The sequence below is a fragment of the Macaca thibetana genome, chromosome 12 (genome assembly GCF_024542745.1).
Source record: "Macaca thibetana thibetana isolate TM-01 chromosome 12, ASM2454274v1, whole genome shotgun sequence".
Lineage (NCBI taxonomy): Eukaryota > Metazoa > Chordata > Mammalia > Primates > Cercopithecidae > Macaca > Macaca thibetana.
The window spans coordinates 36,296,146-36,368,234 of NC_065589.1; the positions used below are offsets into that span (position 1 = coordinate 36,296,146).

Below are 72,089 nucleotides of genomic sequence, written 5' to 3' on the forward strand. Positions count from 1 at the left end.
TATCCTAGACATAAGAAGGCCACTGTGTAAAACAGCACTAATAATCAATTACTAGGCTACCATTTGACACAGTGAAATAACCACATTCAAACTCAGATTTTCAGGTAGTCAATCAGCTAGTAAACTAGGTCTAGCTCAAAGACCTAGATAAACACCACTCACTTTACTTATTTAATTATCTGTGACCAGTGACAACTCTCAAAAAAAAAAAAAAAAAAAAAGTAAGCCTTCTATTTTTCCAGGTCAAAAAAGCTGACAAAATCTCAGCTCAAAAACTTAACATCTGATGAGTATACCAACTTCTCCTTAGGATTTTTTTTTTTTTTTTTTTTTTTTTTTTTTTTGCTGTGGCAAGTGAGTCTACATAACACTATCCTGGTGCACCAAACCAACACAGAGAGCCTTTTCAAAATAACACAAACACAGGAAAACAATCTTTCCAGACAATGATCAGAAACAGCTTGCAATGGGTCTCAAGGCAGAAAGTGGAGGAATTGGTCAATGCCAAAGAGCAGTATCCTGTGAGTGTTAGCTATATGAGTCTATGAACGATTTTTGAAAGCACAAGAATTATGTTGCAAGCCCACTGACTTACCACTATTCAAATTCCCCCTCACACGTATCAGTGCATAAGGGTGAGCAACCTTATGCACAGTGCATAAGGGTGAGCAACCTGTTTGGTTGATGCCTGGATCCCTGGCACCCACACAGGGGTAAGCATGTAGTAGGGGTAGAAGTAATATTTGTTAAATGTATGAATAAGTGATTGTCTTATCTATGAGTTAAATAATTAGATAAAATTCACAGTCAATACTGCCAGAAAATGTAACTATTTGTTGATAACTGAACCTCAGTGAGAGCCCCTACTTCTATCTGATTATGAAAACCTTTTTCCCTAAGGACCAACACTGGGTATCTTCTATCACATTTATTCAAATTGACATCACATGGCTCTAGTTCACTAAGAATACAGAATTTCTGCTCCTCCCCTAGAAAAGCAGATTATGAAGAAACATTAAACTGAGTTTCCACCAAAAAAAACCTAGTTATCTTCAATAAGTTATGCTATGAAATACAAAGAAAGGCTAAGGAACTGCTCCATACTGAAGAAAATTAGAGTCATGCCAGTAGATAATCTTGGATCAAATCCTGGACCAGGAGAGAACATTCTGGAATAATCCCCCAAACCTGAACAACGTCTGTGGAGTAGATGGTCTTATCAGATCAATGCTGATTTCCTGATTTTGATGATACATGCTGTGGTTATGTAAGAGAGTAATTTTCAAAAAAGAGTGTTCGCCACAACCAGTACACCATCAAGCAGTTCCTGGCTCTGTGGCTCATGGAGATTAGAATAATGAGCAACTTGGATAAAATTCTCAGATTCCAATTACCTGCCAACAATCCACTATGAAAGCACTGAGAACACAGGGTAATGTGTTGACACTGAAAATGAGAATTCACAGAACAGTGAAAAGAATGCCAGGAAGGGTAGTAAAGGGACAAAAAGTCCAAGAGAGGAAGCACAAACATCCAGGTATGGAATAAGAGAACTCTAGAAGGCAATGGTCCTGTCTGGTCTTGGGTCTGGGGAGTTACCAAGGATAACACATAGAAGAGGGATAAAGGGAACAGCTAGGCTCAAACCTAGTGGTTTTCTCATATTTGCTACCAGGAGACCAGGGCTGTGTTATTATTTTCATTAAAAACGAACTGTAAGTATTATTCAGCAATAAAAAGGAACAAATTTTGTGCTACAACACAACGACAAAACATCGTGGTAAATGAAAGTAGCCAACACAAAAGGCCACGTATTTTACTACTCCATTCATATGAACTATCCAGAAAAGGCTATACTACAAAGACAGAAATTAGATTAGTGCTGGCTTGGAACTGGAGGGTGGGAATGATGATTAACTATAAACTACAATATGCCACAATTTTCTCATCTAATATATCGTGAAAATTACAGTATCTAACTCATAATGGTCCTTTGAAGATCAAATGAGATAACAGATTAAAAACTTAGAACAATGTCTGGCACTCAGTAAGGGCCAAGATATTCACACACACACACACACACACACACACACACACCCCTTTTAACCTTAAAATAAGGAAACCTGGAAATAAATTTATTGTAACATTCATGTAATAAATTATAAACACAGAAAATTATAAGTTTATACTTAAAGATTCAACAACAAACTATATTTTCTTTACATAGAAGCCCTTTGCTGAAAATGGACTCCATTTTACATTTTCACTCTAGTCATTTATTTATTTATTTATTTTTTGAGACGGAGTCTCGCTCTGTCGCCCGGGCTGGAGTGCAGTGGCATGATCTCGGCTCACTGCAAGCTCCACCTCCCGGATTCACGCCATTCTCCTGCCTCAGCCTCCTGAGTAGTGGGGACTACAGGCACCTGCCACCAGGCCAGGTTACTTTTTTGTATTTAGTAGAGATGGGGTTTCACCATGTTATCCAGGATGGTCTTGATCTCCTGACCTCGTGATCCACCCACCTCGGCCTCCCAAAGTGCTAGGATTACAGACGTGAGCCACCATGCCCAGCCGTGATTTTTATTATAAATATTAGAGGCCGGGTGTGGTGGCTCATGCTTGTAATCCCAGCACTTTGGGAGGCCAAGACAGGTGGTCTCAAACTGAGGTCTGGAGTTCGAGACCAGCCTGGCCAACATGGTAAAACCCAGTCTCTACAAAAAATACAAAAATTAGCTGGGTGTGGTGGCACATGCATGTAATTCCAGCTACTCGGGAGGCTGAGGCAGGAGAATCACTTGAACCTGCAAGGCAGAGGTTGCAGTGAGCTGAAATTGCACCACTGCACTCCAGCCTGGGCAACGAAGAAAGGCTCCGCCTCAAGAAAGAAAGAAAAAAAATATTACGATGTTGTTCATCCTGGCAATAACATCTAGGCCAATAAACTCTGGAAGTCAGTACTACTGGGGCCAAAGGCACCTACCTCACTGACCCACATACACTTTCTCATGTTTTCTTGTCCTTTATAATACATGCTGTGGCAGTGGAGGCTCCCAAGTCCTCCCTTCCCAGTAGGTGTCAAACAGTGATATAGATGCAGCCTCATGAACTCAGTCTTGTTCACGGGCCCTTTCAATCCAGGTACACAAAGTGAAAAGCTGCTAATCCACCACTCTACCAGCCAAATAAATGGTTTAATTTTAATCCTTTGAAATAACTACTGCATCAAATATAATCTGTATATCTTTGGTTAAACTATTTTCTCGCTGGCATCAACATTTACATTCTCTCATTTATTATCTCTCAGGCCATTATTCTCTTATTCTTCGAGTATTCCCAGAAAAAGTTTCTAACATGAAGAGAGAACAGAGACAAATTTCAAGGTTTAATAAATTTTATCTTGATAACATCAAAAACAAGTTTAGCTTTTACATTGCAATATAAAAAATACATTAGTCTTCACATTAGTTTTACATGGAAATATATAATTATTTGAATATTTAAATATAGCTTTTCTTCAACCAAAAAAAAAAAAGTGTTACTCAGAGCCCTAGTTACATAAATAATTTAAATGCACAAATGCAAAAACACACTTCACACGATACTGTCCACATACTGTAGAACTCAGGACAATTACAATAAAAATCTATGCAAAATACTGAACAAGAACAAGATTAATAAAATACTCATTATGGTTGTAATTTGACTTTTTACTATTAAAAGAATTTAATGCACTCTTGAATACACAAAAACATCAATTGTTTTATCTAATCTGCAAATTAAGCCAACATTTATTTAGACAAAGGGGCACATCTTGTATACTACCAAATTCTGAAAGTAATTTCCAATTTAATTTAAATTATAAGTTTCAACAATTTCAAGTTTTCACGCTTGTCTAAAATAATGATTACAAGAACTAGTAAACATTTCAAAAACTTTAAACAAAACCATCAGTACAGCACTGTACTTCTATGTTTGGTAATATAAAATTTAAATATAAACCTTCTCCCTGCCCCCAATGAAAATGGTACTTAGAAGGGCTTCCAATGTGAAAATGGTAACATTTGTATAACTTGAAATTTGAATTACTTGAATTATAAGAACTGTTATCTCACATGATGTAATCACAATAGATATAACACATCATAAGTACGTAATACATATTTTCATTTGATCTCTTGCTTTTAAACTTACACCAAAAGAATACAGAATGTCTATTAATAAAATTTAAGGGAACTATGTGTATATTCCACAGGGAAAAAAGACACCAATACCCACAAATAGAATATTTTATACATCAGCTGTTTGTTTACTTCCTAGTCACTAGGATAAAGCTTTGTTCCTAAATTAAAATTGGAGGATTATTTTAAACTACTGGCCCACAGTGATCTTTTAAGAAGAGAAATGAAAATATATTTGTGTATGAGGAGGCAAGGTCGAAGGAAATGAGATATATGCTGCTTTGCAACTAAAAACAAAAACATTTGTTTTTAAACATAATTACTATTTAAATTTAGAAGTAAAGAAATTACAAAAGAACTCCATCATAGCATACACACAGGTTAAACAATGGCCCCTGAAATAAAACCACATTTAGAAACCAACTGTTACACTATATTTCATTATTTCTAAGGTAACACATTTTAAATTCTGAAATCAAGATATGGTTTAACACTGACCTTAGTTTCAAGAAAATACGGCAGTCATACAATATAGTTGTAATTCATGTTTCCCCTTAACATTAATGATAGAAGATCCAGGATCTTGGCTTAACATGAATGAACGACAACTGAATGCATCTGTACCAACTCAATCAGTGTCCCTGAATGCAAGTTCTGGATGTATTCTGAGTATCCCAGACTCAAACTGCATCTCGTTAACATCTTTTATTTGAACTGTTAAAATCTGTTAACAAGTTAAAGACAAACTAATGTATAAATACAGGTTTCCACTCGCAAAATGGGCCTCCACAAAGATTACCAGTTTTATTCAATTCTTTGAAATATTAAGTAATTTTCTAATGAGAATTAATGGCCTGCCCAAATATTACCAAGCCAATAATTTCAGTACAAGTTATTAAAAACTGATATGGTAAGCTGGGTGCGGTGGCTCACGCCTGTAATCCCAGCACTTTGGGAGGCTAAGGCAGGTGGATCACAAGGTCAGGAGTTAGAGACCAGCCTGGCCAACACAGTAAAACCCCCACCTCTACTAAAAATACAAAAATTAGCCAGGCATGGTGGCGCACGCCTGTAGTCCCAGCTACTTGGGAGGCTCAGGCAGGAGAATCACTTGAACCCAGGAGGCGGAGGTTGCGGTGAGCCGAGATCAGGCCACTGCACTCCAGCCTGGGCAACGGAGTGAGACTCCGTCTCAAAAATAATAATAATAAATAAAAACAAAAATAAAAATAAAAACAAAAACTAATATGGTAATGCCTAAAATATTTTTAGGAGATAAGGCCACAAAGTAACCTGGATTTTCATATTAAACCACCAACTCTTCATGTAGAAGGGAGTAAAGGTGGTTAAAAAAAGGGGGGGGAATGCTTAAACACATGGGCAAAATTATTTTCCCTTTTAAGATCTAATAAGGCTAACCCAAAAAACTTATAGAGACTGTATGTGTGCATGCATCCAAATGATAAAAGTTAGAGACTTGCAGATCCAATTTAAATGAAGCAGGAGGAGTTTGTGTTAGGCATAAAAAAAAATCACCAGTTTTTAAAAACTGTATTAAAGATTACGGAATCTCATTTTCTGGAATGTTTTAAAAAGAAAGACAAACTACATTTTGTTTGTATTCATTTAAGTCAACCCCATTCAAAAGCTGACATAATTCATTATAGTTCCTTCTTTGTAATAAGTTTGCTATATTCATTCTCACAATGTTAAATTTGCAGGGATGAGAGAGATAATCATAAAAAATAAGAGGGATATGATTTGAGGAACAAAATTCTATATATGGTGCTAAATTACTTTGTGACATAAATTAAGATGAAGTTCTTCTACAGAAAATGTTGGACAAAGGTTGCTTTGAATCTTAAAATGAAAGGACTCTAAATACTAATTTTAAATGAATATAAAAATTGTGAAAAATAATATTGATAGCAAAATAGTTTAAGATTAGTTTTCTCACCAAAGTTGGGAAAGCTGTGTGTGCAAAGTACCAAATATATTTCAACTGAAGTACTGAATCCTCAACTAGCCTGAACACAAAAACAACTTCTATTTTGTCTCATTACCTCTCAATTTGTTTGCTAGCCGAGTCATCCTTCTTCCACATTGTTGTAAACAAGATGAGCTTCTCAGATCATATGCTCTCACAGGTCCAGCAGGACTTCTCTTTCGGCCATGGTAGCTTTCATCACTCCTCTTCTTCCTTCGTGTGATGTGGCAAGAAGCCCGCACAGGCACAGGTCGCTTTGCAGGAGGATTTGCCGTAGCGCTCGACAGCTCTTCAGCACCAGCTGGTGGAACTGAGGAATTCAAAAGCACTTTAGCTGTTCTCTTCACCTTCTTTAGCCTACTGACAACAGATTTTTTCTTTTTCAGATACATTCCAAGAAAAGCCCTCCTGGACTGATATCTATGACGTAAAAAAACAGAGTATTTTGAAATATACTTTCTAATTATATCACTTGGTTTGGTCCGAATCCAAATTGACTGTTTCTCTGAAGCTTTTCTGGGTTTTTGCTGGAGAATAATTGGTTTATAAACCTTTTTGGGACAACCTAACTTATTACTACTGGTTGTCACCTTCTTTCCATGAATTTTCTTTTTACTTTTACTTTCCAAAAACTTATTTCTAACTGATTTTGGAGAGATTTTGACAACATCACGATTTAAAAATGTTAGCTGGAAATTTCTTTTCTTTGGAACCTCATGAGCATGCAGAATCTTTGATTCTTCCAGAAACAGAGAAGGGTCACTGGTTCCCTGACGTGAATTAAATCCGTATCTTGCCGGCACTGCCATTAAAGGTGCTGAAGCAGAGCCTTGTCCATCAGCATCATTATCTCCTGCACTGGAGTTTTGGTTGCTCCTATTAAAATGAATTTTAACCCAGTTACGCCTCTCAAACTCTGGTACTAGTACATTCAGGGGAGGATTAATTACAATTTGCTTAATCAGGGGCTCATAATAATCAAAGATATTCCGTTTATATTTGCATATAAACTGAATATCATTATCCCAACTATGGTGCCTCATTTTAGGGAAGTGGAGGCCTTCACCCTCCTTCAGTTTAATATTTAAAGAAGAAAGAATACAGACTAAGGCTTTGGGTTGCATGGGCTTCAAAACTTTAGTACATGATGCAGGAAATTCAACTGTCCCAATTTTGACTTTCTTTTTAGTTTTTCTGTCATCCTGTAAACGTGAACACTTACTTTTTGGTGGGTCTTCCTCTTGTCTAATTATTTTTCTTTTCATCACTGGGTAATTCTTACAACTGGTCTGAGTACTATGGCTGATTTTCGCTGTCTGGCGTTGAGAAGCCACACGCCACTTTTGCTTAGGAGGCCTCTCTGCTGAAGGATGACGATGGCATGGTTTATCTAAGGCCACTGACAAGTCATCAATATCTGAAATACCACAGACAATATCATCACTTTCTGACAGAGCTTGAGTTGGTGCAGTGTCCTCCTTACCCTGCAAGTCAGCCCAGGTAACCTTTTTTTTTCCCTTCAAAGAAACTTTTTTGGTCTCACAGTCATCATCAAAGTAACAGTGGAAACGACCTTCCCTAAATTCCTTCACAAGAGCATTAATTTTCATGTCATCTTCTCTCATTATCTGAGACCATGTTTTCCCCACAAATGAAGGAGGTACATGAGGTAAGGCTTCAAGAACCGGTTCATCAGTATTATCTTCTATGACACCCTTTGCTTTTTTCAGGTTCCTTACAGAATCAACCTTGGGAACACAGCTTGACTGGGAATCACGGTTCTTTTCTTTCAAGTCAAAAGACACCTTCTTACAAGGGTGTCTTTTCTTAACAGTTTCTTGAGGCTGATCAGTATCAGACAGAAGAGGGGGAGCACACTGAAAATTCATCTCAAAACCATCCGGTTCACAGCTCACATCTTCTAAATGTCTATGTTTTAGCTTTGAACGTTTTTTTTTATCGGCCCTTCGATGGAGCGCTGACTTGGAAGAGGCACCAAAATCCACTGCAGAAGCACTAGACTGACAGCTCTTACCTTTTAGGCCAGCATTTCTTGGATCTTTCCGAAGCTTGGCTTCTTTGCGAGCTTTCTGCAGTCGGTGAGTCGTTCGATGAGAAGTGTCTCCCAAATTAAATTTTCCTTTAGAACCATTATATCCACAGCTCTTATCTTCTGAGTCAATATATTTCGCCATTTTCTCATCAGGTCCTTGTGACTCGTAAGTCATGGACTCATCAGAGGCATCAACATTAAAACTCATTTCAGAACCACAAGACTGACAACTTGGCTCTCCCAGAATAATATAGTCTTTCTTCCGGTTTATTATTTTGAAAGTCTCTTTGCATTGGTTTGTCATTGAGGGAGTAGAGGCTTTACAACTACACCTGACTTCAGAACCAAAAGAGTCACAGCTCTTATCTTCTATATCAATACATTCTGTATTTATACAGTTGATATCTTTGACAGTCAACTGAGGTGGGTCAGTCACTAACTGAAGGGGAATATCATCTGAAATTACTTCATAATCACTATCACTGGGCACCAGATCCAAAAGTATGACCTTTGGAAGATGTGTTTCTTTGACTGACCCTGGAAACTGGTTAACCACTATTTGAAAAGGAACATCAGAATCATACATCATTTCTGAATCACTAGGTCCACCGGTCTTTTCTTCCATGACAACATGCTCTTCCTTCTGAAGGTCTGCCTCTTTGTAAGACACTTGAGGTTGGTCAACTTCTGACTGAAGACGAACACAAGAATCACATTTTATTTTAGAACCACAGACTTCACAGTTCTTACTTGCTAGATTATTATGATTCTTCTTTTGCACGTTTATTTCTTTGACAGGCACAGAAGATTGATCGGTCACAAACTGAACAGGAATATGAGAAGCATAACTTACATCAAAATCACCTAATTTATAGCTCTTATCTTCCAGATAAATATGGTCTTCCTTCCAAAGATTTATTTCTTTGGCAGATTTTTGAAGCTCATCTGCTGCTGCCTGGAAAGAGTCACTGGAATCAGAACTTTCTTCAGGACTGTAAGAAATACTGTTCTTATCTTCCAGACTGGCATGCTCCTCTTGCAAAATTTGGGGTTGTTTTATCACTGACTGAGGAGGGATATTTGAAACATAAATTATTCCAGAATCACTGGGCACATAGCCCTTATCATCCAGACAAACACGTTCCTCCCTCAAAAGATTTCTTTCTTTATTCACCCCTTGAATTTTATTAGTCACAGACAGAAGGGGTTCATGAGAATCAAAATTTATTTTAGTATTGGTAGGTTTGACAATCTTATTTTCCAAGTCAACGTGCTCTTTCCAAAGACTGACCTCCTTAACTACTCCTTCAGGTTGGCCAGCCACTGGCTGAAGAACAGCAGAATCATACATAATTTCAAAACCCTTAGCTTCATTCCTGCTATCTTCCATGTCAACTTCTTCATCCTTCCAAAGGCTTATTTCTTTAACGGTTTCTCTCAGCTGGTCAGCCACTGACTGAAGAGGGTCATCAGAATCAAAACTTATTTCAGAACCACAACGCTGATTGTGCTTACCTTCTAGCTCAATGTGGTCCCGCTCCAAAATAGTTACTTGAGGTCGATTGACTATTGACTGAACCAAGAAACGAGAGTCCAAATTCATTTCAGAACAACGATATTGGCTGTTCTTAACTTCCAAGTACATATGGTTTTCATTCTCAAGGTTTACATGTTTAATAGCTACTTTGGGTTGATCAGCCACAGACTGGACAGAAACATCAGAATCATGTATTAATTTAGAAGTACTAGGTTCATTAATCTTATTTTTCAGGCCAATAACCTCTTCCTTCCATTGGTCTATTTTTTTAACCGCTTCCTGAAGTTGTTCAGAATCAAAAGTTATTTCAGAATCACCTGATTTACTGTTTTTGTCTCTCAGATTAACATGTTTTTCCTTCAAAAAAGCTAGCTGAGTTTGGTCAGTCATTGACTGAGGTGGAACATTAGAATCCAAAATTATTTCAGAACCACTACATTTATCATAGTTTTCTAGAACATATTGCTTCTTTCTGTTTATTTTGTTAACAGCTACTTGAGATTCAGTTACTGAATAATGAGGGACACTAGAATCTAAACTTGTTTTTGAACCACTGAATTCAGCACTTCCACCTTGGAATTCAGCATGCTTTTCTCTTTGAAGCCATGTTTCTTTGACAATTACTTCAGGTTTGTGAGTCGCTGGCCGAAGAGGGACATCAGAATCCAAGCTTGTTTCAAAACCACTCTTATTTTCTAAGTACATGTGCTCTTTTGTGTGAAGGTTTATTTTTTTAATGGGATCTTCAGAATGTCCAGTCACTGAATGAAAAATGATATTATAATCCAAACTTACTTCTGAATCAATAGGTTCATTTTCCTTATTTTCTAAGTGTACCTGGTCTTCTTTTTGAGGATTTAGCTTTTTAACAGCTACTTCGGGAGAATTAGTCACTGAATGACGAGGGGCATAGGAATCCAAACTTATTTCAGAACCACTGGGTTCATCATTCTTCCTTTCTAAGTGAATGTACTCTTCTTTCTGAATTACTTCTTTAACAGCTACTTCAGGGTGATCATTTCCTGAATGAAGAGGAATATCAGAATCAAAAGTTATTTCAGAAACACAAGATTCATTACTTTTACTTTCCAGATCAACAGTTTCTTCCTCATAAACAGCTACTTCAGGTTGGTCAATTACTGAATAAAGAGGAATATCAGAATCAAAAGTTATTTCAGAACTATCTGACTCACAGCTCTCATCTTCCAGGTCAATGTGCCGTTCTTTTCCTTCAGCATCCAGATGAGACTGCTCAGAAACTGACAGAAGAGGCGGGTCAGAATCAAAAGTCAACTCAGAGCTGGAGCAATCATAGCTCTTAACTTCCATGTCAATATTTAACTCTTTAAGATTTACTTCATCCAAAGCTTCTTGAGGCTCATCGTGAGCTGAATGATAAAGAGAAGCCGGAGAATCAGAACTTAGAGAAGAACTGCTAGACTGAACACTCTTATTCTCAAGGTCAACATCCACTTTCTGAGGCTCTATTTCTGCTACTTGAGGCTGGTCAGCCACTAACTGAGCACCGGTGTGAAAACCCATTACAAGACCATGGGATTCATAGTTCACATCCATAAGGTCAGCATTCTTCCCCTTTAGAAGATTTATCTTTTCAACGGCCCTCTGGGATTCATCTGCAACTGTCCCGAGTGAGACATCACAATCAAAACGTGCTTTAGCACTACTGGGTTTACGCTTCTTATGTTTTAGGTGGACTTGTCTACCTTTCAGGTTTCTTCCTTTGACAGTCAGCTGGGGATGATCAACTACTGACTCAAGAGAAACATCACAATCAAAACTTGTTTCAGAACAACTCGATCCATAGTTATCAACCAAGCCAGAATGAGCCTTCTTCCGAAGTTTTGTTTCTCTGACAACCACCGGTGGTCGGTCAACCACTGACTGCAGTGGGAAAACAGAATCAGCACTTACTTCAGAACTACTGGAACCATAGTTCTTATCAACCAAACCAATGTGCACTTCCTTAGAAAGGCTTACTTCTTTTACAGATTGGTAAGGGTAGTCACTAGTGGACTGAGGTGAAGCATCACAATCAAAATTTGTTTCAGAATCACTAGATTCATAGCTTTGGTCAACCAGGCTAATACGCCTTGCATTCTGAAGACTTACTTCTTTAACAGTCATTTGGGATTGGTTCGTAACCAAGTGAAGAATGTCACCGCAATCAGAACTTCTTTTAGAAACATAAGATGTATTATTCTTATACTGTACATCAGTACATACTTCCTTGGAAAGGTTTACTTCTTTGGCACTCACTTTAGATTGGTCAGTCAGTGAATGAAAAGAGGAACTGCAATCAAAACTCATTTCTGAACCTCTAGATTCATAGTTATCTTCTTGGTCAATTCGCTCCTCCTTCCAAAGATTTATGTCTTGTGCAGTCTCTTGGGGCTGATCAGATGCTGACTGAAGAGAGCTACAATCAAACTTCATTTCAGAACTCACTGAGCACTTCTGTTCCCAAAAGGCTTTCTTGTTAAAAACCAAGTGCTTTTCTTCTTGGGTACAATCCATATTAGAAAAGAATTCCTCATGGTGCTTTGGAATAGTATCTTCAAAGATTCCTTTATTCAAAGGCATGTCAGTTTTATTCGGGTTTACTGCTAATTTGGAAGGAGATTTAACTCTTAAGGAGTCCTTAGTACCCATGCGTTCCTGGAATTTCAAGCCAGCTGACAAAGTTTTACCCTGAGATTTTACATCTCTCCACAAAACCAACTTATCTGAATTCATGCGTAAATATTTCCTATTTGATTCTTTAGGTTTCTGATGTGAAAATGAAGAAGTTTCTACATGGGATGATGGCACAGGATTTCTAGAGGCCCCGTCTGGCTGTTCAAGGTATTTGTCAACTTTGTTTGGGTCACATTTGCTAACTGAATCCAAATGAGCTGCTGCCGGTAAACCAGTTGTATTAGTTGTAACTGGTCTATCATTAGAGCTTTCAGATAAACAACTAGCAGGAGCATTATAAATCACTGGCGGGCGTACCAAGTTGCTTCCATTATTTGTAGCCTGACCAATATCTACTAGATTACATTTTTTCACACCGGCCCCAATTTTATGAACAAACTCCAAGGGCTGCTGCTGTCCCTTCTCCAGTTTTTGAATAACTGATGGTCGAACTGAAACCTCCTGTGTGCCTTCCTGAGATTTATGAGGTCTGGAATGTAACTCTTCAATAGGTTCTGAAGCCTCGGAGGGTCTCTCTTCAGTAGCATCCTCATCCTCAATCTTATCCTCATCCTCTTCCTCTTCTTCAGAAAAATCATCATCCAAATGCACCACTTCAGATGATGACCCAGTATTCACATGTGTCTCATCTCGTGTTGAACTAAAAAGAAAGGGGGGAGACTCATAAACATATTCTAATATCTGTTTAAAATATTAAAAGAGAGGCATAATAAACGTTATTTGCTTTCTATTCTGGACTATCCTTAAAGGACAAGGAATCCAGGCAGTCACCACAGGCTGAACACTGCATGGACTGCGGGGAGGGAATTACTGCAGAAGGTGGAGGTGGTGCTACCAATTGCTACTGAAATACAAATGGCCCCTAAACATAAATGATTAATCAAATAAAATCATATATTATTTTTCAATTATCAGAGTAGTAACAGCAAAAAGTTTGACATATGTTACTTAACTTTGTATGCTTCAGTTTCTGCCTCCAAAAAAAGGGAATCTTACACTATTTTCCTCATGAGATTGTTTTGATGAGTAAATTAATTGTTACATGTAAGGAGCATTAAAATGAAGAAACAGCTCGACACATAGTAAGCATTCACAAATGTTAGCTATTATTAATCTTAACACAATGTTTTGGTGAAGGTGTAAGAACAAAGGCACTTTAATACATTGTTCACAGGAATATAGATCAGTTAACGGTTACTGGTTAACCTCTATGTAGATTTGTAACCTCTACAAAAAGCAATTTTGCAATGTCTATTAAAATTAAGAATGTACATACCCTCTGACCTCTAATTCCACTTTTGGTTTTCTCATGGGTTTAATGAGGCATGTACAAGAATATTTACTGCTGCTTTTGAGAGGAGGGAGGAGTAATAGCAAATGACTAGAATCAACCTGAATACTCAGTAACTGGGTACTGGTTAAATAATTAATGGTATTTAATGGAATACAATGTGGTTTTTAAAAATAATAAAACACCTCTATACATACAAATAAAAACCAATTACTATAAACATTGTTAGTGAAAAGCAAGGGTACACAGAAAGCTACCATTTATGTAAAATAGAAGGGAAAAAATAATGCACTTAGAATATCTAGAGAATGGCACATACAACTGTAGAAGTCTAGAGGTATCACGTGTTACCTCTAGTGAAGTGATTACAGGATGGCAGCAATTTAAGAAGACTTACTTTTGAAAGTGCCCTGTGAATTATGTCTATGTATATGCATTTCCCATTCAAAATTTAAATTCCATTATTTTTAAAAAGACCCAAAATTTTCATATCTAAAATCAGTCTATGAATCTCTTCTATCAGTATCAAGACAACATGTTTAACCAAAGCATTTCAGGGACTGCTCTTTCATGTATATAACCAGCTAACCTAATGATATTGCCATGGCCTGAACTCTTTTTTTTTTTTTTTTTTTTTTGAGACGGAGTCTTGCTCTGTCACCCAGGCTGGAGTGCAGTGGCCGGATCTCAGCTCACTGCAAGCTCTGACTCCCAGGTTTATGCCATTCTCCTGCCTCAGCCTCCCGAGTAGCTGGGACTGCAGGCGCCCGCCACCTCGCCCAGCTAGTTTTTTGTATTTTTTATTAGAGACGGGGTTTCACCGTATTAGCCAGGATGGTCTCGATCTCCCGACCTCGTGATCCGCCCGTCTCGGCCTCCCAAAGTGCTGGGATTACAGGCTTGAGCCACCGCGCCCGGCCTAGCCTGAATTCTTAAAGTCAGGCAAACATTCATTCACGTAACAACCATCTACTAAGGACTTACTACTGCATTACAGGCACTATGCTAGGTACTAAGGCAAATTCAAAAAAAGTTGAGCTGCCTCTTAAAGACCATTCAAGTAGCTGCAGAAGGCAGACACATAAAAAATAATAACAATTCAAGGAGGTAAGTATCATCACATCTAGACTTAAGAAAAAAAAAAAAAAAAAGATTAAACTGTCACAGCCAAGTAAGACCTAAAGAGACATTACAAGTGAATGTAATGTGGTATCCTGGATGTGATTCTGAGACTGAAAAACTAGTAAAACTAAGGAAATCTTAGTTTAAGAAAACTTAGTTTAAGTAGAAACTAGGAAGTCTGAATAAACCATGGACTTTACTAATATCAGTTCATTACTTGTAACAAATATACCACATTAACGTTAATAATAGAGAAATTGGGTGAGAGAGCATTATAGGCCCACTCTGTACTATTTCCTCAATGTTTCCATTAATCTGAAACTGTTTATAAAAACAGCCTATAAAAATTAAAAATAAACACCTAAAAATGTATTGAATTTTTCCAATTTGAGATGTCATTTGTCTAAGAGAACATGCACATGTGTCAGCCATATGCAATTTTATTTTAGCCTAAGTATTACTGTTACTATCTTTCCCATATAAATTGATTGCCTTAATATTAATTTTGAATTTGGAAAATAAAAAAGTTAACCCAGCATCCAAAGTATTGTGATGCAGCAAAAAACAATCCTAATTTTTCATACTTCTCAACAATGACATTGCAGTGCAACAACCACTTTACTCTAGTTCTTCAGAACCCTAGACTTCTTCATTTGTCTTAAGGACTACCACAACATTCTCAAAATAAAACCAAATTTGCAACATGTAGCTAAGAAAAGAAAGAAAAGGGAGAAAAGAAAAGAAGGTAGAATCATAAAATCATACAGTTTGTAAAATCCCAAGAAGGTCATGAACTGCCATCTGGATGCTTTGATCTGCATCTGTATTTGTGTGTGTATAATATGTTTAACAATTAAATCATAATCCACATTTAACACATCATTTGTAACTACACAACAAAAAAAAGCTCTCTAAAAAGCTAACCATTAAAGATTAAAAACCACTCTTTTGGCCAGGTGTGGTGGTTCATGCCTGTAATCCCCTCACTTTGGAAGACTCAAGTGAGAAGATCACTTGAGGCCAAGAGTTCGAGAACAGCCTTGGCAACATGAGATCCTGTTTCTACAAAAATTTTAAAAAATAAGCCAGGCATGGTGGTACATGCCTATAGTCCCAGATACTGGAGAGTTTGAGGCAGGTGGGTCACTTGAGCCCAGGACTTTGAGACTACAGTGAGCTATAATCACACGCTGCACTCCAGCCTGGGCCACAGAGTGAGACCTACAAACGAACAAAAAACAGCTAAACTCTTGAGCTAAAAAGAAAAACTCTTGCGCTAAAAAGAAAATATTTTTTAAATTATCTAAAAGAAATAAAAACTATGAGATATGGCCAAAATAAAAACATCATACTTTTAAATACTTCCATTAAGAAAAGAATTCATAAATACAACTGGGCATCCAATTTAAGATGAAAAAAATAACAACCAAATTGCCCCCATAAGAAGGTAGATGAGATATATTAAGAAAAGGAAAAAATTAATGAAGACAAAACAAAAATAAAGCAAGAGCTGACTTTCAGGAAAGCTAAAATAGAAAAATTTACAATGTCTAGACAAGAAGAGAACAGAAAAGAAATTTTTTTAAATCATAAATCCTGTAAGTTAGAAAGTTTATACATATATAATAAAATAATGTACTATTGGCATGTGATTTTTTTAAAATCAAGGAAACAAAATGATATGCAAAAAGATCTACATACACACATATACACAAATACAAGAACTCAGGTTATGACACAGGTGGTGACATTTTATATCAGCAGGGATAATGAGAGATACAAGAAGTCCTGCCTCACACCACATATAAAAAGAAACTCCAAGATGATTACAAGTATTTAAAACAAAAAACAAAGGCATGAAGAAAAAGGCATAAAAGAAGCCGTAAAGAAAAATTCTCCTTACATCTGATTAAATCAAAAATTTTAATTTCTGTATGATAAAGAATAACATATACAGTTAAAAGACAAACAACTGGGTTCCGAAAAAAAATCTGTAACACATTTAAAATACAAAGGATATTACTCATACTCAAATATTGCTTACAAAGCCAAAATATACAAATAACTCAATAGAAAAATGGGCAAAGTATATTAACAAACATATCATAGAATAAAATATGGCCAATCAATACACAAAAAAGTTCTACCTGAAAATAGATAATATGGGATTATCAGTATGTATATCTACACATTTTTGGCCCATTATTTTGGTAGGGAAAAAAGAAGCTGATAATCCCAGGGTTAGCAACAGTGACAGGAAATCGGCATTCTCTTATGCTGCTGGTGTGAGTATAAATTGGTATAGCCTTCTAGGAAGTGTCTAGCAAGGATTTCAAATGTCCATACACAATGTGAGCAACAAAATAAATAATAACTAGTAACAAATTAAAACCCATAGAATAAAAGAAATATCCATGAGTCTATAATGATATAAATAAATATTAAATACTTGAATAAATAAGTGAAAGAACAAGATCTTCTTTATGGTAGAATTTTGATTAAAGAATCATTAATGGCTGCACAAAATAAGTGGGCAAAAGTAAGATAAGAAACAGGGTATTTACTCAGTCTCAAAGTTCTCCCCCATACCGATCCTTATTAATTAGGAAAAACAGTAACTTCACAGTGGAGTAACTTGGCAGACAGTAGTACCTTAATCAAGTGGCTCAAGCTAACATCACCCAAATGATAGGGCAACATTATGTGTCTCCTGATTCCACACTGAGAAGGGCACAACATCGATTCTAAGATATTCGTGCCCAAAATGCATGACCAAAGTTTAATCATAAGAAAATATCAGACAGACAAAAATTGAAGGCTATCCCATAAATTAACTGGCCAGTACTCTATAAAGAAAGTATCATGGTCTTAAAAACAAAGAAAAACTGAGGAACGATTTAAGATAAAGGAAAACTAGGGAGATGCTGACAACAAAATGCAATGTGTGATTCTGGATTGGCTTCTGGTCCAAGAAATGGACATGAGTTAAGACAACCAACAAAATTTAAACAAGGTCTATAGATTAGCTGTTAGTATGGTATCAATGTAATTTCTTGGTTTCTGGGTTTTTGTGTTTTTAAAATTGGCTCCCTCTGAGCAGGGTTCAGGGAGATTTTGCTTTGGGTTTGTTTGTTTTGAGACGAAGTTTTGCTCTTGTTGCCCAGACTGGAGTGCAATGGCACAATCTCGACTCACCACAACCTCCACCTCCCGGGTTCAAGCAATTCTCCTGCCTCAGCCTCCTGAGTACCTGGGATTACAGGCATGCACCACCATGCCCAGCTAATTTTTTGTATTTTTAGTAGAGGCAGGGTTTCTCCATGTTGGTCAGGCTGGTCTCAAACTCCCAACCTCAGGTGATCCGCCCGCCTCGGCCTCCCAAAGTGGTGGTATTATAGGTGTGAGCCACTGCGTCCAGCTTGGGGCTTGTTTTTTTTAGAGGCCAGGACAGGCCTCACTTTGTTGCCCAGGCTGGATGCACCTATTCACGGGCTGCGGGGAGGTCAAAGTACACTGCAGCCTCCAACTCCCGTAGTCAAGTAATCCTCCTACTGCATTTGTAGTTTCCTGGTTTTTATCATTGTACTGTGGTTTTTTTTTTTTATCTTTTTTTTTAAGATGGAGTCTAGCTTTGTCACCCAGGCTGGAGTACAGTTCAAGGAACTATTCTACCTCAGCCTCCCGAGTAGCTGGGACTACAGGCATGTGCCAACATGCCTAGCAAATTTTTATATTCTTAGTAGAGACAGGGGTTTCACCATGTTGGCCAGGCTGGTCTTGAACTCCTGACCTCAAGCCATCAGCCCTCCTTGGCTTCCCAAAGTGCTGGGATTACAGGTGTGAGCCACCACTCCTGGCCCTCTGTGGTTATTTTGGATTTAATATTTGAGAAAGCCAGGGGAAGGTGATCCAAGAACTTCTTGTACCCGTTTTGCAACATTTTTGTAAGCCTGAAATTATTCCAAAAAGGAAAGTTAAAAAATAAAAAAAAAATTAAAAAAACATTTTTAAGGTCCATAAACTCTGACCCAGAACTTCAAATTCTAGCAAGATATAACATAGAAATAGTTGCATGTGGCCGCGCGCAGTAGCTCACGCCTGTAATCCCAGCACTCTGGGAGGGCGAGGTGGGCAGATTACCTGAGGTCGGGAGTTTGAGACCAGCCTGGCCAACATGGTGAAACCCATCTCTACTAAAAATACACAAATTAGCCAGGCATGGTGGCACATGCCTGTAATCCCAGCTACTCGGGAGGCTGAGGCAGAAGAATTGCTTGAGTCCGGGAGATGGAGGTTGCAATGACCCAAGACCATGCCATAGCACTCCAACCTGGCCAACAGAGTGAGACTCTGTCTCAAAAAAACAAAACAAAACAAAAAAGAAACAGTTTCATGTAAAAACATGTTTGCTGAAGCACTGCTCATGAGAGTTATACAATGGAGCTGGGCACGGTGACTCATGCCTGTAATCCCAGCACTTTGGGAAGCCAAGGCGGGCAGATCATCTGAGGTCAGGAGTTCAAGACCAGCCTGGCCAACATGGCAAAACCCAGTCTCTACTAAACATACAAAAAAATTAGCCAGGCGTGGTGATGTGTGCCTCTAATCCCAGCTACTCGGGAGACTGAGGCAGGAAGAATTGCTTGAATCAGGAAGGCGGAGGTTGCAGTGAGCTGAGATCGTGACAGAGCAAGACTCCGTCTCAAAAAAAAAACAAAAAAACTGGAAATTTATACTGACCCCAGGATAGGCTAATTCTATCTTCCCATCAGCTAAGAAATCATCTTGTTTTCCTCTAACTTTTCCCCATTAAAATATTTTTGCCATTTCTAAGGTCTATGTTAGTGATCTGCAAGGCAAAGAAGTTGATCTCTTTTTCTACTAATTGGTGCACATCTCAGTTAATTCTGCACAGATGTGCTAATGATCTATTTTTACCTTATCTTGTACAGCTGGAGCTAAAAACTTACCACAGTATTTAATCTGATTTTCTACCAATGTTTTTCTTTAACATAGGGCATTAACTCTTAAATGTTATCAAAATAATTACTTTTATTAAAAACAACTAAAACAAATGGATACAAGAAAAGCTATCAAAATAAAGACAGATTATTTAAAAACCCAATTCTTTTTGATATCTCTTTTACTCAGAATTAGCAAAGAGTTCTATTAATGTGGAACTGACTCAGTTTTGACTTGATTGTCCTTACTCTGCTTTTGTCATCAGATTTTCTGTTGCTAACCTTCCAAAAACTATTTTGCAGGTGCGGTGGCTCACACCTGTAATCTCAGCACTTTGGGAGGCCAAGCTGGGTGGATCACCTGAGGTCGGGAGTTCCAGACCAGCCTGACCAACATGGGGAAACCTCGCCTCTAATAAAAATACAAAAAATTAGCCAGGCGTGGTGGCGCATGCCTGTAATCCCAGCTACTCGGGAGGCTGAGGCAGGAGAATCGCTTGAACCTGGGAGGTGGAGGTTGCGGTGAGCTGAGATCATGCCATTGCACTCTACCCTGGGCAACAAGAGCGAAACTCCACCTCAGAAAAAACAAACAAACAAACAGATAAAAACTATTTCTTCCTCCTTTTCCCCCTGCTTAATCCTATAACATACTTATAAAACATCTTAATGATATACAATTATTTATTAGCCTAAGACTTTTATTTAGGAAAAAAACATAATGTAGTCCATATCTTCTATAGTGAAATTTCTTACTTAAGCTAAGAAAAATTTAAAATTGCAAATGAAAGTTACTAAAATTTCACTTTATATTCCTTGATTCAAAGATTCACTTAAAGTATTGATTGGGACATGAACACAAACACCCACTGTAACATATAACTACGTATAAATATTATTCCAATCAACTACTTTACCTGCTCTCTTGACAGTGATATGGGTGGTGCTGCAGTACATCCTGTAAGAAACGCTCCATCAAACTGCTGGTACATATTTGACGTCTACTCTGTCTGGTCAAACTCCTGTGCTGAGCACTGAACAAATGCTATAAAGAAAAAAGAAATGGAATATTTTTAAATGGATAGTATTTAGTAGTGAGAGTTTGACAAAATGGATTCATTTATATACTCCTGGTTAAATTATGAACTGACAACTTTTCTATAAAGCAATTCTGAAATTTGCATCTAAAAACCATAAAACTACTTTCCCTTAGGTAAAATAATGACATTTCCCTAAGTATAGCCTAAGGAAATAGTCTTAAAGGTAAATGATTCATGCAAAAAAGATACCATTATCATAGTATAACAAAAAACTGGAAACCTCCTAAGTTTCTAACAGTAAAAGACTTCAGTTATAATAGGCTCTAAGATGTAATACTACGCAGCTATCTAAAATAATACAAAGAATTTTTAATAACATGGGGAAACGTTACATATTAAGAAAAAATGAGTGTGGTAGTGTGGCCAAGCGGTCTAAGGTGCTGGATTTAGAAAAAAATGAGGAATGCAAAAACTACATGTATGGTTTCATGTCAAACTACAGTTTAAAAACATACAGACAAGTAAATGGAAGAAATTACAGTAGTCCCCTATTATCCTCAGGGGATTTGTTCCAAGACCCCCCAGTGGATGCCTGAAACGGTGGATAGTACCAAACCTATATATGTTTTTCCTTACGTACCTATGATAAAGATTAATTTATAAACTAGACACAGTAAGGGATTAACGACAATAACTGATAATGAAACAAAACAATTATAACAATACACTGTAATAAAAGTAAAATAAGGGTTACTTGAACACAAGCACCATGATATCCAACAGTTGATCTAATAACCAAGACAGTTACTGAGTGACTAATGGGCAGATGGTATATACAGCAGGAATATGCTGGACAAATGGATGATTCATATTCTGAGTGGGACAATGAGTAACAGCAAAGGATTTCATCAAGCTACTCAGAATGACGTGCAATTTATTTGCCCATTTATTTCTGGAATTTTCCATATAATATTTTCCAGTCATGTTTGGCTGTAACTGAAACCAACGACAGATAAGGGGGGACTAGTGTGTATGTATACCAAACCTTACTAGTACAGATGTCAGTGTGGTGCAGTTATGGGTAATTTTTCAATTTTTCTTATAAATTCTTATCTTTTTCAATGAGTAAATGTTTTTTAAAATGAAAATCTGTTAAGAGAGAGAACAGGGTTGGATTATTGTATTAAAAGAGGTCAAAGATTAACTGACAAAAAAGGCCCCTTTATTTTCTTGCAGAAATTAAAAATCCTAACTTGAACACAAAATTAAAATAAATACACTAAATTTTTCAGACTTGTAATTCTCTCTACAGTTAGAAAGATTCTTTCTTTACTAATATTATTTAGTGGACTAGCAAGCAGAATGGGAAAAAGTCTACCTATGGAGCACCTATGATGTACCAAACACAGTGCTATTCCATTTACACAGTAATCTTCACTGACTTTTCACTAAGAATATTGTCCCCATTTAGCATGAAAAGACTAAGGTACAAAAAATTAAGAGTAAACTGGGCTGGGCACAGTGGCTCAGGCCTGTAATCCCAGCACTTTGGGAGGCTGCGGTGGGCAGATCACCTGAGGTCAGTTTAAGACCAGCCTGGCCAACAAGGCGAAACCCCGTCTCTAGTGAACAAAAAAAAAATTACCCAGGCATGGTGGTGCTGCGTGCCTAGTCCTAGCTACTGGGGAGGCTCAGGCAGGAGAACTGCTTGAACCCTGGAGGCGGAGGTTGCAGTGAGCTGAGACTGCATCACTGCACTCCAACCTGGGTGACAGAGGGAGATTCTGTCTCAAACAACAACAACAAAAAAAACAGAAAAGAAAAGAAAAAAAAAAAAAGAATTAGAGTAAACTGCCCAAAGTTTTATACTGAGCAAACAGCAAGGCCAGGATTTTAATAACTCCAAAGCTTATCCTCTTTCTTTGTATCATGCTAGGAAATGGCATATTTCTAACATGTTATTTATAATTTAATAGTGCATTTTAATTTAACAATACTTAGAAAAGGTATTTTAAAATATCCCGGTAAAGGTGTTAAAGAACTTAAATCAGGTTGCTAACTCCTGACCACTGTTACAACTCTTGGCATTATCTTCTTCCATGTTGACTTCAGAGGTCCATGCTAGCTAGTGCTCCTAGCCCCAGGAACAATCTACATTATGACACTTTCAAAATCCTGCTACAAAACTCTCCACTGTCCAGGACCCATCACCAGAGTTAGAATGCCTGGTGGTTAAAGGGGACAAATGCACAAGGAAACAAGTAAATATTCAGTTAAAATCCAACCATACTGAATAAAGAATATGTGGTACATATACATCATGGAATGCTACATAGCCATAAAAAATGAGATGGTGTCATTTGCAGCAACATGGATGCAGCTGGAGGCCATCATCCTAAGCAAATTTACACAGGAACAGAAAACCAAATACCGCATGTTCTCACTTTTAAGTGGGAGCTAAACATTAGGTACATGTGGACATAAAGATGGGAATAAAAGGCACTGGGAGATACTGGGTCAGGAGAGACAGGGCAGGGGGCAAGGGCTGAAAAACTACCTATCAGGTACTATGCTCACTACCTGAATGATGGAATCATTTGTAACCCAAACCTCAGCATCACACAATATACCCACGTAACAAGCCTGGACATGTGTCCCCCCGAATCTAAAATAAAAGTTGAAATTACAAAAATAAATAATAAAATCCAACCTTGTCCTCTCTCTGCCAAGGCAAAAAGAAAAAAGAAATGTGAATAGAAAACTTCATTTACACCCCATAAGGTGTCAGTTCCTTTAGATTTTTTGAATTGATGTATAACATACATAAAGTACACAAATCATATGCATACAGCTCAATCAACTATCACAAAGTAGACACATCCTTACCATCTATCCATGAAAAGTTGACAAGCATCCAGAAATCCCTGTAATGTCCCATCCCAATCTAATATCCCTTCCCTTTTCCCCAAAAGTAACTATTACCTAACTTTTAATACTATAGTTTTGAAATTTTCTGAAATGTATATAAATGGAGTCATATAATATGTATGCTTTTGCATTCAGCTTATTTTACTCAAATTATATATGTGACATTCATCCATATTAGCTGAATCTGTTCATCTTCTTTTCTGCATAATATTTCATTGTATGAATATGCCATATTTCATTCATTCATTCTACTCTTGACGGACAATTGTGTTGTTTCCAGCTTTTGGCTATTACTAATAATGCTGTGAAGAACCTTCTTGTATGTGTCTTTTGGTGCCAATGTGCATGTATTTTTGTTGAGTACATTAATAGGAGTGAAACTTCTGGGTCATAAAAATTTGCGCACGCTCAGCTTTAGTACTCACTATCGACCAGTCTTCCAAAGTGGCTGTACCAATGTATATTCCTACCAGCAGTATTCCTAGCTCCTCATCAACACTTGGTATTGTCAGTCTGTTTCATTTTAGCAATTATAAGGATGTTTATTGTTATATCACTGTGGCCTTAATCTGTAATTTTTGTGATAGCTTTTCATATTTACTGGCCATCTGGATATCCTCTTTTATGTTGGGTCTGTTAAGTCTCTCTATTTTTCAAATGGATGTTCTGTCTCTTCCTTATGGATGTGTAGAAATTCCTTATTCTGGACACCAGTTCTTTGCTCAATTATATGTGTTTCGAGTACCATCTTCCTCTCTGGAGCTTCTTTTCACTTTCTTAAACATCTTCCATTGTTTCTTAACTTTACTGCAGTCCAGAGTTTTTCTTTTTTTGTCAGTGGTTTTTGTGGCCAGAAATCTCTCTTTACCATCAAAGTCCTAGAGATTTTCTCCTGTTTCTAGAAGCTTTACTATTTTGGCTACAACATTTATGTCTATAGTCTACTTCTAACTGATTTTTATATGCAGGGTGATTCGGCAATAAAGTTTCACTTTCCTCTCCATATGAATATTCAATTGACCCAGTATCACTTATTGAAGAAAGTTCTGTCCTCACTGCTGTGCAGCACCACCTTTGTTACAAATCAGACGTCCATATATGTGTCTGTTTCTGGAATTCCTGGTTTGTTTCCATGGTCTAACTCTGCAGCAAGACTATATTATTTTAAAGACTAAAGTTTCATAAGTTTTAGTATCTAATAGAGGACATCTATTCACTTTGTTCTTAAGATTATCCTAGTTCTTCTGGAGCCTTTTACTTTCCCACATTTATTTTTGGAATTGGCTTTTCATTAAAAAAATAATTCTCTGAGATTTTGATTGAAATTACATTGGATAAATATAACAATCTAGGCACAAATGACATGTTTACAATATTGATTCTTCAATCCATGAACGTGAAAATTTCTTTCAATGTTTATAGTTTCTAGTTTAAAGATCTCACATTTTCTCATGTTTATTCCCTAGATTTTGATGTTCTTTGACGCTATTGTAATTTTTTTATCTCATTTTCTACATGGTATCTGTATATAAAAATAGTTTCTTTTTACATTGGTCTAACCACCTTTTTTAACTCACTTATTGATTCTAATGGTTTACCTAGATATCTTTTGAGTTTTTATGGCCACATGTTGTGTATAAATAATAGTTTTATTTCTTCTTATCCAGTCTTTATCATTTTTATTTTTCTTTCCTTATTTCCTTGAGTAGGACCTCTGACAAAATATTGAATACAGTTGTAATTCAAGCATCAAATCTATTTTCACTTAATATATTATTGATAGAGTTGTATTTAACTTTTTCTTTTTCAGTCTGTTATTCTTGCCTATACAATTATCCCTTTTCCTCTCCTTTCTTGTCTTCTTGTGGACTACATTTCATCATTTCAATTTTTCCCTTTCTGTTAACTCTGTAGTTAGTTATAGACTTTTCATAGTCTATTTTGGTAAGAGATTACAATGAGCAACCCTGAACTGTCAATGTCTAAAATTACTTGTTACTTTTATTCTCTTTATAAACAATGCAAAGTCCTTAGAAATTAACATTATTTACTCCCCTCCCAATTTATATGCCATTGTTGTTCATCCCACAAGACAGAATTCACTTAGATTGCCTACATATTTACCTTTCCACTGTTCTTCATTACTTCCTGTATCTCTGAGCTTCCATCGGGAATCATTTTCCTTCTGCCTGAAGAACTCCTTTTTAGTTTTTCCTTTAGTGAGAGTCTGCTGGTGACAAATTCCCTTAATTTTTATTTCCTGAAAATAGTTTTATTTCACCTTCCTTATTAAAAGATATACGTATTGAGTAGAGAATTCTAGGCGCAGTTGTTTTCTTTCTTTTGGCTTCCATTGTTTCTGTTAAGTACTTCACTAGATATGGGCCCCATATTACTTCACTGCTTTTATAGTTCTCCAAAGCCTTGAAATACAAGGCTGCAAACATCCTCAACAAAATATTATTAATAGCAAACCAAATCCAGCAACATATAAAAAGGATTATATACCATGACCAAGCGGGATTTAGCCCACAAATGCAAGATTAGTTTAACATCTGAAAACCAACCAATCTAACTGCTATAGGTTGAACTGCATCCCCCCCAAAATTCACATGTTGAGGTTCTAACCCCTAATGTGACTGTATTTGGAAACAGGGCTTTTAGGAGGTAATTTAGGTTAAATGAAGTCATAACAGTAGCGACATCATTCAATAGGATTGGTGGCCTTATAAAATAGGAAGAGAAATTGCCCTCTCCCTCTGCTACAGAAGGACACAGTAAGAAGGGCTGTTAGGAATTGGTCCATGGCCTGCTAGGAACTGGGCCACACAGCAGGAGGTAAGCGGCAGGCAAGCAAGCGCTACTACCTGAGCTCCACCTCCTGTCAGATCAGTGGAGACATTAGATTCTCATAGGAGCATAAACTCTATTGTGAACTGTGCATGCAAGGGATCTAGGTTGCGTGCTCCTTATGAGAATCTAATGCCTGATGATCTGAGGTGGAACAGTTAAATCCCAAAACCACACCTCCACCCTGTCTGTGGAAAAATTGTCTTCCACGAAACTGGTCCCTGGTGCCAAAAAGGCTGGGGACTGCTGATTTAAGTTAACTAGTCTATGGTATTTTATTATGGCAGCCTGAGCTGACAAATACTGTAATATATTATATTAATAGACTAAAGGAAAAAAACGCATACTTATCTAATAGTTGCAGAAAAGCGTTTGACAAAAGCCTATACCCTTTCATGATTAAACACTTATCAAATTAGGAATAGAAGGCTAAAACCCACAACTAACATCAAACTTAATGACGAAAGACTGAAAGTTTTCTCCCAAGATTCAAAACAAAACAAGGATATCCATTCTCACTACCGTAATTTAACACTCATCATACTAGAAATTCTAGCAAGAGCAATTAGGCAAGAAAAAGAAATAATGGCATCCAGATTGGGGAAAAAAGCAGTAAAACTATTTGGAAAGGACATAATCTAGTATATAGAAAATCCTAAGGAATCGACAAAAAAACAATTAGCACTAATAAACAAGGTCAGCAAGGTTGTATGACACAAGATCAATATTTAAAAATCTATTGAAGCTCTCCATACACTCCCAACAAACAATCCAAAATGAACTTAAGAAAACTATTCCATTTACAATAGCATCAAAATGAATAAAATGCTTAGGAATAAATTTAGCATAAGAAGTGTAAAACTTGTACACTGAAAATTACAAAACACTGTTGAAAGATTTTAAATCTCTCCGTAAATGGAAATACATACCTCTAATTCATGGACTGGAAGACTTAATATTAAGATGTATATTCCCCATGAATGTATCTACAGATTCAACACAATCCCTATCAGAATTCCAGCTGCTTTTCTGCAGAAACTAACAAGGTAATCTTTAAATTCATATGGAAATACAAGGAACCAAGAATAGCCAAAACAATCTTGAAAAAGAGGAACAAAGTTGGAGGACTCAAATGTCATGATTCCAAATTTTACTACAAAGCTGCAGTAATCAAGACTATGTGGTGCTGGCATCAGAGCAGATATATAGATAAATAAAATGGAATTGAAAGTCTAGAGGTAAACCTTATATTTATGGTCAACTGATTTTCAACAAGGATGTCAAGGCAATTGAATCAGGAAAGGATAGTCTTCAACAAATGGTGCTGGTACTACTGTACATCACATGCAAAAGAATAAACTTGGAAAAAGATGGCCAGCACAATGAACAAACCACTATATCTTAACAAAAACAACTTAAGAAGGGCAATGGAGTGCATCAGAGGAGAAACAGAAACCAGGGTGAGCAAAGAACTCAGAATGGCAACACAGAAAGCAGAAGGGAATGCCAGGCCTCCAGCACCCGATTCCCAACCGGGATCAGCGGGGAACCAGGAAGAACTTCTCCCTATAGCAAGGAGGCAAGCAAGAGGATTCCAACAATCAACCCCCATTAATACCTTGTACACCTACAGACCTCACCCCTGCAGTCCTCACAAGGACGAAGACCAGCTGAAGGAGCTATCTGGAGTCTACACCACTGTGTTCCCCTGAAAGAAGAAGCCAATACTGTGCCCTGGCCCCTGTAAACTATTTGGAAAGGACATGTGGCTACACCACCTTGCAAGTGGAACTATGGCTGAAACGTGTTTTGCTCCAAGGGCAAGCAGCCATGGCTCCCTTTCATCCCTGAGGCTAAGCCACTGCTGAATCATCCCAGCCCAGTGGCCTGACATCCCCAGGCCAAGATACAAACAGTAGTTAAATCCTTCCTCATAGAATCAAGAAGAAATGAAGCCACTTCACCCACCTCTGCTCTCACCCCATCAGGCTGGAGCTAAAGTGGTACCCTGCCTCCCAGGAAAATAGTACCTTTGTGGCTCAAAGCAGTCACGCGTCCCCAGTGCCTAGGTTGAAGTAGCATCCTGAATTGCAGGAAACTGCCTTAGATATTTAGAGTAGTCACACAACCCAGTACCTAAGCTGAAGTGGCACCCAGAGAAATGGCCGCCCGGAACAGTCACGCCACTGTCCCCGATCCCCTCCCAAACCTGAACTGAAGCAGCACATGCCCCCCTGGGAAATGGTGTCCTGGCCAAGCTGAGCAGCTGTGTACCCCAGGGCTGAGTACCTCATGTCCCAGGGAAAGAGAGCAGTGGCTAAGCTTAGACACCTCATCCTACTAGCCAAACAACTCTAGTACTCTGCTTTCCTAGACCAGACTAGACCCCTAGAGTCTGAGCTGCTGAGACATGCCTTTACCTGGGGAATGGAGTCACTGTACTGTTCCCTGCCCTACCCAGGGTCCAAACAATAGCTATGTATCTGCTGCTGCTGAGTCCTACCATTCCAGTGTCTAGAGTCATTACTACACAATGCCTCATCCCCTGAGACCTAAGTTGCCACTGAGCTCTACTGGCTCACGTTTCTGAACTGCAGCCACACCCTGTTCCCCAGGATCAAACCTCCAGAGCAACTATTTTTCCCTGGAGTCAGGTCAGTGCTGTGCCCTGCCCTTCAGGGGTAGAAATCTCAGCTACAACCTGGGCCCCAGCTACTAGGGGGTGCCTAAAAGTGACAGGTCCTGGCTCTGTGGGCAACCTACATCCAACCCCACCAAAAAGCAAATCTGTACCCCAAGATTCAGGTGCAACAATAGGTTCATAAGCCTATGAGCCTAGGACCCTGGTCCCACAGCCACTCCAAACACCTGCAACTGGAACACAGTGCTACTAAAGCTGCTTACAGGCCGTATCAGACCTAACACCAAGAGGAATCTACTCAGCTAAGTCTCCCCATTGGTGGATCCCAGAAGCCCTTGACATCAAGGACATTCAGCCTATGCTGCTGCCACCGCCACAGACTTCTACAGTGTAGGCCACTGAGGTGCCCACAGTTATTGCTGATGGTGAACACAGCTGAAGAAACAGAATGAAGACTATATACCACTGCATCTATCTGGCAACAGAGTAACCACACTCTCCCAAGTAGCACATTAAAGCCCAGCTGCAGGTGAAAGTTATTCAATATGAAAGCCACTCCAGAAAGTATGGAAGAAGTGACTATTCCACCAGATGCAGACACATCAATGCAGGGATATAAGAAACATAAAAAAGCAAAGAAATATAACACCACCAAAGGAACATAACTTTCTCATTTAAAAAAAAAAAAAAAAAAACCAATGAAAAGAAAATAAACTAATTCTGAAAAAGAATTCAAAATAAAGATCTTAAGGAAACTCAATGAGACAAGAAAATATACATAGACAATTCAACAAAATCAGAAAAACCATTCACATATGAGCAAAAATTCAACACAGAAAAAAATCATAAAAAAGAACCAAACAGGAATCCTACAGCTAAAGAATTCAATGAATGAAATAAAAAATACAATAGATTCAACAGCAGATTTGATAAAATAGAAGAAAGAAATCTCTAAATTTTTAGATCAGTCATTTGAAATTACCCAGTAAGAGGGAAAAAAAAGAAATGATGCAAAAGAGGTGAAAAAAACCTACAAGACTTATGGGACACCACTGAGTGAACAAATATTTGTGTTAGGGGAATCCAGACAGGGAAGACAAGAAGAAAGGCATAGAAAACCTATTTAATGAACTAATAGCAAAAAACTTCCCAAGTCTATGGACATTCAGATATGGGAAGCTCGAAGAATCCCAAATACATTCAACCCAAAAATGTCCTCCTCGAGGCACATTATAAACTGTCAAAGGTCGAAGACCCCCAAAGATGGAATCTGAAAAACAGCAAAAGCATCAAGTCACATATAAGGGAATCATCATTAGACTAACAGCAGATTTATCTGCGAAACTTCAAAGGCCAGCAAAGAACTGGATGATATATTAAAAGTGCTAAAACCATTCCAACAGCCAAACAATACTATACCCAGCAAAGCTATCCTTCAGACATGAAAGAAAAATCAAGTCTTTCCCAGAGAAACAAAAACTGAAGGAATTCATCACCACTAGATCAGCCTTACAAGAAATGATCAAAGGAGTCCTACATCTGGCAAGTAAAAAAGACAATAGTTACTGTCATGAAAACTTCCAAAAGTAAAAAACTCACTGGCAGAACAGACGTGCAAAGGAGAAAGAGAAAAGACATCCAACTCCACCAAAGAGCAAATCTGTACCCCAAGATCCAGGTGCAACAATAAGTTCATAAACCTATGAGCCTAGGACTCTGGTCCCACAGTCACTCCAAGCACCTACAACTGTTTTCTAACTAACCTAAAAATATAACTATCATATGATCCAGCAATCCTACTGACTAGGTATTTATGCAAAGGAAAGGAAATCAGCATATCAAAGAGATATCTGCACCCCAATGTTTATTACTACAGCACTGTTCACAATAGCTAAGATATAGAATCAATCTAAGTGTCCATCAACAGATAAAAGAAAAAAGGGCCAGACACAGAGGTTCATGCCTGTAATCCCAACACTTTTGGAGGCTGAGGCAGGTGGATCACATGAGGTCAGGAGTTCAAGACCAGCCTGGCCAACATGGTGAAACCACATCTCTACTAAAAATACAAAAATCAGTCAGGTATGTTGGCATGCTCCTGTAATCCCAGCTACTCAGGAGGCTGAGGCAGGAGAATTGCTTGAACCCAAGAGGTAAAGGTTGCACTGAGCCAAGATCATGCCACTGCACTCCAGCCTGGGTGACAGAACAAGACTCTACCTCACAAAAAAAAAAGGAAAAAAGAAAAAAAAAAGGAAATGTGGTATATATACACAGTGGAATACAATTCAGCCATAAAAGAAGAAAATCTTGTCATCAAAGTTGTGCTCATAAAAGTAGAGAACAGAATGGTGATTACTAGAAGCTGGGAAGAAGTCAGGGGAGAGAAATTAGGAGACGATAATTAATGAATACAAAATTACAGCTAGATAGGAGGAATACGTTCTAGTTGTTCTAGTATCCTATATAGCACTGTAGGATGACTATAGTTAACAATAATTGATTGTAAATTTCCAAACAATTGAAGAGAGGATTTTAAATGTTTCCAACACAAAGAAATGATAAATGTTTGAGGCGATTAGTATGCTAATTACCAGTTTGATTATTACGCATTATATACATGTATCAAAATATCACACTGTACCCCATAAATACGTATAATTATTGTAAAAATAATAAAAGTAAACAAATCAATATAAATACATACATATATAAATCCACTATGGGTAGCACAGGGTGAGCTCTGATGAGCATGAATTTTAACATGATTTCTAGGAAATAGATTTAATTTTACAGACGCAAGGAAAAAAAAGTATAGCCCTATCTCACACCCTTATACAAAAATGAACTCAAAACGGATAAAAGACCTAAATGTAAGAGTAACTATAAAACTCTTAGAAGAAAACATAGGCATATGTCTTCAATCCTGAGATTAGGCAACACTTCTGACACCAAAAAACATGAGCAAAACATAGCAAAATTTAAAATTTTTGTGCATCAAAACATAGCATCAAGAAAGTGAAAAGAAGGCCAGGTGTGGTGGCTCATGCCTGTAATCCCAAAACTTTCAGAGGCCAAAGCAGGAGAATCACTTGGGCCCAGGAGTTTGAGACCAGCCTGGGAAACATGGTGAGACCCCATCTCTACAAAAAATAAAACATTAGCTGGGTATGGTGGTGCACACCAGTAGTCCCAGCTACTTGGGAGGCTGAGGCAGGAGAGCTGCTTGAGCCCAGGAGGCTGAGGCTACAGTGTGCCATGATCGCACTACTGCCCTCCAGCCTGGGCAACGATGTAAGACCCCATCTCAAAAAAAAAAAAAAGAGTAAGTAACAAGACAACCCACAGAATGGAGAAAGTATTTGTAAATTATATGTCTGATAAAAGTCAAGTATCCAAAATATATAAAGACTTCTACAACTCAACAATAAAAACACAACACAATTAAAAACAGGAAAAGGATCTGAATAGGCATCCCTCTAAACAAGATATACAAATGGCGAATGAAAAGACACTGTATGTCATTAGGGAAATGCAAATCAAAACCAAAATGATACCATCTCACATCCACTAAGATGGCTATAACAACAACAACAACAACAAAAAAGACAACCACAAGTGCTGACAAGAATGTGGAGAAACTGGAACCCTCATACATTGCTGGTGGTAAGGTACAGCCACTTTGACAAACAGTGAGGCACCCTCTCAAAAAAGTTAAACACAATTACCACATGACTGAACAATTCCATCCTACATGTAAACCTAAGAAAAGTGAAAGCATATGTCCACACAAAAACTTGTACACATATATCCATAGCAGCACTATTCATAACAGTCAAAAAGTAAAAATAACCCAAATATCCATAAATTGCTCAATGAATAAACAAAATATGATATACCCATGTAATGGAACATTGTCAGCCATAAAAAGAAGGAGGTCGTGATGCACGTTACAACATGGATGAACCGTGAAAATATTATGCTACATTAAAGAAAGCAAACACAAAAGGCCACACAATGTTTGATTCCATTTACATGCAATATCCAGAATAAGCAAATCTACACAGACAGGAAATAGACAAGTGGTTGCCAGGGGCTAGTGATAGAAGGGAGGAGTCAGTTACTGCTCAATGGGTACTGGGCTTCCTTCTAGGGAGATGAAAATGTTCTGGAATTAGACAATGGTTGTACAACTTTGTGAACATAACAAAACCTCACTGAATTATACACCTTAAAGGGTCAAGTATATGGTGTATGAGTTATATCACGATAACAAAATTTTTAAATCTCTACACCAACTATTTTTCCCTCAGCAGCCAGAATGAGCCTTTTAAAACACAAAGTAGATGACTTAACTCCTATGCTCAAACTTTGAGATGCTCTCCCATCTCACTTGAAATAAAATTCAAAGTCCTTACATTAGCCTACAATGTCTTAAAGAATCGACTTCTCTGATTTGGGTAATGGGTACAGTAGAAGCCCAATCCCCACCAGGTATGCAATATACCCATGTAACAAACAAGCCCATATACCTCCTGAATCTAAAATACACAATTTACTAGTCTGAATTCTTTGCCTATTACTTCTCACCCACCTCCCCATATCCATGCAGCCACCAGCCTCCTGACTCTTCGTTAGTGTGCCAACCACTCCGTAACCTCGGGGTCTCTGTCTCTTCCCTCTACCTAGAAACTCTTTCCCCAGATAAATGTAAACCTGAGACCCAAACTCCAAATCTCAACTCAATGTCACTTCCTTAAAAAGGCCTTACCTGGCTACCCTACCCCTTCCCTATTTTGTTTTCCTCATAACATTTATCACAATCTCACATATTATGTACTAAATTTATATATTATTTATCTTCTGTCTTACTACACTAGAATACAAGCTTCATGAAAAAAGAGGCTTGGTTTTTGTTCATGGTCATATCCCTAGAACCTTAAACAGTGTCTGCCAACTAACAGATTCCCAATATGATCTGTTCAATAAATAAATAAATGAATTTAATAAAATGTAAGAGAAAGTCACAACTAGGTCCTTTGAGATATTATCATATTAATAGAAACCTCTCACCTGTTCCAGGTTATGATACTGCACACGGCAATAACTGCAATATCCTTGTCTTTTCTGCATCTTGAATAAATAACTGAAGTCAGATGTCTACTGTCTTTGAATACTCAAGCTGAAAAACAAATAGAAAAATGGCAAAAATCATGATAATTCCTTATCTTATGAGGAAAATGGCTATGATAATTAGCAGAAAACAGAAATTCACTTCTACTTCTAATAATTAGGAAAATATACAAGGCTGCTATGAGCCACTGAATAAATAAGTGAGCCTGGAGCAGAGACAAGAAGTATGTATCTTATGAAAGAACAGTTAGTTGCCAATATTTGAAGACTAGATGACTAAATATTTAGTTTTTCTAATAACTTATTAGAGATATTAGATACTGATTTAGTAACAAAGAATACAAGATTAAATTTGTGAAGACCAATTACTTCTATGATATTGTTATGGTATATTTACTATACTCTAATGGAGCTCATTAATTTCTCCATCATGTTTCCATATCAAACCCCAGATTATTTGACAACGTCTCATTCTCTGTCATCATGAGTGTAAAGACACCACATGGCATTTTCTGCTCAGCTCACAAAGAGGCAGATTTTTAAATAATTTATCCAACACAGTTGCTAAAAATCAGAATAACTAATTTAGCCTCTGAAACACAAAACATTTTTCTTCTGAGAATTATGTAAGCCAGATAAACAGGAGAGATTTTTTTTCCTACTAGTGTTTAGATTTCTCTACAAATAAATAGTTTTCCAGTTTCCACTCACCTAAAAGTGTAATCCTTCAACATTACATACTGCATGGCTGCCAAACCAGGATGAATACCCAAAATTTTAGTAGAGCTGAGGTAAGCCTAGGATTCAGAATTTTTAAAATTCCCCCAGTAATTTTCATGCCCAGTCAATGTATTAACTGACACAAAGTACATATAATTTATGATTATTTTAAGTAAAAACTTTAATGCAGTTTATTTGCTGCTTTGTTAAGCTGAAAATAGAATTGCAAATAATTTTGTATTTCAATTAATTTAAGCATTCTCATCTGTTGGAAAATATATAACAATCATTCTATAATGTGTTATGAGTATTTCTGCAATGGGAAAAATTTAATCATTAAAATCAATAACTGAAAAATGAAATCACAGCCTTAAAACCATAAGATGAGGTGAAAAAAACTTAATTAAGTCAAAATGCTAGCATAATATTTACTTACCTATTACTTCTTATTATGAGAAATTGATTTTCTGACTTCTCACATTTATGGGGAAAATTAATCAATTAAATCAGCCTCTGACACAAAAAACATGTAAGACATTACTTACTTAAAATTTGGTCTTTTTTCCACTAATTTACTTCACTTATTAACCTACAGCAATAAAACAGAACAAACTTTTATTTTAAATTGTACTTACACATAAGGCAAATTTCAAGCTGAGAGAGCCTAGAGCTTAAATGTAAGCTTTGCAAAATCCTAAAATAAACTTTTGGGGGATTGAAAATATAATTAAAACATTCATTAAATAAAGGACAAAAGTAAACCATTAATATAATATCACATACACACAAAATGTAAATACTTAAATATTTTTAGTCTTTAACCTTACGGTCCTTAACTCTTGTGGCATTATCACCTGCCACTTCCGTCATCTCTAGTGCCATAATGGCAGTGAGTTACAATAAACCAGAAGCATGTGTTGGCATTTTTTAAAATTAACATGCTAGGACCCCATCAGAAACTTACCAAATCAAAATCCCATGGGTTGAGGGAACCCAGGACATACATTATGAAGCATATTTAAAATGCTCAAGGTGGCCGGGCATGGTGGCTCATGCCTCTAATCCCAGAACTTTGGGAGGCCAAGGCAGGTGGATCGCCTGAGGTCAGGAGTTCGAGAACAGCCTGGCCAACACAGCAAAACCCCATCACTACCAGAAATACAAAAATTAGCTAGGTGTGGTGGCAGATGCCTATAGTCCCAGCTACTTGGGAGGCTGAGGCAAGAAAATCGTCTGAACCCAGGAGGTGGAGGCTGCAGTGTGCCAAGGTCACGCCACTGCACTCCAGCCTGGGCGACAGAGCAAGGCTTTGTCTCAAAAAAATAAAATAAAATAAAATGCTCGAGGTGATTCTGCTATATTGACTCAATAACATAAGTCATCATTTTTTATAAACTAATAAAACTTATTTATTAAAGAATCACCTCTTTAGGGTCTGGATTTACATTACTTTGCATGCCTAAATAGGTCTTTTTATACAAACTCTGAATTCTACTAGAACCTGATATTTCTAAAGTAACAAATTATTTACCTGGAGCAGGAAAAAGTCAGGTATTTCATCAGCTGTATTAGTTCAGGCAAATATCTGTAAATTAAAATAAAATCATTTTTAAAAAGAGGTCCCATAAGTGTCTACCATTGACCAAACATATCCAGATATATTTTGAAAAGTGACATGTTCCCAATAATAAAAGAAAAAATATTAACTTTGGAACACAAAGCACTTTACATACTATGACCCACTGAATCTCACACATGACCTCCTAAAGTTCTGGCGCAGTGACTGTGATGGCCCATCTAACCCACCATCAAACACTGCAGGTCTCTGGGTTCCTGGAACTGTAGCTGTAAAAGACTGTAAGGCTGAATTGTGCCTCTGGTAAGGTTGAGAACAAAAATGCTGTCAAACCCAAAATTAGCTTCATAAGAAACTTCCCGAGGCTTAGGTACACGTTAGCTTTAATGAAAAATACTGTCAATCCTTTTATCACCTATCTACATCAATACACTATTAAGCAGAAGCATGTTTTTTATTCCTCCGCATTGTTGTGGGCAAAGCGCTGCTCCTTATCCAGGATCACTGATTAAGAAAAAATTCCAACACATGGGCTCAAGAAAGCCAGTGACACCACGGTATAATCAAAGAATAACTTTTTTTTTTTTTTTTTTTTTTTTTTTTTTGAGACGGAGTTTCGCTCTTTTTGCCCAGGCTGGAGTGCAATGGCACGATCTCAGCTCACCACAACCTCCACCTCCTGGGTTCAAGCAATTCTCCTGCCTCAGCCTCCCGAGTAGCTGGGATTACAGGCATGCGCCACCATGCCTGGCTAATTTTGTATTTTTAGTAGAGACAGGGTTTCTCCATGTTGGTCAGGCTGGTCTTGAACTCCCGACCTCAGGTGATCCACCTGCCTCGGCCTCCCAAAGTGCTGGGATTACAGGAGTGAGTCACCGCGCCCGGCCTAAAGAATAACTACTAAGCACCTACTCAATGCAGAGTTCCATGGTAGAAACTTTAAGGGATAGAGACAAATATGAGACAAGTTTTCTTGCCCTCAAAAAAATTTTAAATGAAATTGAGAAATTCAAGCCAAAGAATGAGGTGCTGCCTAAGAAATGCCTCAGCAAAAATAATAAATGCAATGAGTTCAACTGCAAAGTTCAGTTTTAGCTAGAGTGGCCAGGGATGCCACTGTGGATATGGTTTTTTAACCAGATACTGGAAAATGGGCGGGATTTACTCACTCAAAGGTTGGGAAATGATATTCCAATTAACAAACAAGCAAAGGTACAAAAGCAAGAAAATACAAGGTACATTTGGAGACAGTAAATTAACAAATCCAGCTGAATCTAAGGTTTCATTTGAGAATTTAAGGGGCAATAAAGCAGGGAAAGTAGACTGGATTTTGACATGGTAGTATTCAAATGCAGACTAAAGAACTTAGACCGTACCTTTAGGCACTGTGGAAGTTTTTTTTGGAAAGAGGTATACTTGAGAGTGGTTTAAGAAAATTCTGGAAAAATGATTCTCTCCTACTCAAAACAGCTTTCCAAAGGGTAAGGGACATAACTATTAACTACTCAGCACCATTTCCTAAAATACTGGAGAATTAGTCAATTCCCAAAATCTCCAAGTTAAGAGTCAGTATCCCTTAAAGCATAGTCATGTATGCTTATAAAACAAGAAAACACACATTTAATTTTTCTTTTAAAAATGACTTTTATTAATTATTACAAAAGTAAAACATTTATAATAGTACAATTATAAAAATAAAGAGCATAAAAATCAGTCATAATCTACCCACCATTAACGTGTCGTATTCTTCTTTGTTCTAAACATATTTTTACAAAAATGGGATGGTACAGTACATTCTATTCTATAGCCACCCTCTCTCACTGAACCACATATAATGAGTACCTTTATATATCATTATAAAATGCTATTATAAAATAGAAGAAAATAAAGTAAAATAAAATAGAATGTTTAATGATTGCATAGTATTTTGTCAGTGTAGATAAAAGCCCTGTCAAGACAAGAACCAGTAGTTGGTGGGTTAACTTCTTAAAGTCAATCAGTAAGATAATTTTTTAAATCTACACATAACCTTAATATTTAACTTAAAACTTCTAAATTTATATATGTTTAAGACCAAATTGGGCTTTTTTTGTTTCACTGGTATTTTTAGTATGGGGGTTGTTGCTTTTTTTTTTTTCTTTTTTGACAGATTAGAGTTTAAAGACATGTCTTTTCATAAACTACATCGTAATTCACCCCTGAGTTTCCATTTTTGTTCCTCTAAAGCAGAACAAAAATCTGAAGGCAGTTTCAAATCTGAGAGCAGAATTATGATCAATGGTAAACATTTTTCCCTAATCTTTCAGTTATCATACCCAGTTCTTTTGCAAATATAACCTTTTTATGAATCCAAAGCATTCTATTTATTTTTCATAAAAATAACAATGCTATTTTTAAAAAATGACTATGTTCACCTTCTTATTTCATTCATTTATGTAACATTTAAAATTGCATAAACCTATCCCAGGCAGTGAACAGAGATTTCTGAGCTACCCAGATGACTTAGGTAGAAATGTCTTAAAATAAAAATAAAACAGAATTTTGGTTTTTTTTTTTTTAAGAAATATTTCTTGCACACCTGAGATCTGCACCAGCTGCAGAGGTAAACATCGATAAAAATATTTCTGAAATGAGTTTGGAGTTGTCGTGTGTGTATTTCTCAAACTGAGTGTGGCAGTGTGGTAAGAACCAACAAAACCCACAATCCTCATAAAACATATTTTTCAAATGCCTGACAAAAGAGACATCAACTTAATAAAAAATAGTAATAAGGAAAGACAATAGAAAGGCATTTGGTTTTCTGAATAAGACAATCTGAATTTTCTGTCCAGTAGTAGGGAAGCAATTGAGGGGCAATGACAAAACAATGGCTGAATGACATAAAAAGACCACACTAATTCAGTGTCAGTTCCTCCACACAACACTACTAATTTTCAGTTTTCCCCTTTTTTGGATTATCCACGCTATGCTGGCTTTCCTCTGGTGACAAGCATTATCCTAGACACCTCTATTCAGTCTTAATAAAATAATAATAGCTAATACTTAGTACTTAATCTGAGCTAGGCGCTCTGTCAACAGCTTCCTGTGCATTATCTCATCTAAATAACAAACAGCTTTATAAGGTAGCTGCCATGATTAATTCCCATTTAACAAATCAGGGAACTGAGGCTGAGAGAAAAGAGGTATCTCATTGCAGGTCTCACACCAATAACCAGCGTAACTGAGATGTGATCACTGGTCAATTTGAATAGTTTATGCTTTAACCTTTTAACGACTTTGACACTTCCTCTCTGTATTTTTAGGAATACTACTTGCTTTAATATTAGGTGAAAACAAATAATTAGGACTCTTATTTGCTGCAATCAACAACACCACTATTCCAAAGAAAAAAATAAAACTAATGTTTATTTTAATTGCATCATTGCTCAGCTGAGTGCTGACAGTACCCTGGATTAGCGACTTTCAAGATTATTTAACATGACACACAGGAACCAATACATTTTTAATTACAACCGAGCACACACTCACAGGCACACACGCACAGTTAAAACATTTTTCACAAAACAATACTCTCATTACATGTAACGCATTCTGATATTTTCTATGCGATCTTTCATGCTAGTCACGACCCACTAAATTTCACAATGCACACGCGCACAAACATTTTTCACAAAACAATACTCTCACTACATGTAATGCATTCTGATTTTTTAATGCAATCTTTTTAAAAAAAATTGCATGCTAGTCATGACCCACTAAATTAATTTCACAATTCACGAACCGGCTGAAAAAACTCAGTTTGAAAAAACACTGCCTCCAATTATTACGCAGAGTAAACAATATTTTATAGAAACCAGTTCTTACCCTGAATTCAGCTTATTTCTATCCAAATCACTGGCCACTGCAGTGATACTTTATCAACTCTCTAACGAGTTGCTTTCTTGCCTTCTAGGCTTTGGGTTCAAACGATAGAGAAAAGGTCTTCCATGTATTTAGTGAAAAAAGCAAATAAACACCCCTTATGTAACACACGTTTGTGTATTAATTAATGAGAAGGGAAAGATACACCCCCAAATTGTTAGCAGATTCTCCCGAGGATGAGATCGCTACAGGCTGCCTCCGTCGTCCCTCCCCCTCCCCACACGTAGCATATTGCTGTAAAAAAGAAAAACAAAAACAAGCTATTTCCTTTAGGTGGGGGTGGGGTTTTGGTCCCTTGAGAACCAGTATCTTGTTACGCATTTTTTCCACGAGCTACCAAGAATCATCGCGTGGGATAATCGCAGGAGCTGGCAAGGGCCTTCTTAGGAGCAAGTAAAAACGATGGCGTAACATGACCACATTTACACAACTGTTGCACGGCGGTAGTAAAAGGATCACTAACACAAAAATCAAACGTTTCCAAATAAACTACAATAGCCCGAGGCTGGGAAAGGCCTAGGTCTGGGGCCAACTGCACCCAACGCAGGGCGCTGGGGAAAGGGGGTGTGTGGACAGGTGGCTCGGAATCTCGGCCCCACAGGTGCCCAGGGGCAAGACTCCGCGGGTTCCCGGCCCTCAATCCGACCCCGCAGGCCGCCCCCTCCCCGAGCCCGGGCCCGAGGCCTCTCTGACCCAGGGCCCCGGACAGAAGCGCAGTGCAGCCCGCGCCCCACCTCCTCCCCTCCCCTCGCCCCGCCACCTCGATCCCGGCCCGGAGCCGCTGACACCTCTCACGCAGCAGGGGCAGAAAGGGACGCGGGATTGGGGGAAGCCGAGGACCTGCGAGGCGGCCGCGGGAGCCCAGCGAGTGGTCCTGGCGTCCCTCAGGAAGAAGGCGCCCCGGGCGCCCGGCGAGCACGCCCCGCCCGCGGGCGTCGCCCCGGCCGCGCCCCGCCCCCGCCGTGGCACTCACCTCCGCGGAGGCCTCCCGGATTCCTTCCGGGCCGCGGTGGAGACCGAGGACCGCGCCGGGCGGTCGCCCTTCTTATTCCGGTTCCGTGGCGGCGGCCGAACCCCACACCGTCCAAGCGCCGCGGCCCCGCTGCCCGCGGAGCCAGAAATAGGCGCCTTCGGCCCCTGCAATCCGCAGGGGAGAAGCGGGGAGGGAGCGCGTCTCGCAGGACGCGGGCTCCGAGTGGCGACTCCACTCACGCAGGCATCCAAGGCAACGTGGCGTTGCAACCCTGATGGAGGTTTGACGTCAGGGAAGGTGCGAAAACCGGACCCCTTCTGACGCAGGAGCGGCGGGACCGCCCCCTGCCCGCCCGCCCACTCACTCACTCACTCACTCACTCTCCCACCCGGGCTGAGGAGCCCCTTCCTCCTCTCCAGGAGCTCTTAAAGCGGACACTTCCTCCCTGGTCAGGGCCCCACTCTGGAGCTTGGAAATCTATCACGTTCCAACGAAAATGACTAGACTCATAGCGCAGTTAGGACGCGAAGCAGAGACCACGGTTTTAGCGTTTGAGGGTCCAAATAAAAGCTGCTTGCCAATTCAAAGCAACATATGAATGTAGAAAAGAAAACGGGGCTAAGAGAGCTAGTCGTTTTCTGTTTCCACGCCTATTTCATAGTGAGGTGCATCTCACAAAAGCTGGTGTTCAGTGAGCGCTTGCTGTGCTAGGCGTTAAGGTTTCTATACATTACTGCATTTCATTTCAGAGTAACTCTGAATGAATCCTATTATTGTCCCCCCTTTGACAAATGAGAAAACTGAGGCTTAAGGAAGTTAGGTATTCAAAGATCTATCCTGCACATTAAAGGGTTACGAATATTAACAAACATTAGGTCATGCAATTATATTCACTGCGCTACCCATTACGAATATAGTTGTGAGCAAAAACAGTTTAATTGTAACGGAGATAACAAACCTAAATGAATAACACTACTGAATATGAAATTATAATCTGCGATAAGAAGTTTCTGGAACACCTAAACCAATTTTACTAAAATGAAGAGAGGCCCTGTTGCAAAGCTTATGTCTAATGTAAAAATAATCTTAAAATGAGCTACTTTGCTGTTTGGCTGTAGCTATAAATTGTCGTTACCCTTTTTAATAAGCTTGTGATTTTGTCCCTTTAAAAAACAAACAAACAAACACAAAACAAAACTTGCCCGTTGCTTTTGCATCCATTGTTTTCATTCTTTCTGTATTTCTCAGCTCCTTCTTCCCCCACTACATCTTTCTCTCACTTTAAACTTGGACTCCTGCAACTGTTCGATTTATAACCTCCCTTAGATTTAACATACCAAAAAGTACGGATTTCTTTTAAGGCAAGTTTTTTCCACATCCTAACTTTGGAATTATAGAAAATCCACTTTACATTGATCCAACCACCATGGCATTATGTATTTCACAGATGCTAAGCCACATTTTTCCCCACAGTTTAACGTCTGTGAAATCAAGATGCATCTTACAAACTCTCGTTGACCAGGTAGCAGTACAGACCTGGTTGTCATTACCTCCACATATTACAACGTGGATGTTGCTGTGCAGGTTGTCCTCATTTCAACTGAGATAAGTGCATTGTTTAATAAAACACATAACCCTAGCAGGAAGGGAATTAACAGACAAAAGTTACTCAAACTTGGAGAGAGATTTTCCTAGGGAAAGAAGGAAGATTTTCCTGGAGAAGATTTTCCTAGGACCAAAAAGAGATTTCCCCAGCATTTAGAAAAGAAAGAGATGGGGCTGGCTAAGAACCGGTAGTCTTCTGGAAGCCCTGGGTTACTCACCAAGTACATTCATTCTTGACGGATTTGGGGAACCTATATATGAACAGTTAAATACTAAGCCTACTTGCACCCCCCGAAAATGAAATAACTTGGATATTATTCTTGATAGCCTGATTAGTCAATTACAACCCCTACAGATTTTATTCAATAACACCATCGAAAAAGGAAAACAAGTCTTGAATGTTTTGCGTGAAAACACGCAATTGACATATTCAGGTGAGATCAAGAAGGTGCCAACATCAAAACTTGCAGAATAAGATCAGCTGCTTGGAAGAAAATGCTGCATACACATACAATATAATGCAGCATTCTTACTTTCTCTCTCTGTCTCTTTTTTTTTTTTTTTTTTTTTTTTTTTTTTTTGAGACAGGGTCTCCTTCTGTCACCCAGGCTGGAGTTCAGTGGCACAAACACGGCTCACTGCAGCCTCGATCTCCCAAGTTCAAGCGATCCTCTTGCCTTAGTCTCCCAAGCCGCTGGGACCACAGGCGTGTGCCACCATGCCTGGTTATTTTCTTTATTGTTTGTAGAGATGGGGTTCTCACTTTGTTGCCCAGGCTGGTCTCAAACTCCTGGCATCAAGGGATCCGCCCACCTTCACCTCCCAAAGTGCTGAGATTACAGATATGAGCCACTGTGCCTGGCTGGGGCACTCTTAAGGTTAGATGCATCACCAACACCTTCGGTGGAAAACTACAGCCATGGACAACTGATTCAAAAAGTAATTCATAAAAGTTGAGCTCTGGGCCCGGCACAGTGGCTCACGCCTGTAATTCCAGCACTTTGGGAGCCCGAGGTGGGCGGATCACCTGAGGTCAGGAGTTTGAGACCAGCCTGGCCAACATGGCAAAACTCCATCTCTACTAAAAAAAAAAACACACACAAAAGTTAACCAGGCATGGTGGCGCGTTCGTGTAATCCCAGCTACTGGGGAGGCTGAGGCAGGAGAATCACTTGAACTTGCGAGGCAGAGGTTGCAGTGAGCTGAGATCACGCCACTGCACTCCAGCCTGGGTGATAGAGTGAGACTTCGTCTCAAAAAAAAAAAAATTAAAAAAATATATAAGTAAAAGTTGAGTTCCGAATATGAATAAGTTTCTGAAATACCTAAACCAATTTTACAAGATCAATGCGTAATAAATGTGTCAAGGTCTGAGAGTGCTCCGAGTATGAAATAAAAATAGGCCAGGTACAGTGGCTCGCACTGTAGTCCCAGCAATTTGGGAGGCTAAGGCGGGAGGATCTCTTGATCCCAGGAGTTCAAGACCAACTTGGGAAACAGCGAGACCTCGTCTCTACAAAGAATACAAAAAAATCAGCCGGGTATGTATGGTGGCGCATGCCTGTAGTCCCAGCTACTCAGGAGGCTAAAGCGGGAGAATCACCTGAGCCTGGGATGTAGAGGCTGCAGCGAGCCGTGATCGCACCACTGCATTCCAGCCTGGACAACAGTGGAAACCCTGTCTCAAAGAGGAAAAAAAAAAGAAAAAGAAAAACACTAAATTACACGAAATTGTTGTGTTATAGTTTAGTTGGCAAAATTTTTCTTCCGACATGATACTATCATAAAACATCAAAGGGAGTGCCATTCTGCATCAGATCAGCAGTCGGCACAAATCAGATTTCCGTCTACTGGCAATGGGCACGTTTTGTGGGAGAGCTTAGTTATCTATAAGGTTAAGCTCCAAAAGTTGTAATTTCCCCCTCAATTATTTATTAACCCGTTACAGATCTAAACACATTACACATCTAAACATAGTTAAAGGACCTTAGGGATCAGGGTTGGGTTTGTAGGTACTCCATTCCCTCCCCCAACATATTTGGTCCAGGGAGAAAAAAGTGCTAGGTATGTGTTATTTCACATTCTTCCTTCTTCTAAGGAACACCAAAACCCGCTCTTTTGTGTCTAGAAAGCACTCCAATAATGCCTACATTTTGTAAGCCATTTAAGCTAATATTAGGCTAATGTCTTAAGGAAAGGCTATTAGGAAAAAACAAGATCTCATAGCTGGGTCATAAAAGAATTTAGATTTCATCAATTTAGAGTGTGGGCTATTTCTTTTCCCAAATTCTATTACTGTGTGCTTCATTCTACCTATTCAGTCAGGTGAGATCATTATAAAGCTTTTACCCCTAAGCCTGGCATATTAGCTCTTTAAAAAGTAAAATGTTTTCTTTAAGCATAAAGGGATTCATGCACATGCCCCATCCAAATCATTATTTTAAAATAATTGTGGGCCAGGTGCAGTGGCTCATGCCTGTAATCCCAGCACTTTGGGAGGCTGAGGCAGGTGCATCATTTGAGCTCAGGAGTTTGAGACCAGCCTGACCAACATGGTGAAACCCCATCTCTTCTAAAAATAAAAATTTGGCTGGGAATGGTGGCTTAAGCCTGTATCTCAGCTACTCAGGAGGCTGAGGCAGGAGAATCGTTTGAACCCAGGAGGTGGAGGTTGCAGGCAACTGAGATCGCGCCACTGCACTCCAGCCTGAGAGAAAGAATGAAGACTCCGTCTCAAAAATAAATAAATAATAAAATCCAATTAAAGTAATGTGAATGTTCAGAAAATATCTCCATTTGTCATGTTGATTCCTCCCTGTAAGGTAGAGGGAAAGATAGTAGTGTTAAATGTCCTCATCTTCCCAGTTGTTGGAACAAAAATGTTGACGCAAAAAATGCAGGCCGGGCACAGCACCTCACGCCTGTAATCCCAGCACTTTGAGAGGCCGAGACGGGTGGATCAGGAGGTCAAGAGATCAAGACCATCCTGGCCAACAATGGTGAAACCCCCTCTCTACTAAAAATGCAAAAATTAGCTGGGTGTGGTAGCGTGTGCCTATAGTCTCAGCTACTCAGAGGCTTGAGGCAGGAGAATCACTTGAACCTGGGAAGTGGAGGTTGCAGTGAGCCAAGATGGTGCCACTGCACTCCAGCCTGAAGACAGAGCGAGAATCTGTCTCAAGAAAAAAAAAAAAAAAAAAAACAGGCAGGGCAGGTGCAGAGGCTCATGACTATAGTCCCAGTTGCTCAGGAGACTGAGGTGGGAGGACTGCTTAAGCCCGGGAGATCAAGGCTACAGTGATCTGAGATTGCACCACTGCACTCCAACCTAGGCAACAGAGTGAGACTGTCAAAAAAAAAAGAAAAGAAAAGAAAAGAGAGAGAGAGAGAAAGAAAGAAAAAAGAAAGAGAGAGAGAGGGAGGAAGGGAGGGGACGGCCGGGGAGGGGAGGAGAGGGAATGGCGTGGTGGCTCATGCCTTCAATCCCAGCACTTTGGGAGGCTGAGGCAGGCAGATCATTTGAGGTAAGGAGTTTGGGACCAGCCTGACCAACATGGTGAAACCGTGTCTCTACTAAAAAATACTAAAAAATTAGCCAGGCATGGTGGCACACGCCTGTAATCCCAGCTACCTGGGAGGCTGAGGCAGGAGAATCGCTTGAACCCGGGAGGTGGAGGCGGAGGCTGCAGTGAGCCAAGATCACGCCACTGCACTCCAGCGTGGGCGACAGAGCAAGATTCTGACAAGGAAAAAAAGAAAAGAATAGAAAAGAAAACAAAAGAAAAGAAAAGAAGGAAGGAAGGAAGGAAGAAAGGAAGGAAGGAAAGAGAAAGGAAGTTAAAGTATATGGCTTTAAGTTGCAGAAATATACAATAGACAATTACGGAATGGCAGTATAATTAAGTGTGGGGAGAAGACTACAAGGGGAAATCGTGCAAATGAGTTATTAATAACTCCTCGTCTGTCATGTAGGAATTTAATATATAATGTAATGTCTACAGTCAGCAAATCACTAAATAGCAATATAAGCCTTTTTTAATGTAAACATACAGATGATCCACCTAGGACAAAATAATTTTTTTTTTTAATAGAGACCGAGTCCCACTCTGTCACCAGGCTGGAATGCAGTGGCATGTAATTCACTGCAGCCTACAACCTGGGCTCAAGCGATCCTCCTGCCTTAGACTCCTGAGTAGTTGGGACTTCAGGTGCAAACCACCGCATCAGGCCAATTTTTTTTTTTTCTTTAGAGATGGGGTCTTGCTATGTGGCTAAGGCTGGTCTCAAATTCGTGGCCTCAAAGGATCCTCCCACCTCAGCCTCCCAAAGTGCTGGGATTACAGGTATGAGCCACACCATGCCCAGTTCAAAGTAAATTTTTTAAAATAGTTGCTTTTGCTTATCAGGAGTAGATGTGGGCAAAGGAGTTGCAGGGGCAAGAAACTACAAGTATAAAATCATGATAACATTTCCCCCCACATGAATTTAAAATTAGGCATAGTGTGATTTTAACTTCTCAGTTATAGTCTTTACATTGTATTCTTCCTTCATTCAAGTCTTTCCACTTCATACTTTATGGAAACATTTGTAATACACCTCCTTCATACAGTCATAGCTGAGGTTTGTTTCCAATAATTCTCTACCAATTCTTGCCATATTCTACTCCTTTCTCTTTTTTCTTTCTCTATTGCTCCTCTTTCTTTTTTACTCACCCGTTTTTTTTCTCCTCCTTTCTCTTTTCTCACTAGTAGAAACAAAATCGGTAGCCCTCAAAGAGTGCTTTTAATGTCTGGTGATAATTGGGGCTGAAAATGCTACAAACGTCCCACTTGTTTCTTTAATTCAAAAATTATCCAAAGCTTATGTCCTCTAGAGATTCAACTTTAAAGAAAGAATTACTATTGCCTTTTAGACAATGAGGTCATCAACATGAAAACTATATTATTGGCCCACTGCAGTAGCTCACACCTGTAATCCCAGCACTTTGGGAGGCTGAGGCGGGCAGATCACCTGAGGTCGGGAGTTCGAGACCAGCCTGACCAACATGGAGAAACCCCCGTCTCTACTAAAAATACAAAATTAGCCGAGCGTGGTGGCACATGCCTGTAATCCCAGCTACTTGGAGGCTGAGGTAGGAAAATCGTTTGAACCTGGGAGGCGGAGGTTGCAGTGAGCCGAGATCGCACCATTGCACTCCAGCCTGGGCAACAAGAGCAAAACTCTGTCTCAAAAAAAAAAAAAAAAGAAAGAAAGAAAAGAAAACTATATTATTGAGCTGTTCTATTTAAACTCCGACATTTTCACCAGTTAACTGGCAACAATAAAGCAATTTATATTCAAATAGAATAACTCTATAAGGAAGAATTTAGAGGCTGTGAATTCCACAGATCCTATTTTTTTAAATTAATTGGTAACATTCAAATATTATGATATGGTAAGGACTCCAGAAAATTTTGTAATGCTAGAGCACTACAAGACCAATTGGATTAACTATATGTTCTTATTTTCTGTATTATTGATGCAATTAGGGCCTTTGGGACCTGGGGAACCACCTTTCTTGGGTTTAACTAATTCCCAGAGATAACAAACAGCTTGCCTGCCAGCACGCCTTTGCTATGCAAACCAACCAATCACCTGTCCACCACCCCCAGCCATCTCCCTTTATCAGAACTCTACAGCCTGGGACACTATCCCCTGTCCTATTTACTATAGCGCCAGGTACTAGACCACCAGGGACCCACCCTATAACCCAGCATTTGCTGAAACCATGCAAACTATCCAATCCTAAATTTGCGCCACTCGCTTACTTTGTTTCGCCCATTCTTTCCTGAAAATTTCATAATAAAGGCTCTGCCAGCAGTTCCCCTCTCTCTACACTTGCTCACCCCAATTTGTCACTTCCCTGTGTGGCCCTGTGTAGTATGCCTGCCTTCCGTGTCTTGGGAACTGTGGGTATAATAAAAAATGTGCCAGGTGTGGTGGCTCACGCCTGTAATCCCACCACTTTGGGAGGCCGAGGCGGGCAGATCACGAGGTCAGGAGTTCGAGACCAGCCTGGCCAACATAGCAAAAGCCGGTCTCTACTAAAACTAAAAAATTAGCCGGGAGTGGTGGCACGCGCCTGTAATCCCAGCTACTTGGGAGGCTGAAGCAGGGTGAATTGCTTGAATCCGGGAGGCAGAGAGTGCAGGGAGCTTAGATCACACCACTGCACTCCAGCTTGGGTGACAGAGCGACACTCTGTTTCAAAAAAAAAAAAAAAAAAAAAAAGAAGAGAAAAGAAAAAACAATATTCCTTCCTGGCGATCATTTGCGCATCCGGTGTGTGTGCCTTACTACACCTGCTCAAAAACAAGGCTAGGGTATATTTTTAGAACAGTTAGTACAGCAAGCAAGGTAGGTGGTGTACACCACATGAAGATGATGAGTCCGTAGAGTGCTCTGGGCTTAATAACTGGCCCCAGCAGACGGCAGCCACTGCCTGAGAGGGCACCCCAGTGTTGGCACCTTGCTGCTTGCTGTCTACTGCTTGTATTGTTTTTCAATGGGTATTACCATGATTTTTCAACCTAAAACTGGGGGGCTGGAAAAGCTGAGTTCTCCCTGAGCTGTCCCACAGATTGCAGTGAAGAGCACCACACTGTGTAGATTACCGTACAGATCACCATGCACAGTGCCAAGCGGCAGAGAAGGAAGAGTGCAGAACCCTTGGCACATGAAAACCCCATCCAAATCTCTGCACGGAGACCTGATCAAACAAGGTTGGCTTCTAGCAGCATAAGGCTGTGTCCCTAGAATGATCCCAGGCCCCTAAATAATGCCTGCCTGAGAAAGCTAAATGCTGCCAGGAAAATTTACTATGTGCTCTAGCCAGCACACATCTGATGATAGCTCCTTGACCACCCTTTCTTAGGGCATTTAGCAAAAAGTCCTCACAATTGTACATATGTAGCTCTTGTAACTCCGGAGCATCTCTCTCAAGGATCTGAGAGCCGTTCCTTCAAAATATAATCATCAAGAAGGGTAAGGCCTCTGTCTCCAACTCTGTGGGAGGATAGATCCCTAATTCAGATAACTGCCTGCTAGCAGACACAGCTGGCCTAATCACGTTTATATTGACCAATGCTTCGCACTCTTTTCTTTGGAGCTTGGAAGTCATTTAATCTGGAAACATTATTCAATATATATGCTTAAATCACAAACAACAGTTCACAAGTGTGTATATATATATATATAGTTTCCTGGATAACACACTAAAGAGTCAAAAGTGATAAGAAGCACATTTAGAGCAATATCCCTAGAATTAAAATTAATTCTAGAACAATACCAAAGGGCCAAAATTACATTACTGTGCTTAACAATGCTAAAAGTATATGTTTTCTCCATTCATTTGGGCATTGATTATATATTACCCATATAGTATTTCAATCAGGATCAAAATTTTCAGATGCATTACCACTAATAATGGGAAAAGTTCTTAAACCTTGTTCCCCTCCAGCTCTAAGTTGGTACAAATGTTCTTTCATGTGCTGAGAAATATGGCAAATTCGCCCTTCTATGCCAGGTACTACAATTACTGCTGATGGTTTATCTGATTCTTCCTTGAAGGCTGTTAATAATGATGATTTGTTTGTAGTAGTAATCAAATTCATTCAATGGCCTGAAAGACACTGCTTCCTTCCCTATAAAATTTTTATCGATTCAAAGTGATTCATGATGACTGTGGAAGGTACTTGTACAGTTTCTGTGTCAAACATTCAAGAACAACTATCAGGCATAATGTAACTATCTTTCCCATGTGCAACAAGAAGGTAAATTTTTATTGTTTATAGCAACAAGAAGGTAAATTTTTTTTGTGTGGTCCTTGAACTTTCACAGTATCTCTTATTGTTCAGTGTCCCAGTTCTGCATCTGAATTGAGTCCACATTCTAGTCCAACAACTTGAGAAAAACTCCCATCTAAAGCTGAATATTTGTTAACCTCATTTTCAAGACCTTCAAGCAGCTGTGCCTGTGTTACTCTGACAACTAAAACTGGGGTCCACTATGAGAAGGATAGCCAAAAAATCATTCAAAGTGAAATTTCCCACTGGATATATTCAATTAGATCTGGAAGTACCTGTATGAAGCAATGCTACATCGGCACGAGTAGCTTCCAACATGGCATTAGTTACCAAATTTCCAATGTTGCTTTGGTTCTTCTTACAGTAATTTCACAGCTATTTAATTCCATATAAATTTGGTGGAGAACTTCTAACGTATACACGTCCAAGAGGTTCAGAAGTAAATCTATCATCAACATTACTGAGAACACATGAAGTGTATTTGTTTCCAAAATGTCCACACCAAAATCAAGCTCGTGGTTTCCAAAAACTGCAAAATCGCTGGGTGCAGTGGCTCATACCTATCATTTTAGCACTTTGGGAGGCTGAGGTGGGAGGAGGATTGCTTGACGTCGGGAGTTCAAAACTAGCCTGGTTGACATAGTGAGACCTCTGTCTCTACAAAATAAAATTAAATTAAATGATATAATATAAAACAAAACATTAGTTAGGCAGTGTAGTGTGTGGGCGCCTGTGGTCCTAGCAACTCGAAAGACTGAGGTGGGAGGATCGCTTGAGCTCAGGAGGCTGAGTAGGTAGTGAGCTGTGTTCCCACCAATGCACTCCAGCCTGGATGACAGAATAAGACCCTGTCTGAAAAAGCAAAACAAAAACTGCAAAATGTACTTCTGATTCATTAATAAAGGAATCGTATGCTTTCCTTTCATTATGGTACTTAAAACTGAGGCATTTAAACAATCGCCACTAAAAATCAAAAGTGGATTCAGAAAATTGAAGTTTTTCACAGCTGCTGCAAATTTCCGTTTACTGGTTTACTATAAAGAAATTACCACGTATGCAGATGAACAGCCAGATGGAAGAGACGCGCAGGGCAAGTGTGCAGTGGGAGCGGGAAGGTTCCACGTCCTCTCTGGGAGGACACCCTCCAGGAACCTCCATGTGTTTCGCTATCCGCAAGCTCTCCTTGGCACTTTTTCACCTCCCCCACACTTCAGAGCTCCTTTATTCCCGTCTCCCTCATTCTTTCTTTAAAACACCCAAATCACCTCTGCCCAAATTGGAATAGAGCTCAGCTCCTTCCCTGCTTTCAGTAGTTACTGAATAAAATCTGTTTTTTCACCACTTTAACTCAAGTCCCGCTGTATTTCTGACAATGGCCTGGTACGGTGACTTGGGTCCGGATGGGAACCACCTACCTCCTGCAGTTTGGGTATCCAGTGGGGAATCGAACTCCACATCCACTGCCTGAACAAGCATTTGTTGACGCACATGGAGCACAGGTTTTGATTCTTACAATTCTTCGCACCCCCACCCCCCCACCCCAGGCAGAGTTTCACTCTTGTTGCCCAGGCTGGAGTGCAATGGCGCGATCTTGGCTCACTGCAACCTCCACCTCCCGGGTTCAAGCAATTCTCCTGCCTAAGCCTCCCAAGTAGCTGGGATTACAGGCGTGCACTATGATGCCCAGCTAATTTTGTATTTTTTTAGTAGAGATGGGGCTTCATCTTGTTACTCAGGCTAATCTCACACTCCCGACCTCAGGTGATCCGCCCGCCTCAGCCTCCAAAGTGCTGGGATTACAGGCATGAGCCACCGCGCCCTGCCTGATTCTTAACAATTCTGAGTATACTCTCGGAAGCTAGGTTAGAGTCCCAGGCTTCTTTTGAAAAGTACCTCCTAGGCTGGAAGTTCTTGCTGGCTCCTTGTTCTGATTGGAATTCATTCCCTGATCCCTGGAAATTTTTCTTTCCTGACTCCTCACGACATCTTTCTGTTCTCCCTATTTGAGGCTGTTTCTCTCACAGGAACTTCTCAGTCAACCAAAACCTCTGTTCCTCCAATCCTGCGCCACCACCATGGTCCCAATACTGGCCGGGTTCTTTCTCCGCGGCAAAACTTTACTGAAGATCTTGAATTACAATGGCCCTCTGGGGCTCCTCGGATATCCCCAAATTAATCCACCTAAAGGGACACCCAGAGCAAAAAGGAACAAAATTCTCAGATGCATAAGGGTCTGCTTATTTAAGGAAGAAGCCAAAAAACAGCAAAATAATTCACACCTTACTCAAACCATTGAGGCCTTTACATCATGCCTTCAGAAACATGTTTTTAACCCAGAAAACCCCATAGCAATTCCATATCCTGCTCCCAGCTCTCTCCTGCATGCTTCTTTCCCACAATATTCTCTACCAACGGAACCTCAGTGCCCCTCAACTCCCCGTAACCTTAAGATTCACTGGGCCCTAATCTCCTACAGATGAAGCCAGGGTACAGCAGGCCCCTGTTCCCAAGCTAGACTGAGGAAAGAGACGTAATTTAAACTTTGGTCTTGGTCTGAATTACATGCCATCACCCTTGAAAGGAAAGGAAAAGGACAATTTACTGAACAATTTAGAATTGTCCTGGGGTCATACTCTCCCTGACTTATATCAATATAACCAGCTCTTGGTTGAACCTGGAAATGCCTCCTTTTGGTTTAAAAAAGCCAAACGGACCACCATTTCCGGGGACCTTTTTTCTCAGCCTATCCCTGACCCCTTTTGAAGACTGAAAGAAATAAGAGATAAACTACTGCGAGGCATCCCTCAGTTCTATCCCCTTTGCTCCGCACAGTTTTGAATATCTGACCAAAACCAATCGGCCATGTACTCAAAACTGTATACAACAAAGGGATGAAACTGTGGCAAACTATCGTCATCGACTGGAGACAACATGGAAGGAACATTCAGGGTGAGAATGACTTCCCCAAAAAACCTCTGTTGTGGCCACAAGCTTTGTACATGGTCTCAGGCTGGAGTTCAAACATCACAAAAAAAAATAGTATCAGTGCCTGGGTGCAGTGGCTCACGCCTGTAATCCCAGCACTTTGGGACGCTGAGGCGGGCAGATCACGAGGTCATGAGATGGAAACCAGCCTGACCAACATGGTGAAATCCCATCTCTACTAAAAATACAAAAATCTGCTGGGCGTAGTGGCACACGCCTGTAATCCCAGCTACTCAGGAGGCTGAGGCAGGAGAATCGCTTGAATCTGGGAGGAGGAGTTTGCAGTGAGCCGAAATCACGCCATTGCACTCCAGCCTGGGTGACAGAGCGAGATTCTGTCTTAAAAAAAAAAAAGAAAGAAAGAAAAAGAAAAAAAGAAAAAATAATATCAACTAGAAAAATACAGACATGTATGAGCTTCAGACATTAGTCCAACAGTATAAAGGTAGCATTTCCAAACAATTGGAAAATACACAGGTTTGTGGCAATGCAATCAATGTAGTCACAACAATTAGAAAAACCCCAAGATTTTATTTAACCCATGGGGCAAGCTCCAAAATCACGGGTTCTCAGTGATCTAGAAGTGTGTCAATACTGTAAAGAAAAAGAACACTGGGTCCAGAATTGCCCAGCTCTTAAGAGGAGGGAAAACTTTCAGGGCCCTTCTCGTAGAAAATCACTGACTCCCCTCCAAGGAAGTAAATGTCCAGCACTTTCAACTGCCACCAGACTGAAAGTTGAAAGGCACTTCAGCATGTTTCTTTTATTTATTTATTTATGAGACAGAGTCTCATTCTGTTGCCCAGACTGGAGTGCAGTGGCATGATCTCGGCTCACTGCAACCTCCGCCTCCTGGGTTCAAGCAATTCTCCTGCCTCAGCCTCCCGAGTAGCTGGGACTACAGTCGCGTGCCACCACACCCAGCTAATTTTTGTACTTTTAGCAGAGACGGAGTTTCATCATGTTGGCCAGGCCAATCTTGAACTCCTAACCTTGTGATCCGCCCGCCTCAGCTTCCCAAAGTGCTGGGATTACAGATGTGAGCCACCGTGCCCGGCCCACGTTTCTTATTGATACCAATATCTGGACTGCACAATCATCTACCCTTAACACCACCCACCACTCTGGTTCCTGTGCTCCTTCCTCAGCATTACTAGACTTTTTCAGCGGCAGGTTTTGATCATTTGTCTCACGATTTGCCTTTCTCAACCTCTTAATGTTTTTGGGGGGCCTCTTAAAGCTCAGCACAACTTTTTTCTCAATTCTCTCACCCCTGTAAATCTGTTAAAAAGGCATCTTTTCAGGAATTGGAGTATCAAAATTCACTGTGCCCGCAAGGGACCCCTCTCAAACTCCTGCCCCCCATGTCTGTCCCCTAATGGCTTTGTCTGACTTCTCTGAGTTCCTCTTCCCCCTTCAACCTAGCACTGTTCTACTAAGGATTTACATCAACTGTTAGACAAAATCCTTGCTTTGTGGGCGACAAACCCCACTGGTACATGGCCTGCAGAATTCCTTAAGGTGGAAACAGATCTTCCCACACTCCTCCCTAGACTACCCCAAATCATTTAAAACCATGAGGACTTGAAGGGCTCCACCCAATAACCCAAGATTTAATAGACAAAGAAAGGCTAATCCCCACTTCTAGTCTAGGCAACACTCCCATTATGGCCATTACAAAGCCAAACGGAAGAGGATTTTCAGCCAGTCCAAGATCTGAGAGCTATCAATAAAATTGTACAACCCAGATTTCCCCTGATGCCCAAACCTAATACTAGGCTGGCTGTGGTCCCTTCCAACATCTAATATTTCACCTGTCATCAGTTTGTGTTCAGATTTTTTCAGCATCCTTTTTCATAAAGATTCTCAGTATTTGTTTTTCTTCACAATCAACAATATATCTGGACAACGATGTATCTGGACAGTTATGCCCCAAGGATTTACTGAGGGTCCTATTTAAGGGACTTAAAATACGCAGGAAACTTCACTTTATTTCAATATGTGGATGATTTCTATGTCCTGCCCCTTATGACAGTGCTCTTCTGAACACCTAAGGCATTAGGAATACAGGGTCACCAGGTGGCTAAAGACAAAGTTCTGCATTCAGTGTCTGGGTCATGATATCTCAGCCACAGGAAAAACTATATCCACAGACTGGGCTTCTACTGTTCAACAGTTTACTCTGCTGGAAACAAAAAGACAATAGAGGGGATTTGGGGGTCAGAAACTGCAGGATCTCTCTGTAACTGCCTTGCCCTATATGCCCACCTGGTCGCCTAGGATCCCCCATCCAAAGATGCTTTTGAGAACCTTAAGAGCTCTTTGTTTTTTATCTGTCTGATTAGCCAGGTGTTCCCTCCCTCCTGAAGCTGTGAGCTCTGTCAAAGTAGGAGCTGTGAGCTCCCACTCTGATAGAGGAGGATCGCTCTTTGATGGAGGGTATATGAGTAGCTGCACTCCCCTGTTAGAACCTCCAAACAGGCTCTCAAGTGCTTTCTAATTTCACGTCCCACCTTGGGCTTTCTGATTACTCCCTACCTTCTTCCACATGGATTTCTCCCTACCTTTTTCCAAGTGGCCAGGCAGCCCTGCTTCAAGAAGGCTCCCCGTGCTCAAAGCCTGCAGGCACCAGTACCCTCAGGCGCCCTCCCTGTTGCCAAGATGCCCAAGAGGAAGGTCCGCACAACTGAAGGGGCAGTGAAGGAAGAGTCGAAGACTGGTGAGGTTATCAGCTAAACCTGCCCGTACAAAAGTGAAAACAAATCCGAAACAGGCAACAGGAAAGGATAAATCTTCAAACAAACAAACAAACAAAAAAATGCAAAGAAAAGGGAAACGGGAGTATAAGACAAACAGGCCAAAGTAGCTACACCAGAAAGTAAAGATTTTCCGGCAGAAAATGGCGAAACTGAAAATAAGGAGAGGCCAGCCTCGGCTGAAGCAGGAGAGAAAGAAGCCAAGTCTGGTTAATATCCTACACCCTTGTTTTATCAGTGGTCCCTGTCTTCCTTCTTGTGCAATTCTGAGAAATATTTGTATCAAATACTGTATTTGTAAACATACAAGTAGCTCTGCATTTTTTTTTTTTCGAGATAGAGTTTTGCTATCACCCAGATTGGGGTGCAATGGCATGATTATAGTTCACGGCAGCCTTAATTCCTGGGCTCAAGCACTCTTCCCACCTCAGCCTCCCAAGTAGCTGGGAGTGCAGGCACCAGTCACCATGCCCGGCTATTTATTTATTTTGATTTTTGATTTTTAAAGAGATGGGTCTCACTACATTGCCTGGGCTGGTCTCAAACTCCTGGCCTCAAGCAATCCTCCCATCTCGGCCTCCCAACGTGCTGAGATTAAAGGCATGAGCCACCACAACCAGCCTGGAAATATTTTTAAGAAGGAAGAAATATGATTTTTTAAATGTAAAAGCTTTTTTTGTTTGTTTTTGAAACAGGGTTTTGCTCTGCCACCCAGGCTAGAGTACAGTGGCAAGAACACGGCTCGCTGCAGCCTTGACCTCCTGGGCTCAAGGAATCCTTCTGCCTCCGGGTCCTGAAGAGCTGGGACTACAGGCATGCGCTACTGTGCCTGGCTAATTTTTTTTGTTTTTTGTAGAAACAGGTTTTTGCCGTGTTGCTCAGGCTGGTCTTGAACTCCTGGGCTCAACAATACTCCTAACTCAGCCTCCTAAAATGCTGGGATTACAGGCTTGAGTCACTACGCCTGGCCTAAGTGCTTTTTATTTTTATTTATTTATTTCTTTAAGACAGAGTCTTGCTTTGTCGCCCAGGCTGGAGTGCAGTGGCACAATCACTGGAACCTCCACCTCCCAGGTTCAAGCAATTCTCCTGCCTCTGGGACTACGAGCGTGTGCCACCATTCCCCAGCTAATTTTTTTTTTATTATTTTTTAGTAGAGATGGGGTTTCACTGTGTTAGTGAGGATGGTCTTGATCGCCTGATCTCGTGATCTACCCGCCTCCGCTTCCCAACTAAGTGCTTTTTTTAAAAAAAGAGGCAAAATCATTTGCTGTTTATTTTTTATACAACCAGAAAACTGTGGGATATAGATTATGGGAGCACTTTACTGTTGTGGGTGTCAAGTTAACAAACCATAGGTGGAGAGGGTAGTTTTATATCCTGTAATACAAAGCTGTAGGGAATTCTTATAATTTTATGTTACCTGGCATCCACTTTGAATATAAATTGGACTTTCTCGTACCAGAAGCAGAGCTTAGTCACCCTTGACACCATTTCCAGTTCTCAACTCTCTGCCTCCTCTCTGTTCCTCAAGGTACATGATCCAGCAATCTACTTTATACACCACCTTCTGGTGACCACCTACCTAGAGGACAGCTAGGCACAACCTACTAGACTCACCCACTGGCCCCCACACCCTGCATGGACTGCACAGGTATGCCACAGTGCCCCCCTCCCAGTCACAGCATGCGTGCCCCCGCGGAATTCATGCCTACTTGCTCTAAACCCCCCACGGGGGCTGGGCGCGGTCGCTCACGCCTTTAATTCCAGCACTTTGGGAGACCGAGGTAGGTGGATCACCTAAGGTCAAGGTGTTCGAGACCAGCCTGGCCAACATGGTGAAACCCTACCTCTACTAAAAATACAAAAAAAAATTAGCCAGGCATGGTGGTAGGCAACCTGTAATCTCAGCTACTCGGGAGACCGAGGCAGGAGAATCGCTTAAAATGGGGAGATAGCCGGGCACGGTGGCTCACGCCTGTAATCCCAGCACTTTGGGAGGCCGAGGCGGGCGGATCACAAGGTCAGGAGATCGAGACCACGGTGAAACCCCGTCTCTACTAAAAATACAAAAAAAAATTAGCCGGGCGTGGTTGTGGGCGCCTGTAGTCCCAGCTACTCCGGAGGCTGAGGCAGGAGAATGGCGTCAACCCGGGAGGTGGAGCTTGCAGTGAGCCGAGATCGCGCCACTGCACTCCAGCCTGGGCGACAGAGCGAGACTCCATCTCAAAAAAAAAAAAAGTAAAAAAAAAAAAAAAAAATGGGGAGACAGAGGTTGCAGTAAGCCGAGATCACGCCCCTGCACTCCAGCCTGGGCAACAGGAGCCAAACCTGATTTAAAAAAAAAAAAAAAAAAAAAGTACTCCCCGCGGGAAACCCGCTTGGGTGACGCCCTGGACCCCTCTAAAGGCTTGGCCCACAGTTCCCCCGCACACTCTTGCTTGCTCCCCACCCGCTACCTGAGCGTGCATGTCCCAGATGGCTCCCCACTTCCCGCTGGCCCCGCAAGTCATGTTGTCCTCTTCTCTCTGGGATCTGTCAGTGACACACTGCTTTTGTTATTTCACGTGTTTCATTGTGTTACCTCCGCTGTGTGTCACCTGAGCTAAACACTGGAAGCGAACCCTTCTGCCAGTCAGGGCCCTCAGAGAGAGTATTCCGGCTTCGTTGGAATAAACTGGACACAGGTCAGACAAGAGCCACAAGGGCATCTGCCCATGAAAACAAGTTTCCTGTGACAGGGACACCCGGATACAGGCTGGACAATCAGGCATTAGGTCAGGGTAAAGACGTATTCTGTGAAAAATACAATATAAACATCCCCTTCGGGGCAGCCCCTTCAGTACAAGCTAGACTTCATAGCTAGTCTCTGTCTTGGGAGCAAATTAGAGGAAAGATCAAATTAGAGAAAAACACAACTGGCGCAGCAAGCAGGGTGTGTAGTCACAAGCATGAGGGGCACCACAAAATGCCTTTGACCCGTGTGTGCTGTGGCTCTCCCCCGTGGCTAGCACCATGTGGGGAAGCAGAACTGCTTGCTGGAGGGGTGTGCTGCTGCTATGCGAGCTGCATAAAGCCCTCTGCTGCCTGTTGTTTGCAGTGTCCACCCTAAAGTATGAGGTTGCCATTATCAACCCAAGTCTTCCCAAAGAGAGTCATTCGACCAGGCGCCTCTGGTCTAACAAGAATTGACCACATAGCGGCTCCTGATTGACTAAGGTTAAAGACAAGACAGATTAAAGACCAGGTCCTCCCTGCCTCGAGCCAAGGAAAGCTGATGTGCACGGAACAATTGCTATCTCCGCCCAAGGTGGAGCCAAGGAAAGCTGATGTGCACGGAACAATTGCTATCTCCGCCCAAGGTGGGGCTAAATGCTAAAGTGAACGAGGAAAGTAACACCCGTAGCAAAGGAAGGAGTCTTCCCTCACCCCTCCCACCCCCCACCCCCCACCCCCCACTACACCGCATACCACACCCCCTCAGTCCCTTGCCCCTGGCCTAAGTGTCCTAACCCCAACAGCAGGAATAATCTCACAACAGGAAACCAATGGCACCACCAAAGATGAAATACCACCCAGGCCTGGGGTCACTAGTTTGGGACCTTACCTTATTTCTGTCACTCTCTGTCAGAGCTATCCGCTACCACCAGGAGCTTGTCAGGTGAACATTGAAAGACAGAGGGGGGATAAATGGTAGTTGCCTAGAAATAAAAGCCATTCTAAATATTTTACTTTCAAAAGGGGTTGGTGGGAGGGGGGCGGTGTCGGGTGGGCGTGGTGGCTCACGCTTGTAGTCCCAGCTACTCTGGCAGCTGAGAGGATCGCTTGAGCCCAGGAGTTCAAAGCTGCAGTGAGCTGTGATCGCACCAATGTCTTCCAGTCCGGCTGACGAAGCAAGATCCTGTGTCTAAAAAAAAAGAAAAAGAAAAAGAAAGAAAAGAAAACCACTCCTTAATCTTTACTCTCCCTGTCAGAATTGTGTGCACTTGACCAGGGTATGGTAGCTCACGCATGTAATCCCAGCACTTTGGGAAGCAGGAGGATCACTTGAGGTCAGGAGTTCAAGACCAGCCTGGCCAACATAGTGAAACCCCGTCTGTACTGAAAATACAAAAACTAACCAGGCACGGTGTCACTCACCTGTAATCCCAGCTAGAGAGGCTGAGGCAGGAGAATTGCTTGAACCTGGGAGGTAGAGGTTGCAGTGAGCCGAGATCGTGCCATTGCACTCCAGCCTGGGTACAGATTGAGATTCTATCTCAAAAAAAAAAAAAAAAGAAAGAAAGAAAGAAAAGGATTATGTGCACTCTGTAACATCTTTGGTTATGGCAGTCCAATTTTCCTAAGAACTTTGTTAATATGCCATGAAAGATTGAAAATTTGAGCATGTAATTTATATTATATTACATTGTAAATTAACAGCTCTTAAGGAAAATTTGCTCCCAGCTTTGAAGCTGGGAAGTCACTGGAATCATTTTAGAAAAGATCACAACGACATGGCTTTTGAGATTTTCATTCTAGTATGTTAAGAATTGTATTCAAATGCGAATGTTTGTGTACTGATCCTCAACACAGCCCATAACATCCCCACTATTAAAGAAAAAAGAAACAAAAATAACAAGTGTTGGCCAGAAAATGGAGAAGTTGGGACCCTTGGAAGCTGTTGGTAGGAATGTAAAATAATATAGCCATTATGGAAAACAGTATGTAGGGTCCTTAAAAAAAAATGAGCCAGTCACAAAAGGACTCCGATGAACGATCTAAAGGAGTAAATCGCTAGGTGTTGTGGCGCACACCTGTAATCCCAGCTATTTAAAAGGCTGAGATGGTAGGATTGATTGAGCCCAAGGAGGTGGAGCCTACAATGAGCTGTGATCCCACCACTGCATTCCAGCCTGGGCGACAGAGTGAGACCCAGTCTCTTAAAAAAAAAAAAAAAAAAAAAAAAAACCGCCCCCGGCACAGTGGCTCACACCAGTAATCCCAGCCATGAGGGAGGATCCCTTGAGGTCAGGAGTTTGAGACCAGCCATAGGGAAACTCTGTCTCTATAAAAGATTTAAAAATTAGTAGGGTGTGGTGGTGAGTGCCTGTAGTCCCAGCTACTCGGGAAGCTGATGTAGGAGGATCACTTGAGCCCGGAAGTTCGAGGCTGCAGTGAGCTGTGATCACAACACTGCATGTGCACTCCAGCCTGTGTAACAGAGTGAGACCCTGTCTGAAAAAAAACAAAAAAAGAAAGAAAAGAAAGACTAAATAAGGTAGTCAAAATCACAGAAACAGTAGGAAGAGGTTACCAAAGTCCAGAAAGAGGGAAGGAGAATTAGTGTTTACCGATTATAGACTTTTAGATTTGCAAGAAGAAAAAGTTCCAGGGATTTGTTGCATAATAATGTGAATATACTTAATATTACTGAACTATACGCTTAAAATGGTAAATATGGTAAATTTAATGTTATGTGTTTATTGCTACAAGTTTTAAAATCTTGAAAAGAAAGAAGAGGGAGAACAACGGGCAGACTCGTTTCTAGGGCCTTCACTGTGGGCTCCAAGCTACAGTTCACTATCTTGAAGAAGCAGCAATTTGCTGAGAGAGCATCAGACCCTAAAATTCATGATTTACTAAGAGATACTCAGACTCTCCAAAACCAGTTTTTACACAATTGGCAATGCACCCTATAGCGCAGAATCTGCTGAAACAATGCAAACTATCCAATCCTAAATTTGCGCCATTTGCTTACCTTCCTTTGCCCATTCCTTCCTGAGAAATCCATAATAGTCTGCCAGTGCTTTCCCTCTCTCTACGCCTGCTCATTCTGCTTTTTCACTTCCCTGTGTGGCCCTGTGTGGAATGACCCCCTCCCGTGTCTTGGGGACTGTGAGTATAATAAACTGTGACTTGTTCGTTGGCAATCATTTGTGTGTCTGTGCATTTTACTATACCTGCTCAAAACAAGTCTGGGGCATATTTTGGGGACAATTGGAGCAGCAAGCAGGATATGTGAACACCAGATGGAGATGATGAGTCCATAGAGTGCTCTGGGCTTAGTAATGCGCTCAGCAGAGTGGCCACTGCCCAAGAGGGCACTGCCAGTGTTGGCAGCATGATGGCTACTGCTTGCGTTGTTTTTTATTGGGCATTGCCATGATGTTGCAGCCTAAAGATGGGGAACTGGAAAAGCTGAGTCCCCAGGGAGCTACCGTGGAGAGTGCTGCATACCGTAGCGCAGGCGGCTCCAAGCCCTGCAGAGTGCCGCCGGCGGGATTGCATGCAAGAGTGGCGCGAACCTTTCCAAGACAGGAAGACTGGGGTGTGTGGTCCCATAAAGAATTCCAAGACAGAAAAACTGGGACCTGCATTCACTGAAAGAATCCCAAGATGAAAAGACTGGAGCATATTGTACCCCCAGAGAATTGTAAGATGAGAAGACTGGGGTGTATGATTCCAAGACAAAAAGAGGAAATACAGTACCTCCAAAGAATTCCAAGACAAAAAAACTGGGGCAACTGGAAGTAACCAAGATGTCTCTCAATAGGCGAACATAAATGTTTAAAACTGTGGTACACTGGAAAAAACTGTGGCATACGGTCTCCCAGATAATTCCAAGATGAACCGGGAGTATGGTACCCCAAAGGATTCTAAGATGAAAAGACTGCGGTGCACGGTACTGCAAAGAATGCTAAAACAGTAACACTGGGGCATACGGTTCTCCAAAGACCCCAAAATGAAAAGACTGGGGCATCCATCCCCGAAAACAATTCCAAGACAGATAACTGGGACTTATAGTCCCTGAAATAATTCCAAGATGAAAAGACACTTCCAAGATGACAAGATAATTCCAAGATGACACCGCGAACTATTACGACACAAAAAGATCACAGAGTACAGCACTGCAAATGATCCCAGGATGGAAAGGTTGGGGCATGCGATCTCTTAAAAGATTCCGGGATGAAAAGACTGGGGCATATAGCCCTGCAAATGAGTCCAAGACAAAAAGACTGGGCATAGGGTCTCCGAAAAGATTCCAAGATGGGAAAGACTGGGGCATACGGTGTCCCCAAAGATTCGAAGAGTACAGCCCTGCAAGTGACTCCAAGATGGAAACACTGGGGCACACAGTGCCCCAAAGAATTCCAAGATGAAAGAACTGGGGTGTATGACACTACAAATGATTCCAAGGCAAAAAGACCAGGGAATGGCTGGGCACGGTGGCTCACGCCTGTAATCCAGCACTTTAGGAGACCGAGGCAGGTGGATCATGAGGTCAGGAGATGGAGACCATCCTGGCTAACACAGTGAAACCCCATCTCTACTAAAAATACAAAAAATTAGCCGGGCATGGTGGCAGGTGCCTGTAGTCACAGCTACTTGGGAGGCTAAGGCAGGAGAATCGCTTGAACCTGGGAGCCGAGATCACACCACTGCACTCCAGCCTGGGCGACAGAGCAAGACTCTGTCTCAAAAAAAAAAAAAAAAAAAAAAAAAAAGTGTAGGGAATAAAGCAATGCACATGATTCCAAGATAAAAAGACTGGAGTATATGGTTTCCTGAAAAATTCCAAGATGAAAAGACTGGGGCATATAGTCCCCCAAATAATTCCAAGAGAAAAATAATCAGGAAATACAGCTCTGCAAACGATTCCAAAATTAAAAGACTGGGGAGTATGACACTGCAATGATTCAAAGACAAAAAGACTAGGTAGGGCATACAGTCTCCCAAAAGATTCCAAGATGAAAAGACTGGGGTGTATAATGCCACAAAGAATTCTAAGACAAAAAGATTGGGGCATACGGACTCCCAAAAGATTCCTAGATTAAAAGACTGGGGTGTATAGTCCCCCCAAAGAGTTCCAAGCTGAAAAGATTGGGGCAGACGGCACTGCAAACGATTCCAAGACAAAAAGATTGGGATGTACGATCTCATAAAAGATTCCAAGATGAAAAAACTGGTGAATACAGTCCGCCAAAGAATTCCAAAATGAAAAGACTGGGGCTTAAGCTGCCCCCAAAAATTCCAAGACAAAAAGTCTGGAGCTGCGGCACCGCAAAAGATTCCAAGATGAAAAGACTGGAACGTAGCGTCTCCCAAAAGATTTCATGATGAAAACACTGGCGTGTACAGTCCACCAAAGAATTCCAAGATAAAAATACTAGCGCCTACAACACTGCAAATGACTCCAAGACAAAAGACTGGGGCATATGACACCCCAAAATATTCCAAGATGAAATGACTAGGGCATAGGGCATTGCAAGCGATTCCAAGCCGTAAAAACTGGAGCGTACAATCTCCCAAAACATTCCAAGATGGAAAGACTGGTGAATACCGTATCCCAAATAATCCTACAACAAAAAGACTGGGGCATACGGTCTCCCAAAAGATTCCAAGATGAAAAACGGGTGCGTACAATCCCGCAAAGAATTCTAAGACGAAAAGACCAAGGGTACAATATCCCAAAGGTTTTCAAGACGGAAAGATTGGGGTGTACAGCACTGCAAACAATGCCAAGACAAAAACACTAGGGCAATACGGTCCGCTACAGGATTCCAAGATGAAAAGATTGGGTATACAGTTCCCCAGAGAATTTCAGGACGAAAAGATCAGGGAGTACGGCACTTCAAACAATTGCAAAACAAACAGACCGGGACAGTCGGGCGGGCGCAGTGGCTCACGCCTGTAATCCCAGCACTTTGGGAGGCCGAGGCGGGCAGATCACGAGGTCAGGAGATGGAGACCATCCTAGCCAACATGGTGAAGCCCCATCTCTACTAAAAATACAAAATTTGGCTGGGCATAGTGGCGCATGCCTGCAATCCCAGCGACTTGGGAGGCTGAAGCAGGAGAATCGCTTGAACCAGGGAGGCGGAGGTTGCAGCGAGCCGAGATCAAGCCACTACACTCCAGCTTGGCGACAGACTGAGACTCCATCTCAAAAAAAAAAAAAAAAAAGACGGGAGCATACAGTCTCCCAAATGATTCCAAGACAAAATGACTGGGGCGTATGGCCCCCAAATAATCCCAAGATGAAAACCTAGAGCATCCGGCGCTACTAAAGATCCCAAGACCGGCCGGGTGCTGTGACTCACGCCTGTAATTCCAGCACTTTGGGAGGCCGAGGCGGGCGGATCACCTGAGGTCAGGGGTTTGAGACCAGCCTGACCAATATGATGAAACCCCGTCTCTACTAAAAATAAAAAATTAGGTGGACGTAGTGGCATGCGCCTGTAATCCCAGCTACGCGGAAGGCTGAGGCAGAAGAATCGCTTGAACCCGGGAGGCAGAGGTTGCAGTGAGCCGAGATCGCGCCATTGCACTCCAACCCGGGCAACAACAGCGAAACTCCGTCTCAAAAAAACAAAACAAACAAACAAAAAAGATTCCAAGACAAAAAGACTGAGGCGTATGGTACAGTAAATGATTCCAAGATGAGGAGTGAGGCATAGTGTACTACAAAGAATCAAACGTGAGTAGAGTGCAGCACAAGGTACGGCACACAATAGAGTGCCAAGAAACGTTCGGAGACGCTTAGAGTGCCACCTACTGTCTCACATAGACATCCAGGCCGCAGGCTGTGCTCGGTGGCTCCTGCCTGGAATCCCAGCACTTCCAAGAGGCCGAGTGGGAGGATCGTTCGAGCCCAGGAGTTTGAGACCAGCATGGGCAACAAAACAAGACCCTGTCTCTACAAAAAAAACAAAAAACCAAAAAATTAGCTAGGCATGGTGGTGGATGCCTTTAAGACTAACAACTCAACAGGATGAGGCAGGAGGATCTCTCCAGCCCAAGAGTTCGAGGTTACAGCGAGCTATGATTGCACCACTGCACTCCAGCCTGGGTGACCCTGTCTCATAAGAAAAGAAAAGAAAAACCCATCGGGCAGGGTGGCCCATGCCTGTAACCCCAGCACTTTGGGAGGCTGAGGCAGGAAGATCACTTGAACCCAGGAGTTTCAGACTCACCTGGGCAACATGGCAAGACTTCATCTCTACAAAAAGTCCAAAATTAACTGGGCGTGGTAGTGTGGCCTGTAGTCCCAGCTACTTAGGACACTAAGGTGGGGAGATTGCTTGAGCCAGGGATGTCGAGGCTTCAGTGAACAGTGATTGCACCACTGCACTCCAGCCTGGGCGACTGAGCAAGACCCTATCTCAAAGAAAAAAAAAAAAAAATCCCACCTAGAGACAGCATAGAAGCTGTGCACTTTCCTATGTAGCTTGTCCTGTGCATCACTCCCATCTGGCTGCCTCTGAGTTCTAGCCTTTGTAATAAACTGCAAATATAGGGAGTTAACTATTTTCCTGAGTTCTCCAAGCTGGTCTAGCAAATTAACGAATGTGAGAGGCAGTCATAGGAACCCTGGATTCCTGTTGGCTGTAAGAACAGGTTACAACCCGGCATATGAAATTGGGGCAGTCTTGACTGAGCCCTTGACCTGTGGTGTCTGTACTGTCACCAGATAGAGAAAGAGTCAGAATTAAGTTGATTCACAGGACACTACTTGATGTCCATAGAGAACTGGAAAATTGCTTGCTGTGGGAAAAACTCCTGAATCCTGTGGCAGAAATATTAAGAATACCGTGAAAGTATAGAAAAAAAGTTGTGGCCAGGCACGATGACTCACACCTGTAATCCCAGCACTTTTCAAGGCCAAAGCAGGCAGATCATTTGAGGTCAGGTGTTCAAGACCAGCCTGGCCAACAGGGCAAAACCCCGACTCTACTACAAATACAAACATTAGCCAGGCATGATGGCACACACCTATAATCCCAGCTACTTGGGAGGTTGAAGTATGAGAATTGCTTGAATCAGGGAGGCAGAGTTTGCAGTGAGCCCAGATTGTACCACTGCACTCCAGCCTGAGCCACAGAGCAAGGCTCTGTCTCAAAGAAAAAAAAAAAAAAAAAAGGAAAGAAAAAAAAATGTTGTTTGTCCCATCATATACACAGTCTCTGGCATAATCTATTACTATAATTTCCTTTTCTAGCTCTGGTCCCCTCCAATTCCCTATCTTCCCTCTATTTCTAGTGTCCTTCTAGTTTCTATTTTTTTATTCTCAGCCCAACGTAGATACCAAATATAATGCACTGATCACAGGCACCAGAAAATTTTTTTAGCACAATCAGTTCTCTATTCTTTATCTGTGATCTGGGGAAGAAACCCATGAGTAAACCATTCTAGGTTTGCTGTACAAAGGACACAAAATAATGCATGTAAGTGCCTAACATAGTGTCAGGCTCATAGGAAAAGCTATGCAATAGTAAAAGTGCACAATATCGTTGTTATAACCTTACAGGAATAATCCTTTTATTAGAATGTATTATGAAATATTTCACACAACTAACATGACTATGACTTTGTTGAAACCTGGCAATTTCTTTTTCTTTTTTTCTTTTTTCTTTTTTTTTTTTTGAGACAGAGTTTCCAACTTGTTGCCCAGGCTGGAGTGCAATGGCACGATCTTGGCTCACTGCAACCTCCACCTCCCAGGTTCAAGCAATTCTCCTGCCTCAGCCTCCTGAGTAGCTGGGGTTACACCCAGCTAATTTTGTATTTTTAGTAGAGACAGGATTTCTCCATGTTGGTCAGGCTGGTCTTGAACTTCCAACCTCTGGTGATCCGCCCGCCTCGCCCTCCCAAAGTGCTGGGATTACAGGCATAAGCCACCATGCCCGGTGAAACTTAGCAATTTCTTGGGCTTCTAATAATTTAGTGATCAATGACTCCAATCAGAGAGTTCATTTGATGATATTATTTTAGATTTATGTGAGACTACTGTGAACAACAAAATAATGGTTTCCTGCTGTTACAGTAAAGCTACACTGTGCTCATATTCCTTCCTTGACAAGTGGGACGTGCTGATCCTGTGATAATCTTCTACTAAAGGAGTTAATTTATTTTGCAGCAAATAATTTGTGGAGATGAGTTCATTTCCTGTGATAAATATCAGTACAACATAACCAGGTTACTTGCTATGATCTCACTGAGCTGCTATAATCCAACTGGCTAAAGAACTCATCAACTATATACCTCAGCAAGAAAGAAACCCAGCTTTTCCAAAGAAATTACGTTTGGACACTCTCTTAAGTTTGATAAATACGTTATTTACTGATTGCTTGAGAAAAACATAAAAAGGAAGATACGTGCACGCTGAAGGAAATTACTGAAGAGCAACCCAATCAATACGAGCAGATTCCACTTGCAACACCGAAAAGACAACCTCTTTTAAAAAATCAAGCTTTGCTTATTTAAGGCTGAAAAAAATAAGTGTGACTATTCCTGTAAATATTTGAACAAAAGGACAAAATGGCTGAATACTTGCTACAATCATTTTTTTCCTCTCTGCGTTTTTAATACATTTCTGAGGAAATCTCAAAATGCCACTTTTATACAATGTTTGGGATATTATAATCCCTCCTACAAAATAAGCTGTTTTCAGTGTGTGCTTCACTGAAATTCAGCCCTTCCCATCAACCTCCAAAAATCTAAAAGGAAGACCACGGAGAAACACTGTATTTATACATGAAGTATCATTCCAGAGCAAGGAACCCCTCCCAGACAAGAAAGGAAGAATCATTTCATTCTACTATCTTCTCAAATTTTCCCAGCTTCTTTAGTGCTCATAAAGAACCATAATTAAGTATACGTGTATATGTGCGTTAATAATGATAAAATCATTCCAGAGGTAGATGATTTTACTTTGTATAACATTAATGAAATGAAAGTTCCATTGGGGCAGAATGACAGATAGAACGGCCATGTTTAATGTTATCAATATAGTTGGGTGATAGAATAAATAATCTATATCAACATGACATTTTCCATATGGTAACCAAAAAATTTATTTGACTAAGCTTTTATCTCCTGAACTTGCTGGCAGTTTTGGAACTAAAGAGAAAATCAGCCAGGCACAGTGGCTCACGCCTGTAATCCCAACACTTTGGGAGGTCAAGGTGGGGGTGGATCATGAGGTCAAGAGTTCGAGATCAGCCTGGCCCAGATAGTGAAACCCCGTCTCTACTAAAAAATACAAAAATTAGCCAGGCGTGATGACAGGCACCTGTAATCCCACCTACTCGGGAAGCTGAGGCATGAGAATGACTTGAACCCGGGAGGCGGAGATTGCACTGAGCCAAGATTGCTCCATTGCAACTCTAACCTGGGTGACAGAGCAAGACTCTGTCTCAAAAAAAAAAAAAAAGAGAGAGAAAATCGCCAGCTCTTCTAAAGGGTAAGTGGTACTTTTAGATGTTACTTCCCTAAACGAACTCTACCCTGCCTCCACAAACCTATGCCCCAGCCTAAATCAGGGCCCCTACTCTAAGCTCCTCACTTAGAGCAACTATGATTATGTATGTGGAGGCTTATTTGAAGAATGTCTGTCTCCGCCAGCAGCCTGTGGTTTTGCTTACCTTCACACTCCCAGAGCCTAGCACAGTGCCTGGCAAACTGTAGGGCTCAAGAGTATTTACTGAAGGAAAGACTATTCAGTAGGTTTTGATAAAGGCATTCCTGTGTCTGGGCTTCTTGGCAATAACTATTTTGTCTGAGAAGACAAACGTGAACTGGAGAAGAGAATTTAAGTTCTTAATTATCATCAAATCAATTCCTGTTTCAGTTCTTCTTTATTTATTTATTTATTTTTTTGAGACAGAGTCTCGCTCTGTCACCCAGGCTGGAGTGCAGCGGCAAGATCTCAGCTCACTGCAAGCTCCAAGCTCCGCCTGCCAGGTTCACGCCATTCTCCTGCCCCACCCTCCTGAGTAGCTGGGACTACAGGCAGCCGCCACCTGCCTGCCACCAAGCCTAGCTAATTTTTTTGTATTTTTAGTAGAGACGGGGTTTCACTATGTTAGCCAGGATGGTCTCAATCTCGTGATTCACCTGCCTCGGCCTCCCAAAGTGCTGGGATTACAGGCCTGAGCCACCGTGTCCGGCCCCTCTTTTTTTTTTTTTTTTTTTTTTTTTTTTAACCTAAAGCGTTAAAAGAATATTGAGTACCTAGAAAAGCCAGGCCCACTCCTGAGAGGTGTGTTCAATCTGTTCAGCCACTTCCTTACTTCCTTAGACCAGCACTTCTGATTGATAACAGGTTTCATTTCCAGGAAAAGATGATGAGATTTTTCTCTAAACCACTATGAGGAGTTCACTATAGTTCACTATAAACCATTGTCACTGTCATATGTTGTTTATCCTTAAAACCAGTTGACCTAACTCCACTCAAAGGAAGCAAGTACCAACCACATCTAATTATATAAGTCGCATTTAACACACACAGTAATACTAAGCATTTCCTGAGTACTTGTGAAGTACAGTACAATGCTAAACAACTTCACGTGCATTGCCATATTTAACTCTCACAAGAATCCTGGGAGGTACTGTTATTATTTCCACAAGGCTAAGAGAGCTTTGTCACTTAGCAAAAGTGGTGAAGATCAGACTAAACATCTAGGTCTGTCTGACCTCAGGGTCTTCCTTCTTAACCCCTATACACACAGTCTCTCTGAGTAATGATCTGTTAAGGTGTTCATCTCCCTTACTAAACTGAGAAAGTCAAGGGCAAGAAATATATTTTACTCATCCTTGTATCTCAGCAAGGAACAGAGGACTGAAAACATAATAGGTGCTCAATGAATGTCTAGTGAAGAAGAAGGAAGTGATTTTTCAGTCATCAAAATGATGCTATGTTTAGTAGGGTTTTAATGTTACATATACTGAATTATATTATGTATGGAAATAAAATATGAAATAAGACAAATTGCATGTAATAAGTCAAATATTATATATATAAATATATATAGCACTTCTTGAGTTATTTTTTTATTTTTTTGAGACAGGGTCTCTCACCCTGTCGTCCAGGCTGAGGGCAGTGGCACGATCACAGCTCACTGTAGCCTCAACCGTCTGGGCTCAAGTGATCCTCCCACTTTAGCCTCCCAAGTAGCTAGGACTACAGGCACACACCACCACACCTGGATAGGTTCTGATTTTTTGGAGAGACAAGGTCTTGCTATATTGTCCAGGCTGGTCTCGGACTTCTGGATGTGAGCAATCCTCCTGCTTTGGCCTCACAAAGTGCTGAGCTTACAGGCATGCCATCGCACCTGGTATATATAACTATTTTTATGAAATTATTAATCCATGTTTTATGTCAAAGCATAAAACACTGCCAGTTTGTTAGGTCAAAAATGGTCAAGATCAAATACCAGCACTTTTACATGGCACAAGCTAATTTTTTTTAAAAGCTCTGTCAACTCTCAGTTATATAATTAA

The 72,089-nt window shown here is 40.6% G+C and overlaps 1 protein-coding gene and 1 pseudogene across 20 annotated transcripts; one reads left to right on the forward strand and one right to left on the reverse strand.

Moving 5' to 3' along the window:
• Positions 1-3,379: 3,379 nt before the first annotated feature.
• Positions 3,380-41,938, reverse strand: ZDBF2 (zinc finger DBF-type containing 2). 20 transcript variants are annotated; one of them, XM_050750783.1, is made up of 7 exons: positions 41,633-41,906; positions 36,694-36,747; positions 35,708-35,751; positions 34,383-34,491; positions 20,768-20,895; positions 8,207-13,116; positions 3,380-7,588 (listed from the first exon to the last, which is right to left on the reverse strand). In XM_050750783.1, exons 4-7 carry the CDS (start codon positions 34,440-34,442, stop codon positions 6,231-6,233), a joined length of 6,456 nt encoding a protein of 2,151 aa, XP_050606740.1. In that variant the 5' UTR covers positions 34,443-34,491; positions 35,708-35,751; positions 36,694-36,747; positions 41,633-41,906; the 3' UTR covers positions 3,380-6,230. The 20 variants fall into 20 exon arrangements, with proteins under 20 accessions (XP_050606740.1, XP_050606741.1, XP_050606737.1 ...); XM_050750784.1 differs by having other exon boundaries at positions 3,380-6,481; positions 7,394-13,116; positions 41,633-41,905; XM_050750780.1 differs by adding an exon at positions 25,943-26,045 and having other exon boundaries at positions 3,380-13,116; positions 41,633-41,905.
• Positions 41,939-63,429: 21,491 nt separating this feature from the next.
• Positions 63,430-72,089, forward strand: part of LOC126932300 (ATP synthase subunit O, mitochondrial-like) — a 17,083-nt pseudogene continuing 8,423 nt past the window's right edge.

What these genes read in the sequence shown, in the direction of transcription:
- ZDBF2 (XM_050750778.1), bottom strand. Translation starts at nt 34,442, where the DNA reads ATGCAGAAAAGACAAGGATATTGCAGTTATTGCCGTGTGCAGTATCAT. An exon ending in AGTATCATAACCTGGAACAG is followed by an intron (nt 20,896 to 34,382) that starts GTGAGAGGTTTC and finishes TTTTCTTTATAG; the next exon opens with CATTTGTTCAGTGCTCAGCA. An exon ending in TATCACTGTCAAGAGAGCAG is followed by an intron (nt 13,117 to 20,767) that starts GTAAAGTAGTTG and finishes CTTTCTTTTTAG; the next exon opens with TTCAACACGAGATGAGACAC.